Below are 72,089 nucleotides of genomic sequence, written 5' to 3'. Positions count from 1 at the left end.
GTTTAAATTAAGACATCAGAGGATATACTGCAAATACTCAGATGGAATTTCACTGCCCTCAGTAGAGCCAGAAATACATTTTGCTACAATTTTCAATTATGTAACATAAAAACTGAAATACATATAAGAAATAATCAAACTAAAGAGCAAGCATACTTTTAAAAACCATGTTTATGGGTAATGCCTGTCATCTCCTCCTCCCACAAAAGGAGACAAAATGAACAAAGCAACACGCCTAAATAAATATCTTAACACTTTTTAAATTTCACAGTCCAGGTTAATTCACCTGAGGGTGTCCCCTGACTTTGGGGACAACCTAGGGCTTTGGGGAACAAAAAATAGTAAAGACATGCTATGATTGTACCTAGTCAAGCAACGAGGTTCCCCAGGAACTAAGGCATCCTAAACAGAAAAATTGTTAAGGCACTTAAAGGTTTGTTTATATCTGTGGTACTTATTACTGCTGTTTTCCGAATACTCCTGTCTCTCCATCTTCCTGGCCCCATTGGAGATGGGTGAGCCATGTGGCTCCTTCTGTCCAATGGGCGTTAGCCATGTGAAAGTGCCTTTTAAGGACAACACACTTAACTGCCTGTGCAAGAATGCAAGAACCTGTAGATATTTCCCTTTGGAATTGTGACTGTCATGATCACCGCTCTTTGATCCTGGATCCACGAGGGTCTGCATGGAGCAGATCCACCCTTCCTGACCAGCAGTGGGCCTGTGTGTGAGTGAAAGAAAAGCTTTTATTGTTTAAAGCACTGATTATATATATATCTGGAGGTGGACATGTATGCTCATTTCATTAACTGGAAATTTTGGAGGACAATCCTTGCCTCTTCCCATCACTTATTCTCCATCCTTCACAACAGACTGTTAGCAAGGAAATAAAGAGGTCTGGCTCTGGAACACATTCCTGAGAAATTTGTCAGAGAAGCTAAGAGGTACAAAAAATTATACGGGCTGATACAAAAGCCAGGGTTAACCAAGAAGGAAATTCCAGAAAGAGAATCACTAGGTCAGGGCAAACAGGAAAGCAGGGAACATGCTAAAACAGCACTTAAGGAGAGAAAACATCCAGAACATATTTTATTCAACAGTATGTTAGCTTCAAAAATTATAAAACAAGAGACGAACTGTTGAATAAAATATGTTACATCTTCCAACCTTGTCAAATACGCATTCATTTGGACAAAATGTACAAAGCAATGTTTTCTATTTGACTAACATTTGGAAAAATATCAAAGTGGAATACATCTATTTTGCATCTTTCTTGGTTTTGTTGATGGGCTGGCTATGTTTGGATGAAAAGACAGGCAAAGAAAATTCATAAATAATTATGTATTTATTCTATAAAATTTATTTTTATTGATTTCAATTCTGCAAAATTACTCATTTTGTTGTTATAATCAAAGTTTCCACAAAATTTTTGTTATACTGAGAATAATGATCCAGGATAGGGTTCGATCAGCTCTTATCAGTGACACTTGTTTTAGCAAAGCCTTCAAGCTAAGAATTTTTAAAAATATTTTAAATGGTTGAAAATAATTAAAAGAATTATATTTCATGATACATGAAAATTGAATGATATTCAAATTTCAGTGTCTATAGTTAACGTTTTATTGGAACCAGCCAAGCTCACTCATTTGTGTATTATCTATGGCTGTTTTCCTACTAAAACAGAGTTGACTAGTTGTGACTGAAAACAGTATGGCCCACAACTCTAAACAAGTTACTATCTGAAATTTTACAGGAAAATTAGCTAACCCCTGATGTAAAGGACCAAAAAAAAGTAACCGTATGCAAATGTTTATTTAATTTTTGGAAAACTATAAATGAACAAAACTATAAAAAATTGCATATTTATTTTACATCTTCTAAATATTTCCTTAAATTATCTATTAAAATTAAATGGTATAATACAAGTTATATTAATCTGTATCAAAATCAAATCAAGACTCTTAATCTGGCTGAACATCATGTGTTTAAAATATAATTAAACTATATTAAATATTTCCATATATGGAATCTAAAAAAATGGTACAAATGAACTTATTTACAAAACAGAAATAGAGTCACAGATGTAGAAAACAAATTTATGGTTACCAGAAGGGAAAGGGGGGGAGGGATAAACTGGTAGATTGGGACATATACATACTATATATAAAATAGGGGACTTCCCTGGTTGTCCAGTGGTTAAGACTCCACGCTTCCACTGCAGGGGGCGCAGGTTGGATCCCTGGACAGGGGACTAAGATCCCCCATGCTGTGCAGCGTGGCCAAAAAAAAAAAAAATTAAAAATAGATAACTAATAAGAACCTACTATATAGCACAGGGAACTCTACTCAGTACTCTCTAATGGCCTATATGAGAAAAGCAACTAAAAAAGAGTGGATATGATTATATGAATAACGGATTCACTGTGCTGTACACCTGAGACTAACACAACATTGTAAATCAACTATACTCCAATAAAATTTTTTTCTTAAAAACTATATTAAATATTTCCATTAAAATAAAACTACTTTTACTGAATACAAGTCAAGTATTTAATATACATTTAGTTGCCAAGGTAAATAATCAGAAACATGTTTCCATCACATCATGTCTGGATCTACAGATGAGCAATATGTAATGTTTCCTATTTCCAACCAACCTCAGCAGCCACATTCAATTGTTCAATTAATGTGAATTCTGTTCTAACCATTTGTACCTCCAAAACAAATGAGAGAACAAAGAAAAGCAAGTAAATGCACTTGAAAACAGTCTCTGATTACATAAAAATCTATTGCATCCCTGCTACTGAAGAGAAATGATCTGAAGTCAGTTTTTCTTCCTCTTACTTAAATATATCCACCATACGAACTCTTCCCTTACTCTGAGTCAGTGACTCTTTCAAGAGATGGCAGTTGCACACACCACTCACCTTTTAGGTGGTCCTTTGTAAGGACAAAGGGCAACATGGAGCCTGTACAGTATCAGTAATGAAAGCAGGAGTTTACTGATAGATTAAGTGAGAGAGAGATCCCTATATTCTACAGTAAATTTGTTTGCAGCTTGTGTGGCATATCTCTGTTTACTTGGGTCCAAGCTATTCAAACTTGGTTAGGGCCAGAGGGAATCCAAGTCTGGGGCTCTGTCCTCCATCTCAAGGTAGGAGAACAGATACATTTTTTGTCACTGATACTAGAAAATCTATACATTCCTAATCTTATTTAATACTAAATTTTGGGAGGCTTTAATTTGGTGAGTACACCTGGCATTCCCTAAGAACTTTTGTTAACAACAACAACAACAAAAAAGGTCCCTCAAATGCAGTCTGCCTTGTAACAAAGTATACTTTGCAATGCTTGCACTATTAAAAAAAAGTAGATGTCATGGGCTGAATTGTGTCCTCCCTTCCAAATTCACATGCTGAAGTCCTAACACCTAGTACCCTAGAATATGACCATGGCCATAATTGGAGATGAGGTCTTGACAGAGATAATTAAATTAAAATGCGATCATTAAGGGTAGGCCCTAATCCAGTATGACTGGTGTCCTTATAAAAGGAAATTTGGACACACAAACATACAAATGGAAGATGATATGAAGACAGAGGGGGAAGATGATCAACTACAAGCCAAGGAAAGAGGCCAGGAACCTTCCCTCACAGTCTTCAGAAGGAACCAAGTCTGATGACACTTTGATCTTGCACTTCTAGCTTTCAGAACTATGAGAAGATAAATTCCTGTCGTTTAATACACTTGTTTGTGGTTCTTAGTTGCTGCAGTTCTAGCAAACTACTACAGTAGGATAGCAGAGGAGTGAGCCCACAGGAACACAGACATACACCCTTTGTTCAGCAGAGCACACTAGCCCTGGCATGTGCCACCAGGGAGGATGGAAAATTACAGGACTTGTCCCTTCCATTAGGGACTTCACTTTGTAATTTGTCCTCTCTCCAGTAAAGCGTATTCTTAGTCCCACCAGGAGCTATGTGTCTTTCAAGTTGATGTCTTGAAATCTTTCCTGAATCCTGGTGTTCAGGCAATGGTAATACAGGGGGGACCCAGCTGACATCAAATCATGGTCTTTTAGATTTATAAGTATTCAGTTACCTATTTCTGTATAACAAACCTCTATAAGACCGGTAGCATAAAACAACACTTTTCAGGCTCACAAATTTTGTGGGTCAAGAATTGGGAACAAGTATACTTGCAATGGCTTATCTCTACTCAATGATATGAGGCCCAAGCTGGGGAGACTTATTTATTTATTTGTTTGTTTGTTTTTTTGGCTGCACTGGGTCTTAGTTGCAGCATGCCTGCAGGATCTAGTTCCCCGACCAGGGATTGAACCCGGGCCCCCTGCATTGGGAGTGCAGAGCCTTACCCACTGGACCACCAGGGAAGTCCCTCTGCTCAATGATATGAGGCCCAAGCTAGGGAGACTTAAAAGACTGGAGGAGTGGCCAGCAAACAAGGGGGAGAAGGAGTTGCTCAGGCTGAGAAAGAGAAAACTGCATGGTAGAATTTGGGCTTGAAGCCAGAAAGCATGAGTTTGATTCCAAATGTGCAACTCGTTTCTTGTATAACCCGCAGTTCATATAATCTCGCTGAACTTTATTTCTTCACTTTTAAAAGGAATATGCTAATGTATACCCTTCAGTAATATTCAGAAGAATTAAAGACTATGCACCAGACTGTCTAATAGAGATCTGATACAGAGTAAATTGTTTTTTTCTAATAGCTTATTGAGGTATAATTGATATACCTTGAACCACATGCATTTGACATGTATAATTTGATAAGTTTTATCAATGTATAACACCCTATAAGCCATCATATCAATCATGTTAATAAACATATACATTACCCCCAAAGGATTCCCTGTGTCCCTTTGTATCCCCTTCCTCTTACTTCTCCCCAAATGTTTCACTGGCCTGTCTCAAGACATTCACTTATCTGTTCACTGACACCATAGTGTTTTACATATTTGGAATCATTCAGTGGACACTCTTTCTGGACTTTTTCTTTTGCTCAAAATAATTATTTTTAGACACATCTATATGTTTTCGTAATCACCTTTGTTTTACCTTTTCACCTGTTGATAGACATTTGGATTGTTTCTCATTTGAGTGGGGCTGTAACAAATAAAGCAGTTATGAACATTTTTGTACATCTTTGTATGGACATATGATTTTATTACTCTTTGTTAAATATCTAGGAGTGGAATACCTGGATCAAAGATTAGTATATGGTTAAATTTTCAGAAACTGACAAACTGTTTTCCAAAATAATTTTAACTTTTTGCATTTCCACTAACAGTGCACGAGAGTTCCAGTTCCTCTACATCCTCACCACTTGGCATGATCTGTCTTTTTCTTTTTTTTTTTTTTTGTGGTACGCGGGCCTCTCACTGTTGTGGCCTCTCCAGTTGCGGAGCACAGGCTCCGGACGCGCAGGCTCAGTGGCCATGGCTCACGGGCCCAGCCGCTCCGCGGCATTTGGGATCTTCCCGGACTGGGGCACGAACCCGTGTCTCCTGCATCAGCAGGCGGACTCTCAACCACTGCGCCACCAGGGAAGCCCTGTCTTTAATTTTAGATATTTTAATAGGCATTCAGTTGTGTCAGAATATGGTTTTAGTTTGCATTTCCCTAACATTAACCATGTTTAGCATTTTTTATTAGCTTATCTGCCATCTGTATGTCTTCTTTGGTGAAGTGGTTTTTTTCCCAAATATCTTACCCTTTTTTTAAAAAAGTCAGCTTGTTTGATTCTTATTAGGCTTTGAAGCTTCTTTATATACTCTGTATATAAGTCCTTTATCAAGTATATGCTTTGCAAGTATTTGCTCCCAGTCTGTGGCTTGTCTTCTTATTATCTTAACAGTGTTTACGATGAGGATTTTTAAAGTTTGCGGAAGTTTAACTTACTGCTTTTCTTTTATGGATTCTTATTTGGTGTGGTGTCTAAGAAATCTTTGCTCCAAGGTCAGAGGATTTTTTCCTGTGGTTTTTTCTACAAGTTTTATAGTTTCAGCTTTTACATTTAGCTCTATGATCCACTCTAAGTTTTGTATATGATTGGAAATGTGACAATTACAATGCACACAACAACCTTCTCAAACAAAGAATTATCTGAATCAAGATGTCAATAGTGTCCAGACTGGGAAACACTGGTTTAGAAGATTAGCAGTAGTTCAGCGTGGCAGACATACCAGGTACATGCGAGATAACATAGAGACACAAAGCTCCGATACAAGGTGAGATTTCGATTTAGATCATCAAGGGTCTTTCATGGCATACAGTGAAGGGGTGGAGGAAAAGGCCAAGACCTAAATTGTGAGAAAACCACTACTGGAGATAGAGGCTATATTAATTCATAGTATTAGGTCAAAACATCAAATAATATGAAATCTCTAAGCTAAAATTATTCTCCCTTCAATTCTCCTTTGATTCTCAATTATCTTAGAGTAAATATTCTGGTTTATTAGTAACATGTCTATTAACACCTCACTAGGATTTGCTTTATATTTTTTTAATAAGGAGTAATCTCCACTTTATGTGTCATCAACAAACAGCATTTCCAAGCTAGAATTAATAATATTGTCAAGTTTTCATTGCTTTTAACGGCTGCATTTTGTTAGCATACGTGAAAATGTTTTCCACCTGTAGTATTTACAGAAAGGTTTTTTTTTACATGAATCTAAGTTAAAAGGGGTGTTGCTCTAAAGAAAAATAATAAGTAAAACAGTAGTAGAGATGGTAGGGTATGCAGTCTGGCAAACACTGTAAATTGGTATGAGAATGAGTTTTAGAAAGTAACATCTATATAATGGGAAATTTCTTTTAATTAAGCAAAGAAATAATAGAATTAACTGCCATTTTAGAAAAATTGCCTTGAATGTAGAGTGAAGTGTCCATGGCTGTAGAAGCAGTGAATACAGGTAAGGAGATAATGCCATAAGTCTTGAAGGAAACCTGAAAATGTATATACTCAAGATAGTTTAGGAGGTGAAAAAGATTGTGTCTCATAACTCAGAGGGTATAAAAAAGGAAGTTTCTATGGGAGAAAAAGGAATCTGCTGGTTGAAAATAATTAACTATTGCTGGAATGATTTGAGTAGAGGCAGCATGACCTCCTGTTGGGGTAGTATGGGGACTTCTGAGTTAAGGCAGGCTGTATATATCTTTTCAGATATACAGTTTTCGGTAACTAAAGCATCTAAATTTTTATTCACCCAATAAATACCTTTTGAGCACCTCCTACATGTGAAACACTGTTACATCTACATCAATGAAGAAGAGGGGTAGGAAATCTGCTCTTCCATAGCCAAGGAGACAAGCAACTGAGCAGATAATTAGAAGGATTGTGATAAAACTCATTAGTCAAAGTAGATCGGAGGTCACAACAGAGGGGTCAGGGAAGGGCAGACAGGAAAGAGGGCAAGTACAGGAGCTGAGCAGGGATGGGCAAAGTGCTGAGGCAAAGAGAATAGCCCTTTTGGTGAAATGAGGGAAAGTCAGAACGGTTGGGGGTGGAGGGAAGATGTCAAGAAGGGAAAGAATGAGATGTGAGCAGTGAGGCTGAGGCCAACTGGCAAAATTTCTTGAAAGCCTTGTTAAAAGTTTTCCACATTATCTTAAAAGCAATGAGAAGTCATCAAAAAGTTTTCGACCAAAAGGTGTTAACTTTTTCACATTTTACATGTTCACCCAAATCTGTATAAGGACTGGTTTAAATGCTGTTGACTTATTATATTCTTTGGATATTTTAGAATATCCCTCACAAAATTTTCTAGCTTTCAGAGTTCTAAATTACTGAACATTCAGGAATTATCATTTCTCAATGTATCTAACTACAAATAACATTGACATTTACAGAACTCAAAAAGAATATTTTGTATAAAGTTTTGTGTGAATTCAAGAAAAGTAGCTACAATGTATAATACAAATAAGCATCCATCTTTATTTTTAAAAAGGTTTTAGAATGAGGCTCCAGTTTTTCATAACTACACATTTCACATGGGCTCAGTTAAATTTGAATTAAGTTTTGCTGCTTTCTTTCTTTGTAGGTTAAAAATAATATCCTATTGGATTTTGCCTTTTTCTTAGGATACGGGAGAAATCCAATCTATTAAATTAACTGTACTGCCATATTTTTAAAATACGGTTCATATGCAGTGCTTTTTAAGTTTATCATGACACGCCATTCTTCATATTTAACTTGCATCAAGTGTATTGTAACTCACTCTAATTCTTTAAAACCTGCATTCAACACCCAAGACTGCAGAGCTGATCTGTGAACTTCTAATCAAACAAACTAATCACACCTCTAAGTTATTCAATTTACCTCTGTCTTCCCGTTTAATTTTCAATAGATGTTGTGGTATTTGCATCTTATCTACCAAGACAGAAACCATCTTCCTAAATAATTGCTCTGAAGTGGAATATGACAGATAAGATAGTGACCCCTGCATGGTAAATTTCCAATAACCATGTACAAACTGACTACGGAAGGAATTACTATTTCTATACAGTCTCATGGTTTTCAAAAGCTACTCGTGTTATCTCCACAAAAGCAGACAGGCAGACAGGAAGGAAGGAAGGAAGGGAGAAAGGAAGGAAGGAAGGTATTTAACTAAGAACCCACAGTGCATGAATAGGCAGCAAGTGAGGCTATTGGTGAAGTTGGATCTAGCATTAATTCATTTAAGAAATGCATTCTCAATGCCAACCATGGACTGTGCCTTGAGTTCTTCACAAAGCACTCACAAGAACCTGGTAGTCCTAATTGGAAAGGTAAAATACAGACCTAACAAAAACAGTGCTTCTCCAGAGTGGTCTGTGAACCACCTAATCAGGAGGGTTGCTTACTTAAAGTATAGATCATGTCCTCAGTGCCTACTCCAGATCTACTGAATTCTAATCTGAACTCCCCTTAAATTCCACTGCTAATATGCACCTTACTTATGTCCCCCAGCTGTCATAGGTGATGCACATCAAACTCTGAGAAGTCCTCAGGAAGAACATACGGAGTAATCTGAGAGAAGTACAGGAAAAATGCCTCCGAGGTCAAAGAAGACAAATGACTCCAGCAAAGAAGCACCACCGAATTCCCTAAATCTGCAGGAGTTACATCGAGTCCCCTAACAGCACCACAACAATTAGTTTCAATAACAGCATTTCAAATTAAGGAAAGTTCTAAGGCAAGATATTATCACTAGATCTCCCTGAACTTAAGATACTAAAAGGTTATTTATTTCATACACTCAGAATTCAGTTTTCCTAAAGAAACAAAAGATTGTTAATTCTCATTAATAAAAATCTTCCCACAGTCTGTGAATTTTGGGGGTTCCAGACATCTTCTTTCAAGGAGGCTGAAGACATTTTTTCTGACTATATATCTATCAAATCTCCAAACTGATCTTGTTGTTAAAGGTAATAGCCATACCATGGGTTTTACTAATCCTTTTTCAAAAAAGGCATTCTTATTCCCAGAATACCATCATTTTCCCCATAGGGCCCTTGGGTTTTGGAAAAAGATCAAATTTTTAAATTTTATAAATTCATTTTAGAATCTATTTGTGGCATAGAGAAATATTTTAAGGAATCCTTATGTATGTTCAAATGTCCCTGCAACCTAGACTAGGAAAAAACCAAAAAACTGTACAGAGAAAGGTGTCGTGAATCAACTAATCCAGAAACAGTATTTGAGACTACAAATACATTCTTAGATATATGTTTATTTTAATATTCATAGCCAGTCACAGAGAACTGAACAGGATTGGATTGGTCCTTTAGATGGAAGTGTTAATTTTTCAAGGAGATGAGTACTAATCAACAAATCTCTTTATCCAGGTTTTTACAACCTATATATAGTTCTTTTTATAGGTTAAATTATCTACCACCCTACCTCTAACAATGACAACAAAGCATACTAAAACTGCAAACAAAATTAACACATGAATTAAAAGGTTGATCCGATTGACATTTCAAATAATATTATAAATTGAAGAATGTTTATCCCTTCAGTGGGACAATTCTAAAAGAGATGGCTGACCTGTATACATTAACAGACAAATCCTAACTGTCTCTACGAATAAGATAGCAATGTCAAGTTTATCTTCCATTTATTTGAAAATAATTGATTTGTTTTCTTAAAGAGTACCCCTCTAAGTAAGAAGATTTTTCCAGGCCTTCAAACTTTTGATTACAGAAGTTATTTTTTATCCACGTATCCTGGGAGAATACCAATTGCTCATTACCGTTCATACTTCAAATACTTCAAAACATACTTCAAATACTTCAAAACAGTATTGTGCCAGTGGCAGCAGGCATAGAGTTCCTTGACAATTCAAAAAAGTTTCATGTGAAAAAATCTAGTAAACTGAGATCATTCAAGCAGAAAACCACCATGCTACTGAAGAGGAGTTCAATAGCATGTAGAGACAAAAGGCCAGGATCTCAGAACTTCCCTTCTTTGTGATTAGGATGAGGGCCTGTGGATGACATACCTCCCCTAAGTTCATCCACTATTCCTCTTGAAACACTGTGAACCAGACAAGTAAAGAAAAGAAGAAATCTTGTTTTGTGTGTTGGTCCTTTATGACTCTCACATCTTCAAATCATGAAATATGCTGACGGAATGCAATGATTCCGTAGAAGGCAAATGGATAACTTTCTACTGACTGTTTTGCTGTATTTTTTCTACTTCAAAATTTATCTATGAACAAATGATTCAAAAAATTCATAGTTTTCTCTGACTCCTTAATTTAAAAAGCTCTCCCTAAGACCTAGTCCATGCAAACCTCACTAATCACAAATTTAGTACTAAAAGAAGTATTGATGTAAAATGTGAATAGTTCTCAACAGTGTGTACTCATATCCACTCTTCTTTATTATATATTATCATTCTTTGGGATCATTTTTCTAGATTAATAAAGGGAGCAAAAAATAATATAATTGTCTTCACTTAAACAAAAGCTATTATATTAATATGTTCTATATCTCATTGTATGCTTTCCTCAGAAGCCTTCAATAAAATAATGTACATATCCCATAATGGAGAAATGTTTAAATAAATTATGATACATTCAAAAAGTTCAATATTATACAGCCTTTAGATTTACCAATAATTTTAATGGCATAAGTAAATTCTTACAAAATAGTATAAATATGAACTACATTGTACTACTGCATACTTTTATTCTATATATAGAGAAAATGAAAAAGAGGTAAGAGAGAAAAGACTACTAATGGGTACGAGGTTTCGTTTAGGGTGATGAAAATATTCTATACTCAGATTGTGACTATGGTTGTGCAACTCTGTAATATACTTTAAACACATCAGTATGCTTTAAATATATGGATATTATAGTATGTAAATCGTATCACAATAAATATGTTTAAAATGTCAGATAAGATTTTAAATAATTTTATTAAAGTATAATTTACATAAAATACCTATTTTAGGTACACAGTTTGATAAATTGTAACAAATGTTTATATTACCAAAATCAGGGTATAGATTTCTCTTAGCTCAAATTATTGTTTTGTACTCCTTTATTTCTAGTTAACCCCTTCTCAACCCTCAGCTTCAGGAAAATATTGACCAGATTTGTCACTATAGATTAGATCATTTTCTAGAGTTTCATGTAAATAGAACTATACAATACTCTTTTTTATGGCTCAGCATATCATCTTTTTAAGATTGATTTATCAGGTTTTTCCTTCTTGCATTGATGATTCATATCCCATTCATCTCTTGATGAATTTTGTGGATGTTTGCAGATTTCTAATATTTGGCTACTGTGAACAAAGCTACTATAAGCATTCGTACACACATATGTGTGGCTACTTTTATTACTCTTGGGTAAACACAAAAAGTGAAACTGGTGGGCTACATGGTAGTCTGCTTTTGTTTTTTAGCTTCTGATGAAACTGTCAAACTATTTTCCAGTACTGGTTGTACCATTACAAATCTCATCAGCCATTTACCAGTATTTCTTTGATCCACACCTTCTCCAACTCTTGGAAGCTGATTTGTAATAGCAGTCATCTAGGTAGCTGTGTAGTGATTTGATTTTTCCCAATTAATGATGACATAGGCAAGTATACTCCCTCGTAATGATGTATGCAATGATCATTTCGGGACATTCTATATGTTCATTTGTAAAGTATCGCTTCACATGTTTTTATTGGGTTGTATCTTACATTTAGTAGGTTAGGACTTGCTACCTAGCTATGGGTTATCTGGTCAGCAGACAGAGTCCAAATACCAGCAACTTTAGGGTCTGCCTTAGTTTCAGAGAGCCGACTGGCTGGAGGCCACCCCATTCCTGTAGAATTCCATGATGCAATGACTGAACAAGGCAAGGGTAAAGGGCGTGGCCATGTTAGTCTGATGTGGAACACTTCAATGGCGATATAAATCTGAGAACCTACCCAGGTTAGCTGAAGTTTGGCTAGATCTCTATTGCAATTTGACTTGTCCTTTGCAAATCTTGTTTTCCTTTCTTCCTTTTCAAAGGAACTGATCCCTGATAAGCATTCCAGCCCCCATTTTAGCATCTGCTTCTAGAGAACCCAACCTACAACATGACCTAAATGCTCCTCCTGTTTCATTTCATTTTTCTTGTGATTCTTTAAAATTTTTCATTTATAGCTGCATGAGTGATAAATAAAACTAAGTGTTGTGCTTTTTCATAATTGGTTCCAACAGTAGAAAATCATAAACCACCAAGAACACTGGGTAACCTTGGTATGTCAGACCTTAAGTGAAAATATGTTCTTTACCCATAAATAATTTAAAAAAAAATTTAACCAGCTGTGAATTCTGCTTTATTAAAAGTTCTAGTTTTCAAAACTTAAATGGCTTAAACACTGGCATAGCTTGTTTGTAACAGTTTGAAAACCCTGATTTTTTTTTTTTTTTCCTTTGGAGTTCTACTCAGAGAATTCCTTCATTGGCATGAGTTCCCTACTCAGGCAAGTAAATAAATTTAGGCATTAACTATAACAAAACAAAACAAAGAAAAGCTGTATGGTTCTTTGCTTTATTTTTTGACAAAGGTCAAGCTTGAACCCTGCCCAAAGCCAATGCTCAGACCCCGGTTTCTCTGTTTGGCGGCCCCATCTTCATTTTCAAAGCTTCTCTTGCCTAACTTCCAACTCAGGATTTTGCTTCACCCTTTTCTCTTTAATCCCTTGGCTCATTTCCTGGGATCAATCCTAGTTGAGACCCCCGCTGTGTGCCTCGCCCAGGGGCCTACCATAATTTGACAGTTATGTCATGCACATGAAATGGCAGTGAGCATTTATACTAATGAAAATTATAGTCTCATTATGCCACTTGCAGTCACACTGATATGCAGAAAGACAGATTTGAAAGAACTTAGTTGATTACCATAGTATCTGCATTTACATTAAATAATGTTCTTCTACCTTGAACATTATTTAATCTTACTAAACTCACTTTAATTGGTTCTCTAGCTCCAAGCACATCCTCTGCTTCATAATTACCGTCCAGTCTCTTGATCTCAGCTAAATCCAGGCCATAAACCACAGAGAGCAGGGCAGTGAAGAAGAGAGAAGATTCCAGAGCCCAAGAGACAAAAGAAGGAATATAAGACAATTATCAGAATTCCAGTCACTGTAAACAAACAGCAAAAACAACAACAACAAAAAAGAGAAATCAAACTCCCCAAGTGCTTCCAAGCTTTCTGATCACAACTACACACACAAATACATCCACACAAGCCCACGTGCATACACACAGACAAGCACACATAGATACGATCATTTTATACAGTATTTCTTTAACATCAGGAAACAAGTTTCCTGGATTAGCTGGAGCGAAAACAGGATATTCAGAGGTGTCAAGTTGAATAATAACTAGGAGAAAAATGTATCTTGCATCTAAAACACACCTTTTGTTCCTTTTGGAGGGATATCAAAAAAGAGAGAGAGAGACAGATACCCCTTATGCAATGACCTTTTTATAAGGGCATAAAGAGTTCTCAGCACCACCTTTATTCCCTGAGTGCTATTCTTTTGCACTAAATTACCACCTGAAATTCACCTTTCCTTTATCCTCCCTCTGCTGAACCTCAGAGGTGAGCGTGGGTACTGCTGACATGGCAGGTGTAATGCAGTCAGTAAAAATGCTTCACAACAAGCACACTTACCCATTGACCTTCATCCCTCCTTTGGAGGGGAAGCATCTGGCAGCTTTGTATTAAAATATGCGCAAAGCATTGTGCGCAGCCCTAGGACTTCTCTCCTTCATGTCAGAAACCCCCCTTAGCAAAAATTAATGAAGGAGGAAATGGGGCATGAGGCCCAACTATACTGTTATCTTCCAAATTGAGGATTTAAGGTTTTGAGTCATGTTAAGCATAAGCATTTTAAAGAGACATTTCCTGTCATATATCATCATTTTTGTGGAACAGATTTTCACAGAAAATACAATCTGATTAGCCTGTAAGAATAGAGTTTCTTTATGTATATGCCACAATATGGGTCAGACAGAGTTTTTAAAAAATGTTCCTTCTTTTAGTACTGTTTGCATATGAACCAATGTTCCATTTCCTTGACTTTTGAGTTGTTATTAATATGTCCTTGCTATGTAAATCTCTAAAATTGGCATTTTACTTTTAAAAAGTTCCCCTAATATTGGGGCCATGTGAACTCAAATTATGAAAACACCAGGCTCCCAAAATGCCCTTCTCCGAGAGCTTGAGGACCCCAAGCGGAGGCCAGTTAACCTGAGACAAAATGCATCTGTGAAACCAATAGGTTTTGAGCTACTACCGAAGCCTAGAAGCTGTAAGGAGACAATGTAAGGCAATCAAACTAATATATTTTGTTACAATGAGAACTTAAAACTTGCTGATTACTCTTACCTCTACCAGAAGCATTATTTAATCTTGAGTGGATTTTTAATTGAATTATTCAATGTTGGAAGGCAATTCTCCATGGGTCTCTCACACTCTGCAAGTCTTACAAGCCAAGCACTGACTGTTCTTTGTTCCAGACTATCTTTACAAGATAGCTGGTATAGCAACAGCCTTCAAAAACAGAGATAGCCCATCCTTTTGTGGCGAAGGGTACATATTCTTACTCTCTAGTATAATAGAGATAATCTCTTCCTCCAGCAAAGGAAAGTCATGCTTATGCTATTTAGAGAAGATTTGAAATCCCAAACCTCAGGGTTCCTCTCCTGTAATGCAGTTTAGTACAGGTATCCTCTGGTCCTTATCTTAATACCGTGAGGGAACTGAGGCTGAGGAACTGATACAAACAGGCTGATACTCTTGCTATTATTATGGCTGTGAGTAATAACCCATCTTTCTTCCCTGACCTGGGGTTTGTGTCTTCTAGTGCCATCAACGAAAGTAGAGTATACAAACTGTGTGCTTGAAAGTAGAATAAAATCACAAACCTTTCCATTTTCTTGATAGATTTAATGATGAAGATGGAATTATGAGAGTGACATGACTTTCTGAAAAAGGAAGTATTAGGACCTTGTGGACCAATTAATGAGATTTAAGGGAAGTCCTTGGGAATCGGTAGCAAACCTTTGGACAATATTGTGTAGTCCAGTGGGAAGTAAATGGTTCTCTACCTTATTGCCAGTTAAAGAAAGGGGGAGTTGGGGAGGTGGTTACAGGCAGAGTACCAGAGAGCTGCCCAAACTGTGCCCCAGTGACGGCCAACAGTCCTTTGGGTAGGGGACTTCTTCGTCAATGTGTCCTGTTAGCTAATGAACCCAGACAAAATTCAGGGACCTGCTATCCAATTTAAATTTCCTGAGATTTCTTCGGGAGTGGATGCAAAGTACTTGATCCCTCTGGCAGTTAAGGAAAAACTGCCTTCTTACCATCAGTTGCAACAATTAGGGTTAAAATGTGTCCTAGATGAACAGCAGGTTCCTTCTTGCTTTTGGACAATAGTTACAAAAACGTGCTTCCACACTGAACATAAAATAGGGGAAACATGGGATAACTATGAATAGAAACCAAGTGAAACACCTGAATTTTGCCTCGGTCGCTGGTGAGATGAGGAGGCAGGGCACATAATACTGTTCAGGAAGACTGGAAGCAGCCGGGTTGTCCTACAGCTCTTGTATCCATCATGTCTATTATGGCAATCTTACCTCCGTTCAGAGAAGACAGTAAAAAGCCTCAACATTTTCCGCAGCAGGTCTTGCTGTAAGGGAGCTTTGCTCCTATGGGGGAGATTTCCATGGGACACACTGACTCCTGTAGGAAACCACAGATGAGGCACTGACTAATATTCAGGGGCCCTTACTGCCTGAGTTTTCAATACTGATGAAGGTGGCCTCTATAGAATGAGAAACTGACGCAAATAAATCTAGATACATTCTTTAAGTCAGCCTCAGCATCTGTAAAACAGCTCTAGCTTGGGGACAGAACTCAAACAATGTTACCTTCACAATGGGGCAGGAGATGCTTTACATGCAGGTGAACTCCTCAAAGAAAGTCACCTCATGTGAACCAAGCCTGTCGGCCAGAGACTCCATAATCTCAACCAAAAATAGAAAGTGGATGTGAAATGTTGAGCCAAGGGCTTTAAAGGCTGAACTAGATGGTGTCAGCCAGGAAGATCTTGCTCTACAATGCAGAGCACTGAGCAGGCTCAAATACTAGAAGTTTGGTTGAGTCATGCGCTGTCAGCTTGCTGCTCAAAACAAAAAGTAAATGCAAATCCTTGGGCACGGTAACACTTTCTTTCCATGTGTCCCCAGTCCCTCCCCCTCCCATGCCCTCTACCCTGACCTCAGCTGTTCTAAGAATAAAGATGACTAGAGGAGAGGCCGGTATCTCCATTACCCCTAGAGAGAGATCAAAGCCATATGCACCCTTCTAAGTATGCTGGGGGATTTAGGGGAGGAGAGAGAATCAAACTGTTATGGCTTTGATGGCTACGTGTGCCCAAACCACAGTGTTGTCCAGACCACAGATGGAAAAGGCATCCAGACTCAACTACTAGGATTTGAGCACAGTGGTGAAGAAGAGCTAACATGACCTCACGGTGGGTTGTGGTGGGTTGTTGTTTCTCATCTAAAAGTAGAGTAGGAATGAATGTTATGTGTGTGTACTTCCCCAGCACATACATGACAGGAGATTCTCCAGATTAGGAAAAGTATAGGAAAAATGCAACATGAAAATCACTTCCCTAAATCCCCCTTTCATTTGCAACCAGTGGTTGTTAAGGATTTAGCATGAGAGCCTTTTCCCTTGATGTTCAAAGCTTTCACCATGCACATGATATCTCGTTGGTTGGCAGGTCAGAATTTGGTCTCAAAAGCCTTGACTGTGTTATCACACTACCACCTGCAAGGGCAGCTAATAAACCCTGACCTATTGCAGGTACCTGCCTGACAACTTAAATGTCTTGGGACTACGTGAATAAATTAAAAACACTTAATCCCTTAAGGACAAACTGCTGTCTCATCAGCCCCCTACCACCACGTGGGCAGCCCAGCATCTTCTTAGAGTCTCAGTACTAGAGACAATATGTGCTTAACATTGACATTGTCCTTGGTCTTTCATATTGAACAATGGATAAGTCAGCATCCTTTGTGTGGACCCAAACCAAGAGTCTGCATCAGAAGTGATCCAGGAAACTAGGGCACAGTCTCTGTCTTTGTGCCTCCACAACACTAATGGCCTCTTTGAGCTATGAGTCTCTATGACTGATGACTGCCAATTGGCCCTCTGTCAGAAGAATGCAGCCTCAATGCAGAGGCAACCCCTGGATTTTGGCCTCACGGCATCCATGAATCGATTGCCAGGATTATTCCTTTTGAAAAGTGGTTATTAGCTTTCCACTGAGTTCTTGTTGAAGCTGAACGCCTGACTTTGGTGTGGGTTAACTTGGACTAAACAACTAACAAGGTGTGAAGGACCCAATAAGCCTCACTTGATAATTGGAAATGTTACATTCAACAATGCAGCTAGCCTGGCCTTGGTCCCCATCTCTCTACTTTACTTGAAAAGTGGAAACAACGTTGAGACCAATTTCATTCCCCAGGGCAATGCCTTATGGGAAAGCTGTTGGGTCCATCGATTCACAGAGTTTCCCCTAAATGTCTGGGCCTAGTTCACTGATGGTTTGGCTGAGCTGAAAACTGATGGCATCCACTGGGCTTCTCTGCATCTGTTCAACCTCAACGCTCGCAGTGAAGAATAGAAAATGGTGTGATCACTCTTCTCAGTGGACAGAACTCATGGCCATTTTTATATATCTGGCCAACACTCACCTTGGTAAAATGTGTTACAATTTCACTGAAGCCTGGGTGATTGCCAGTGACGTCATGTTTCATCTGCTACTTGGAAAACTACAGACTGGCAGATAATACTCTCCTCTTTGGGGCCATGAACTGCAGAAACTAATCACAGCTACTGATCAAACCATCTGGATTCTTCATGCAAATGCCCAAGTTAAGTGCCCTTTTTCTGATGAGACCAACTGAAATTAAGTTGCTGTTTGAGCTGCATCACACACAAAGAATGACCATTTCTGCCTGAGCATAGCAACAAATCCTCCATCATAGACTGTTTCTGATGCAGAGATACTGCTCCATGCCAGACTCATGATTTCTGGAAAGCACTGACCCCTTTGTCTCACAGTAAGGGAGGCCACATCGAGTGATATACGGCTCCTGTCTGACCCTAGCAGATTTACTACACCACACTTTAGAACCCCTCTCAGTATTATCAGCAGTGTCTCGCCCCAGTTGACACCTTTGCAGGTTACGGTGTTGCTGGTCCATCTGATAAGCCAACCCAGATCACCCCATAAAATGTTTTTTTGAGAGGAGGACCACACGTGGAAGTTATACTGTTTAGCTTTCAGAACAAAACAAAACAAAACTCAGTGTGTTGGGCTTCCCTGGTGGCGCAGTGGTTGAGAGTCCGCCTGCCGATGCAGGGGACACGGGTTCGTGCCCTGGTCTGGGAAGATCCCACATGCCGCAGAGCGGCTGGGCCCGTGAGCCATGGCCGCTGAGCCTGCCCTCTGCAACGGGAGAGGCCCGCGTACCGCAAAAAAAAAAAAAAAAAACAACTCAGTGTGTTGCTGAATATTTCGTTTGTAAAAGTTAGTGAATTCCATGAAAATATTGTACCCTCTAAAATTTACATTATAGCCTGAAGAAAAGCCTTTACTAGCTGAAGAAGTTTAAGACTGTCCTAAAGTCTTATTTATTTTATGAGCAATGATTCTATTCCGCTCCCAAATGTCAATATTTAAAATCATGTCTTAACAGAATTTCTTCCAGTAGTACTAGTTTGACATGTGATAAACTCTATCAATGTGCAAAACATTTAAAAAATCATGCGAGTTCATGAGATATTATTATATTAAGCAATGATGGCTTAATTTTAAGTGTATTTGCCCTGCAAAGTAGAATGTGAACATTTTTAAAGTTATAACAATTTAAATGTTAGCACCAGGCAGTGTTTTCCCATCTTAAAGCAACAGTTTAGATGAGGATGTCTTAACACTATTAACAAAACATCTCTTGGAGGTTCAGCAATTAAGACAAATACTTTCCTCTCTCGTTGTCTGAATGTGAAGTGAACATTGGGTTACTAGGAGAAGCTCATGCCATGACAGACACCAAGCTGAAGGAGGAAGAAGAAGCCGAGCAGCTGAGCATTGGGCAAGAGCACAACGGCAGCTATGAGCTGCTCAGAAGGTACCTTGTGTCGTTGACGGTGAGGGTGGCAGCCAAACGCTTACAAGCAGTACCAAGGGACTGCTACTTCAGACAGTAAGGAAGCAATTTTCTCTCTTTGAAGGGGAAAATGAGCTGATGTAGCACTTTTCCCTGTTTCTCAGTAAACTCCGAATAACCCCAAGATGATGGATATACTAGTGATGACATAAACCCTTCTGAATTTAATGTCCTGTTTGAGGTGATCCTCTCTCAGGCTTAAAATGTATTTCACACATTCTCAGTCTGACTCACCATTCGATTAAATTTTATCAATGATGCCATTCAGTTATCTCAAATCATTAAAGTCTTTTTTCTAATAATTTAATATATAATGGTTTTAAAAGATAATCACTACTAAAATGCCTCATTTAAATCTTTCTCCAAGAGCTGCTCTATCAGCACAATGAAAACCAGGGCTTCATTCTGCAATCTCATGATAGATAGAGAAATGAGCTAGATTTCCAGCATATCCATACCAAATTACCGAAAGTCCTTGCAAGTTCTAATGCAGATCTAAGTTGGCAGTTTAAAATCTCTGACCTCTTGGTGACTTTCCTGAAGTGAGCTCCTTCACTGAGAGACCAGTGACGAGAGAAATGGTCCATGCTGGATTGATATTAAGGCTCACCTCTTTTCAATTCTTTTTCAGTAGTCTCAGAGGAGCAAAAGGATCAGACATGCTCCCGTAATTTTGTTTTCTGGCAATTAACTCCCAGAATAACACCAAATAATTACAACCATAACATTGCAGAGAAAGTTAGAGTAGCAGTAAATGTTGCTAAGCTGTGAACTTTGACAAACAAGCCCCCGTAAATGGTTCAAGGCTGACTGCTAAGCACCTGGCAACACACTCTGCATTGCTACTCAGAAGATTTGGGGAAGGAGACAGCTCATCAAGGAAAATCTAACTACTTGAAGCACAACGTTGTTTTGGGAGAGGGGACAGGAGACATCACACACAGAAAGAACTCATTAAGACTGAAACCAGCAGCACCTCCAGTTTACTATCTATGCATTTATTTATCTATTTATTCATTCTATTTTCTTTTAGGAAGAAGAGAGAGAAAAAAAATCTGAATAATCTGTGTTGTTCTCCCCAGGGGTACACAGCAAAGTGGCCCTGAGTTCTGGCATGTGTTAGGAAGTAGAAAGTGAAACATTTTGCTTAGCAAACTGATGGCCTCGTACCTCTAGATCCCCAGTGGCCCTCAGACTCCCTCAAGCATTATCAGTCAGAGGAACCAAGCCACCCACACTACTGCATGTAGTCTGTATTCTTTATTGGTGAGAATCTAAATTCGTTAAGTGTTTTGATTTCAGCCTTTCTCCATTCCCTTTCAGTTATTCCTCTTCCTTTCTTCTGTGCACGTTCCTCCTTTAACCCACAATTGGTCCAGGCCAGTAATGCTGACCTTGCTTCAAGTCACTCTGAGAAGTGAACTCTGCAGGCTGTGAGTACTCTATCAACAAGGCCTTTCTTAGTTTTGCCCATTCACACATCACATTTCATTCCATAAGGTCATTAATTAACAAAATTTGAGTTAAACTTTTAAAGAATTTATAGACACCTCCTCCAATTAATCTTTGCATTTCCATAAGCAGCTAACCTACCGCAATCCCAAATAGTGAATAATATGGAACTCTCCAGGGTGATGAGAGACTCTGGGAAAGTACTATGTTTCCTAGGGATCTTTATGTCTTTGAAGAAATAACACAATGATTCCTGTTTTCTTTAAGTTACCTCCTGATAAAAGTAGGATCTTTCTAAACCTTAAAACTTTAGAAACAGCTTAGGATCTAGTAGTCTCATGGTAGTTTGAGGATAGCCATTCAGCAAAATATTCCCAAGAGCCCCAGGCTTCAAATGATAAAAGAAAAAGGAAAGGGATGGTCATATAGAAGAAAAAGTCTTGTCCTAATTGGGAGACAACAGTGCCTGGATCTCACTTGGAAAATATAACACATTAGGTGTGTTCTTCCTCTTGATTCTGATCATTGAAGAAACATGACAGTACAAATCTGATTATTAGGGCCCCTGTCCTGTCACTCAAAAAAGACACATTAAAAAAAAAAAACAGAAGCAGTAATTCAATAAGCCATCATAATTAGAAGACAGTTTAATAATTCAAAAATCAGCTAATTAGAGAGAGAGAGAGAGAGAAAAGAAAAAAAAAAAAAAAAAAGAAAGAAACCTAGGCTTTATCCTAGCTAAGCAAAAAACATACTCATTGGAAATGTATCTACAAGCACATGAGGGTGATATATATTCCCAGGATCTTTCAAATGATGATCCATTAATTGGAAAAAAAGGGTAAGTGCTATGATGATGTGAGGAAAATAATTATCTGGATGTGATATCTGTATGCTATAGAATGTAACCTAGTTTTAAAGATGATATTATGCTAATTATAGTCAATTTCTTTTTTGTTTGTTTTGATACAGTATTTAGCTATTGATAGCAAAAACATCAGTAAGTATAATAAATACCCTGATCTTTGACACAGCTGACATGCCTGTGAGAAATCAAATTTTCAGAACATGAGGCTAAACCCCAGACAAAGGCATCCATTGTCATCTATTAAGTAAAAATATATAGGTTTAAGATTAAAACCTTGGACAATACCAGTCTATGTAGTATCATTAAATGTTACAGTATCTCTTCAAATATGATGTAACCTCAGTCTGCCTTTACCTAAATCCCACAACATGCTTCTTAATCAAAATCTCCACAAGAGTTGTTTTAAAAAAGATTTGAGCAATAATGAAGACACTGGTTGTGAAATAAGCTCCAGAAGAACTAACTTTGGTTTATATCAGATGTGATGCAAATTAACCTGGGAATGACTCCTTAGATACACTGCTGAATTCATGTCCCCAAAAGTGTGGGATTAAAACAAACACACATAAAATAAAACACTAAATCATAGTAAGGCAGTCACTTGGCCTCACATTCTTCTTATCCCGTAGTTTTGTTGTATTCTAAATACCACTAAGTATGTGAGCAATTGTAACCTCATGTTACAGGCCTGGTATGGAGTCGCAGACAAAGAAATACTAGAAATGCCAATCCAATACTGAAAATAATTAAAAAGCAATTAAATAATGCAATATTTTTAATAAAGTTTACCAGAAAAATTCGTAAGGTTAATCTATTTATAAAGTAACTCAAACTTCTTGAAATTTATATTCTCTATTCTCCTTTTCTAAATACATGTGAGTATGTATATGTGTGTACATATATACATAAACTCCAAATGTATGTCTGATATATTTATGATCTATTTATCTAGCTTTCTATATAAATATATATACACACATTCACACATAAAGACACACATATATACCCACACACATTCATACACATGTCATGTACTCAGCAGTTACCTCAGCCCAAAAATGCTCATCTAACCTGCTCATTACCTTTTCTTTCTCTTAGTTCCTGAACTGTCTCTTTATTAGGTAGATTTAAATTTAAACTATCATGCTTCTTTAACTGTTTTCCTAATTTACTCATTAACAGCAACTCTTTCTAATTTGGAGGATGAGAGTTGTAAAGATGAAGGAAGAACTTAATTTCCTTTCTTTTATCCATTAAACACTTCCCTTAATCAAATATTTGTGACTCTCTCCAACGTATGTATAGATTCCATTCCACTATCATTAACAGTCCAGTCAAATCCCATCTCTGTATTTCTTTTCTACCACACTGAGTTGGTTTTCTCTTGGATTCCTGCATTGAGTGGGGCCAGCTCAAGATCACTCCTCCCAATGAGTGGGCAACTTTGGGGTAAGATTCAGTCTCCCTAGACCCTCTTACCTCTGGAATAGGAATCAAGATAAATAGCACTCAGAGTAGGATCTAGCCTCCTTATTTTTTCTACTGTCCATGCAGAGGGGTCAAAAGGGAATCTATCCTCTTGCAAGAGTCAAGCATGGTCCCTACTCTCTTGAATTTGCCCCTCCAGGAAATATCTAGACATATCTGGATACACTGTTGGTAGTCACAAACTGGGTCAGGAAGAGAGGGTAGCTAGTGGCATCTAATGAAGAGAGTCCAGACATCCTGCTGAATATCTTATACACTGCACATGGTAGCCTTCATATATGTACACACACACACACACACACACAATTATCCAGTCTAAAATTACAATAAGGTTGAGGTTGAAAGACCCTACACTAAAATGTGCCATTACCAGTAGGTATAAATTCTCTGTAATGTCAATTTAAATCATCCTAAACTCTGACCATCTCCTGCTGACTTTCTAGCTCATTTCCTCACATACTCCAGCTCTAATATTTCTTCATCTTCACCTGGGCCAAACATTTAGAGTCAGCTTGCCTTGCCTTTGTACCTTACATACCTGATGTGTATTTTCCCACTTCATGAAGAATAAATTCTATGGACAAACATTAAAGTCGGTCCTTTGCACAAATTCCTATCTCCTTTGTTCTTTGTTGGCTTTACTGAACTTCTAGAAAAGACCATCCTTGAAAAATCCATAACCCTAGTATTTTTTTTTTTTTTTTTTTTTGGCGGTACACGGGCCTCTCTCACTGTTGTGGCCTCTCCTGTTGCGGAGCACAGGCTCCGGACGCACAGGCTCAGCGGCCATGGCTCATGGGCCCAGCCGCTCCACGGCATGTGGGATCTTCCCAGACTGGGGCATGAACCCGGGTCCCCTGAATCGGCAGGCAGTCTCTCAACCACTGCGCCACCAGGGAAGCCCAACCCTAGTATTTTTTACCTTTACCGTTAGTACGCACAAATGTTTGTGTAGCTAAACATGGCTAAAGAAAAACAAATCCATTCTGACTGATGTCATTTAAATCTAGAAGGTTGAATCTTAATGACGAAGAATTATACCATGTCTCCTAGCCTATTCATTCTCCCACTCTCCTAGATAAACATTTCACACTTTCTTTTTGCTCTTCAAATACCCATTCCACCCCATAATCTCATAGTTATATGATGGCATACTTGCTACTTTTCTATAAAATTAAATAATCAGAAGTGGACTTTCATAAACTCCCATCACTCTGTTCACTAGCAGCTGTACTCATATGCTCTATCATCACTCTTGTTACCAGAGATGAAACGCCCACTTTCCATCCAAGATCAAATCCCTATTCGTGCACTTGATGCTTCCCTCTTGCTAACTCAATAATCACCCAGTAATTCACTCTACTCTCTCCCACACCCTGACATTTTTATCTCAGAGACGTTTATTTTCCTCGATTTTTGTTGTACTAGTCTTAACAAAATCGCACATTTCATGTCTGAACAGCTTTAATCTCCTGGTATAATAGCTAGTGCACCTGGATGATAATGGCAACAATGTACTCTTGGCTCAGGATTAATCTGCTAAATTTCAGGTGCAAATAAATACTTGGTCCAGACTTGGAGGTGAGAACCCACAAAATAAAAGTTACCTGAATAAAGCCGAAGCATTTTGAGGACTAATCCAGATACAGAGTAACAATCAATTAAGCATTACTCGGACAATTTACATAATTAAAGACAGAGGCTTATATCTTTCCCAAAATCCTTTAAAGAATGACAGTGGGGAATGGAACTCCATAATAGTCCAGCAGATAGAACTTTTTTCATTTTCTCTCCTTCTCTTTTTTTTCCCTCTCTCCATTTCCATTTCTGTGAGTGTAGGTGTGTAATCTTACACACCCAAAAGTATCCCCAAATCTTCCCTTCATGTTCTTTAAAATTCATCCAGAAAGAGCACTCTCTTTCCTCACACTTCCTCTCCTTTGCTACTTTTATGTAAAACAAGTTAGTCTACTTAGCCATCTTCAATATTTTTCTTATTTACCTATCACTAGTATTTGGTATTCTAAGATAGTATGAAAAATTAATCCAACAAAAAATATGCATTTCCCCAATTCAGTCCCAAGATATAAGACAACTGTTGTCAGCTATGAATGTTCTTTAATAAATTTTATATGAATGCTTTCCACCTGAATATGTAACCAAATCTTTTATAAATATGTACCATGTCTACAAGGATGAACAAGAATTAAAAATATTTTCTATAAATTGGAAAGACACTTAATCTAATTCTTTATCTAAATACACATTATATGAAAAAATATGAGTATTATACTGTATTTAGTATTAAAAATCATGTTAAGAACCAAATTGTATATAAATACAGTAAAATCTTGTGATAACACTCATTATAGTAAATACTATGACTTCAGATTTAAAATAATTGACAGTTGGCTCCCAAATCCAGAGAACTACAGGCAAGTTAGCTGTGCAGCCATGCCTGAATCATTTAATTAAAGTCACAATAATACCATCCTGTATTTTAAGCAATTGAATTATTTCAGACTTTAATTATGTGTTACATGTTACAGTGTTTTACTGTAATATATGGTGTTGGGGTGTGTGTGTGTGTGTGTGTGTGTGTGTGTGAGGAAGATGTTTTCATTGCATATAAACACTTTTATAAATGAATTATTTTCCAAAGTCTTTTTCAGACATTTAAAATAGGCCATAATTAAGAAGACAACTGATAAAGGACCATTTTGGGCAGCAGATATTTAAAGAACAATTCAGGTTCAGGAAGCCATTAAATCTAGCGATTTTCCCATATTTATTATTTTTCAGTTTCACATCAGTTTTATGTACTTCAGTCACTTTATCCGCTTTTAATGTTTCAGACAGAGTGCATCTTCTGTAACTTATTTCCCTAGTATCCTGTCCCCTTTTACTTAAATGCATTTAATCCTTAAAAGACCTAGAATTTACATCATAAAAGGGCAAGATGGTATAGAAGAAGGATATAATGTGGGAGTTTTTACTCTCTACTGCAATGCTTCATGCTAGTTTTAGTCATTGAATTCTCTGAAATTTGATACTAACATATGTAAAAATCATACAATAAACATGTCCTAATTCACTGGGTTAATGTAATTGAAAGAAATTAGTGACTATGCAAATATGAGATACTAGGTTTTTTTGAACTATAAAAATTTTTTCTACCAAAACAATCATCCAACAAAGCATTTTTAAGCATCTGCTTAAGTACAAAACATGTTTCTATGCTATGTCTGTAAATAAATATAGCACATGCAGAATCTGCCTCACAAAGCTTGTAAATTTGTGGTCAAGGTCACTCAGGCCCATATTTAACACTGAATCCACAAGAAATATAAATTGAATAAGTTATATTTGGAGCTGTAGTCTGTTCTGATAAAACACATGTTTCTATGACACAAATTAACTCTTAGGTGATTGTTAAATGGGGATAATTTTGTCAGTTTAAATTGAGAGTTGGGTTGATCCGTATGCAATTTGAAGCTAGAATACTTTGCATAGAATTTTAACCTTCTACAGGAAAAGACAAGACTCTGAGTGCAGCTGCTGTACAGGCTGGAGGACTGCCACCTGCACAGGGGTTCCGTCCACAAAGAAGTACACCTTGTTGTTTCTGCAGAAATATTGTCTTCCAAAAGTGTTTGGTAGAATTCTCCACTGAAGCCAACTGATCTGGAGTTTGCTTCACTGAAAGGTTCTTAACTACAAATCCAACTATTTTAGTGCAACTCTACAGTTAAAAGATACAATGTGGGGCTTCCCTTGTGGCGCAGTGGTTCAGAGTCTGCCTGCCGACGCAGGGGACACGGGTTCATGCCCCGGTCCGGGAAGATCCCACATGCCGCAGAGCGGCTGGGCCCGTGAGCCATGGCTGCTGAGCCTGCGTGTCCGGAGCCTGTGCTCCGCAACGGGAGAGGCCAAAACAGTGAGAGGTCCGCGTACCGCAAAAAAAAAAAAAAAAAAAAAGTTACAATGTGCATGTGGGTTCAAAATAGTGTTGCTTATGCTCCAGTGCCCTACAGTTTTTAAAGAAATAAGGGTTTTTTGGTTCATTTTTCATCCGGACACCTGTCCCACCACTGCATTCTTTCTTCAGGTAATGCAAACAGGTACAGTAGTCAGAACTGGCAAGCAACTGATGCCATTCTAAAACCATATTTTTTCTTTTAAAACTAAGCTTTAATTACCAGGTTAATCTTGTCCATTTGATTGTCTCTTTCTTTGGGAAAGCTCTAGTTTACACCTCATTCCCCAGAAAACAGATCCTGAGGCCAAACTCAGATGGTAGTGCTTTACTGAGGGTAGAGTTCAACTGAAAAAAAAAAAACAAAAAAGCCCACAACAACAAAAAAACAAGAATAAGGGGGAAAGGAAAGTGGGGTATGAACAGAAAAGATGCATAAATACAAACTTGTACATAGTGAAACCCGGCCACACTATCTCAGTTTTTCAAGATATCTCTACAGAGATTATGGAACTGCTGTGTCTTAAAACAATCCGTAAGTAGGGAGGAAAAGTGAAAAACCTTATCTTCCAGTTCCTTTATATCATTTTTCTTTCATTGATCCAAATTTTCCCCAGAGAGAGAACCCCTGTTCCAGACTGTATTTCTCCAACTCTCATATTTACCAGAGATATTCAAAGGTTCTGTACGTCCTATCACATTGAATCTGGACTCAGGAACTGCTGTGATTCCCACCAAAACCCAAACATTGCCACCGGAAAGACTGAGTCACATATCATGACAAGAGATAAGGTCACAATGTGGGGTAAGACTTCATGACCCTGGAATGGCCCAAGGCATTCATCCAGGAAGCAGGGGAAGTAACTAAGACTAAAGTGGCATCTACGGTTAAGGATATTCAGGAGGGCAAATAAATCCAGCCTGAGTGGCTTCTCATAAAAACAGGCTTCTGCTGAGCCCCAAACACTATCAGTACCTCTTATAAGTTCCAGATATGTCAGCCCACGATACAGACACAGCTTATACTCAAGCTAGGAATTCCTGGCCAGAATCCTTTCTAAGGATTGAGATCAGGAACCCTATCGTTTATTTGAATTTAAGCACACAGGATATTGCTCTAGTTTTCGTCTGTTGTGCAGAGCCTTGGAGAATCAGCTTTTAGGAAGGCTGCTCTGGGTCCTACCTCCAGATATCCACATGTTGATGCTGGATTCGGTATTGGTATTGGAATTGGAATGGAACCAAACAATGGTATTGGTAATGGAACCAAACAACCTTCGCAGCCCAGGAGAAAAGTTGTATGGGCTTAAAAATAGAGAAACTGTTAATTACATGGTTAGATGGTAGGGTGCTATAGTGGTTTCATAATCTCACATGAATTGAGAGTAATGTGGCACCTTAGGTTTGAAACTGTAAAAACATTTGTAATGAATATGGTTCTTCAATGTTGCACTCTTCCTCCCTTCCCAAGCTGATGTTTCCACCATTACTGGAGTAATTTCCAGGACTCTGAAGCAAAGATCAAGGTAACACTAAGCAGTGCTTTTGATTTTCTATTCCTTATTCCATTGAAATTCTTCAGAAGAATACTCCCTAGGATTGTTTCTATCACTGCTAGAGTGCCTATTATGGAAGAGGCCCTACTATGATAAGACCAAGATCTTGACAGGAGCAATGTCATTTTCAACCCTATTACAGCTGCATGCAGCTCCAATAGAGGAGCCTTCTGATGCAGTATCTGTAGACTCTATCCATGCCACAACATCTATCAATCCCACCGTTGGGTGGAACAATGGAGTTGTCTTTCTCTAAACCTAAAATAATACCTTTTGTGTAAAGAGGCTCCTAAGTTAGATTTCTCTAAGTAGCAACTAATCTCTTTGGAAGACTCTAAAACTTCCTTTGAGAATTTAAGAATTTTGGAAAAGCATTCATTCCCCTCATTTATTCTGGCTTCAGGTGAGGATTTCTTTTTCTTTTTCAGAAGTTTATATACTCATTGAAAGGATTAAAAATGATAGAGTAGACAAACTTTCATATTCATTTTCGTAATTCTCCATCTTTGCAGAAATCTGAGTGTTTAAATAAGTCATTTTATCTGTAGCACCTGTACAGCTGAAGACATTCTCACTAACTCCACCAGAAGTCATTATGGTAAGTTTAATTTTGCATCCATTTTCTTTTTTTTTTTTTTTTTTTCTCCCAAATAAAAAAACGAGTCTTTATTATTACATTTCCAACTCATAGAACTCCAGGCTGAATATGACTGGACATATATACACACACAATCACAAATTTCTGGAGTCATCTCCCACACCCCTTCTCACAATTTGGCCGAGTTATGTCTCAGGAAATCTTCCAGTTCAACCCCATACACCAGCTTGGGATAAACAGAAACCCTGAAGTCTTGTGGTTTTACCCGCCACTCCAAAGTGCTGTTACAGGTGGAATATCTGCTGGAGGAGGTATTTTTGCTGGGTTAGAATACAGCTGCAGACTCTGCGTGTGGTTAGAATGTGCGTCTGCATGCCTTCTGACCTGCAGGCTTTGTGCCTTCCCCTTTCATTGTCTTGTTCTATCTCTTGCCACACGGGTTGCCTTGCAGGCTGTAATAAAAATGTATCTTCTATTCAGAATCATCCTGGAGGGCAGGTGGTGCAGATGGGTAGGACGGCTACATATTAAGTTACTGAGTCTACAATTGAGAAATCTGCACTCTGGGGTTCTAACTCAAAATAAATATTATTTCAAGGTAAATAAACTACTTGGCTGGCTAGTGAAATGCTTAATTCTTTCTAAAACCATAACTGCCAAGTAGACTTGTGCTTTATGCTACATCCCAAGACAAAAATCAGGTAACCTACATCTTCAAAATGATCCACAGAGCATCCCTTCCTATTTCTCCCCTCACTGCTGAGAAATGCCTCTGGAGCCTGAAGTTTAATATACGCAGCTGGGGTTACTCGGTGCTCAGGTAAAAATCGCCAAAAGGCCCAACCTTGATTAACACCAACTATTTATTTAAGCCTGATGGTACCTGGATGGAGGCTCTCAATGGGAAAAGGAAGGATGTAGCACGTGGAAGCTTGGACGAGCTGAGGGCAGCTCTGCTAACAGACTCACAGGGCACAATGGGACGTGACCATTGAAGCCAGCAACCTTCTGAAAACATCACTATCACCTTCAAAACCCATGCTTTTTTTTTTTCTAATCAGGAAATCGGGGGTGAGGGGAACATTCCAAGAACAAGGGCAGCCAACCTTCATGAGGTACCAGGACATGCTCTGGCAAAAATATTTTCACCTTCCTAAAGTTATATGCTGTCTTCAAGTCCAACTATATTGTGTACGTGTGTGTGTGTGTGTGTGTGTGTGTGTGTGTGTGTGTGTGTGTGTATGCTCCTTTTCTGAAAGCAGAAAAGGGAACAATTTTTTTTAACTCCGAAGTTGGTAATATTTGTAGAATATTATTTTGGTTGGTTGTTGTTTATGACTCAGAACACAGATGAAATCAAAACTTCTGCAACTGTCCCTAAATTCACATCTTTAAAAGGTCCTTTTCTCCATTCACATGAATTCATCTGAATCATTGCCGTCCTGATTTGAAGACATATTCTCAACTTTCATTAGTGATGAATAGCTCCTAAGTTCGTCCATCTCCCTCTTCTTTTTCATCTCTTCCTTTTCTTTCCTTTTCATTTCCTGAATCTGGGCTTTCTTCTCATTCCTCTCTTCGCGGTCTCTGCATTCTTTCTCTGCCTCTAGGTCTGGGAACCGCTCCATTTTGGTCTTTTCCAATCGGTTCAGGATCTCATTCACTTTCTTCTCTACTGTCACAATTTTCACGTCCTTCTGCCTGTGAAAGCCTATCTGTCCCACATCCATGTCGGCCGTTTTCTTCAGGTTAGACCACGGGGTATAAACCACATTGACATTGTTCATCTTGCAGCCTTGAATGCTATTGGCCTTCACAAGATGGGCACAGTCCATCAGTACTTCCTTTGGAATGTCTTCTATTTTCTCCCCCTTATGTAATCGAAGGTATACATGAGCCGAAGAGAGTTTGTCCACATGAAACCAAATATCTTCAGGCCAGCCATACTTTATCAGATCTTCATTTTCATATTTATCCTTTCCCATGTAAATAGTGTAAGCAGATGAGTTAACGCTGCTGCTAGTGAAGTAGAACACCATGATCCCGGCGACGGCACGCCGACTCCAGCGCCGAGCAGCGGCACTCAGCCCTGGAAGATCAAGATACCGGAAGCGCCTGCATCCATTTTCAAAGCAGAGTACACAGCTGGGAACTCTCTTAAGGGCATCTGTAACACAAACTGCATCCTTCTCCCTGTAGACTCATCATGTCAAGCCTAAGACTCATGGCCTATGGCTGCCACAAAAAGTTATGAATATTAATACAAACTGAAACTCAAGGGCCCCCAGTGAATTATGCTATGAAACAATTTATTGTGCATACCCAAAGATTCATTCTGAAGAAATAAAAAGACCAAGTCATTTCTGGGTTCTTTCCTCTACTGACACTGACTCAATATTTCAAGTGGGATAAAAAATGTACATAGTGATTGTTTCACTCTTGATAAATGATAAAAAGCTGATAAACTGCCCCCCCACCTGATTCCAGAGTTTTGGAGAATCTTAAAAACTGTGTAGAACATCTCCCACTCCATAACAAACCATCCTGAGTCTTCAGATCTCAAAGACAAACTCTCATACTTCTGCACTCCCTCTCAGATTTCCAAAACAAAGGCAGGGTATGTATGAAATACTGTTTGTCGGAAGCTGGAAGCTGCATCCTTTTTTGTTTTGTTTTTGTTTTTGTATCACTCTAATTTTTTGCCATACCCCCAAGTGTATGCCTCGGTGAGATATCATTAATTGAGAGAAATGAACCTGGGGGCGCAGGCGTTCTGACTGCTATCACCATACCTAAAACCTATGGGCAGTATCCAATTTCATTATAAACATTAGCAAAAATGTCTACAAGCAAACAAACAGCAGCCAGATAAAAAACATTAATTGAATTGCATTCAACCTGACTTAAACTTTTAACCAGCAGACATAGGGTGGTAAGCAGTTTTAATGTAAAGTATCTATTATTGTGAACTTAAATTGATACAGACAAACAAAAGGAAGTAACAAATATGTAGACATAATTCAATTAACAGCCATTGAATCATACTGTTTAGATGAACCACTTGTCAGAAATTGTTAATTATCCATAGCTCCAGAATACCAAATCAGGAAACATCTTCTAATTAACGACTGAACATAATTTTGTTAGCTCCACATTGCTTTGTATTTATAAATGACTAACTTATATGTGTATATTTTTATGTTTTCTCCCATTAAGTTAAATCAGTATGTTTTACCTTCTTCATTTTAAAGATGAGTCAATTTAGGAGCAAAGAAAACCAACTTGTGCAAAAATTCTCAACTAATTAGAAGACCTACAGTTCTCAACTCAGGATTACCTACCACTGAATATCACACTCTTGAGAAATAATTTTCCTTTTCTACCTCATTTATCAGATATCTCTCCTCTGCACTAAGACACTTGCCCAGACCCATTCTCTATCCTAAGATATTTTATCCTTAGTGTTCCTACCTCCTATGACATTTCCAGGGTCATAAGAGAGTTGGCATCCTTATATCTCATTCGGGCACTTACAACTTCATTCTTCCATCCTCAAACAAGAATACAACTTCCTCTGATTCCTTATCTGTTGTTCAAAAGTTAATACCTATCTCTATGGAGTTAGTCTAGAATTCTGAAAAAAAAAAAAAAAGAATTTTGTAAAAGGGGAATAAATTAACAGTACTTACTTCCTAGTGCTATTGTAAAAAGTACTATAATTATCAAATGTAAATTGTGTGGTCCATTTAAACACGTAGGTATTCAATTAATGCTTGCTGTTGTTGTAGAAGTTTTTGTTAGCAGGGCCTATCATGAGGCCAACCATTCCTCTGAAATCTGTTTGTTTATTAAATTAGACATGTAAAACATACATTAGGTTCTCCCAAAATTATGGTCTTGAGCAGAGAGAAGATATATCAGCTGGGAGACAGGAGTTATTTTAAAATCTCTATATGAAATAAATATCATAAAATTTCAAAATCTATTAAGTAGTACTTAAACTTTTAAAAAGTAGCTGTGCTTTAGTAACCATAAGGGAGTACAATGGCCCCTGTACTTCTCCAGTTATGCTGCCAGGGGCACTAAATACCAACACAGTTATATTAGTCAACCCCAGCCAGTTCTAATCATTCTCCTCTATTCATTTTTAGGCCCAAGACGTTCAAACTCCAGTGTTTAAGTCAGAAAAGAAAATTAAAACAATTGTGGAACAAAAAGACCTTCCTTAATCTTGCAATTCTTGAATTCTGAGCACTGGTTTGTCTTTTTCTCTAAGACTCATCTGCTTCTTCCTACCTTTATTGAACCAATGGCTAAAGTTGCAATAATCACAGAGATTAGGGGGACTAATAGTTTTAGAAAAAATAAGAGAAAAAAGCTAATAATATGTATGCTTGAAAATGGTATGAGGCACTCCCTTTTGTGCGAGCACCGGAATCACAACAAACTGCTGAACCATCATTGACAGGAAGACACTGGAAGTCACCAAAAAAGATACCCCACACCCAAAGACAAAGGAGAAGCCACAATGAGATGGTAGAAGGGGCCCAATCACAATAAAATCAAATCCCATAATGGCTGGGTGGGTGACTCACAAACTGGAGAACACTTATACCACAGAAGTCCACCCACTGGAGTGAAGGTTCTGAGCCCCACGTCAGGCTTCCCAACCTGGGGGTCCGGCAATGGGAGGAGGAATTCCCAGAGAATCAGACTTTGAAGGCTAGTGAGATTTGACTGCAGGACTCCGACAGGACTGGAGGAAACAGAGACTCCACTGTTGGAGGGCACACACAAAGTAGTCTGTACATCAGGACCCAGGGGAAGGAGCAGTGACCCCACAGGAGACTGAACCAGACCTACCTGCTAGCGTTGGAGGGTCTCCTGCAGAGGCAGGGAGTGGCTGTCGTTCAATGTGAGGACAAGGACACTGGCAGCAGAAGTTCTGGGAAGTACTCCTTGGCCTGAGCCCTCCCAGAGTCCTCCATTAGCCCCCACCAAAGAGCCAGGAATTTTCAGGGGTTGGGTCGCCTCAGGCCAAACAACCAACAGGGAGGGAACCCAGCCCCACCCATCAGCAGACAAGTGGATTAAAGTTTTACTGAGCTCTGCCCACCAAAGCAACACCCAGCTCTACCCACCACCAGTCCCTTCCATGAGGAAACTTGCACAAGCCTCTTAGACAGCTTCATCCACCAGAGGGCAGACAGCAGAAAGAAGAACTACAACCTGCAGCCTGTGGAACAAAAAACACATTCACAGAAAGATAGACAAGATGAAAAGGCAGAGGGCAATGTACCAGATGAAGGAACAAGATAAAACCCCAGAAAAACAACTAAATGAAGTGGAGATAGGAAACTTTCCAGAAAAAGAATTCAGAATAATGATAGTGAAGATGATCGAGGACCTCAGAAAAAGGATGGAGGCAAAGATCGAGCAGATGCATGAAATATTTAACAAAGACCTAGAAGAATTAAAGAACAAACACCTAGAAGAATTAAAGAACAAACAAACAGAGATGAACAATACAATAACTGAAATGAAAAATACACTAGAAGGAATCAATAGCATAATAACCGAGGCAGAAGAATGGAAAAGTGACCTGAAAGACAGAAAGGTGGAATTCACTGCCGTGGAAGAGAATAAAGAAAAAAGAATGAAAAGAAATGAAGACAGCCTAAGAGACCTCTGGGACAACATTAAATGCAAAAACATACACATTATAGGGGTCCCAGAAGGAGAAGAGAGAGGGCAACGACCCGAGAAAATATCTGAAGAAATTAGAGTCGAAAACTTCCCTAACATGGGAAAGGAAATAGCCACCCAAGTCCAGGAAGTGCAGAGAGTCCCAGGCAGGATAAACCCAAGGAGAAACACACTGAGACACACAGTAATCAAATTGACAAAAATTAAAGATAAAGAAAAATTACTGAAAGCAACAAGGGAAAAATGACAAATAACATACAAGGGAACAACCCTGAATAGCCAACGCAGTCGTGAGGGAAAAAAACAGAGCTGGAGGAATCAGACTCCCTGACTTCAGACTATACTACAAAGCTACAGTAATCAAGGCAATATGGTACTGGCAGAAAAACAGAAATATAGATCAATGGAAGAGGATAGAAAGCCCAGAGATAAACACACGCACATATGGTCAACTAATGTATAACAAAGGAGGCAAGGATATACAATGGAGAAAAGACAGTCTTTTCAATAAGTGGTGCTGGGAAAACTGGACAGCTACATGTAAAAGAATGAAATTAGAACACTCCCTAACACCATGCACAAAAATAAACTCAAAATGGATTAGAGACCTAAATGTAAGACCAGACACTATAAAACTCTTAGAGGAAATCATAGGGAGAACACTCTTTGACATAAATCACAGCAAGATCTTTTTTGATCCACCTCCTAGAGTAATGGAAATAAAAACAAAAATAAACAAATGGGACCTAATGAAACTTAAAAGCTTTTGCACAGCAAAGGAAACCATAAACAAGACAAAAAGACAACCCTCAGAATAGGAGAAAATATTTGCAAATGAATCACGGACAAAGGATTAATCTCCAAAATATATAAACAGCTCATGCAGCTCAATATTAAAAAAACAAACAACCCAATCCAGAAATGGGCAGAAGACCTAAATAGACATTTCTCCAAGGAAGACTTACAGATGGCCAAGAAACACATGAAAAGCTGCTCAACATCACTAATTATTAGAGAAATACAAATCAAAACCACAGTGAGGTATCACCTCACACCAGTTATAATGGGCATCATCAGAAAATCTAGAAACAACAAAATGCTGGAGAGGGTGTGGAGAAAAGGGAACCCTCTTGCACTGTTGGTGGGAATGTAAATTGATACAGCTACCATGGAGAACAGTATGGAGATTCCTTAAAAAACCAAAAATAGAATTACCATATGACCCAGCAATCCCACTATTGGGCATGTACCCAGAGAAAACCATAATTCAAAAATACACATGCACCCCAATGTTCATTGTAGCACTATTTACAATAGCCAGGTCATGGAAGCAACCTAAATGCCCATTGACAGATGAATGGATAAAGAAGATGTGGTACATATATATACAATGGAATATTACTCAGTCATAAAAAGGAACGAAATTGGGTCATTTGTAGAGACATGGATGGATCTAGAGACTGTCATACAGAGCCAAGTAAGTCAGAAAGAGAAAAACTAATATCGTATATTAACACATATATGTGAAACCTAGAAAAATGGTACAGATGAACTGGTTTGCAGGGCAGAAATAGAGATACAGCTGTAGAGAACAAATGTACGGACACCAAGGGGGTTAAGTGGCAGCGGGGGTGGTGGTGGTGTGATGAATTGGGAAATTGGGATTGACATGTATACATTAATATGTATAAAATGGATAACTAATTAGAACCTGCTGTATAAAAAATAAATACAATTCTAAAATTCAAAAAAAAAAAAGTAGGTAGTATGAGGGAAAAAGTTTACTCAACACGATTGAAATCAGATTATGAAAGCCACTCTGGAAGGACATTGGCTTATAAAGTTTAAATGTGAATGTGCTATGAGCAGTGTGTTTACTTCTAGTACTTCTAGTAATCTAGTCTGTAAAAAATAAACACAGAAATTTTGGTCTTCTAAGTGACAGAAATCTAACTGCAGCTTAGGTGCAAAGGGGGATTCCCTGATTAACCAAACTGAGAAATGAAATGTGAAGAAAGGCAGGATGGTTGCCTTGGAAGTATGAGAAACTAAGGACTAGAAGATTTTCAGTTCTCTCTTTCTCTCCCTTCTTCCACCACCCCCTCAATTCTCTCCTCATTATCTCTTTTTTTTTTTTAAGGATAGATTTTTTAAATATTTATTTATTTATTTTTGGTCGCATTGGGTCTTCATTGCTGCACGTGGGCTTTCTTTAGTTGCGCCCAGCGGGGGCTACCCTTCATTGTGGTGCGTGGGCTTCTCAATGCGGTGGCTTCTCTTGCTGCAGAGCACGGGCTCTAGGCGCGTGGGCTTCAGTGGCAGCAGCACGCGGGCTCAGTAGTTGTGTCTCATGGGCTCTAGGGCGCAGGCTCAGTAGTTGTGGCACACAGGCTTAGTTGCTCCGCGGCATGTGGGATCTTCCCAGACCAGTGCTTGAACCCATGTACCCTGCCTTGGCAGGTAGATTCTTAACCATCTGCACCACCAGGGAAGCCCGTCTACTCATTACCTCTTAAACACAAAGGAAAACACAGCCACTGGTAGAACCCAATCTTTTCATTTTACAGCATCCACTACCAGAAAAACAATCGATAATTTAGAAAAAGCCTCTGTAACTGATCCAAACAATTGTGGCAAGGAAATCTGGGTCTTGTAAGAAAGTTACTAATTTCAAGGTTTCCACTTATATGGGGATAGGGATAGAGAAGAGATCCCTGTAGAAGGAGAAAAGAGGAGTTTGAGCAGAATATATATATATATATGTATTACATATGTAATATATGTAATATATGTATTAATCTATGATGTAATATATCATACACAAAAATCAATACAGGAGGATTGTAGAGCTAATCATGAAAGACAAGAAAAAGCCTTCTATTAATAATATACTTCCATAAATTTTTGACAGGAAAAGATTCCTTAAGTGGGACATGAAAATAACTAACTACAAATACAAAGCTTGATAGATTGGACTACATTAAAACAGGATCTTCTGTTCAGAAAACTCATGTTAAGAAAGTAGAAAGGCAAGGTGAAATATTTACAATACATGTAAGTGATAAAGCACTTATAACTGCAATTTATAAAATATTTCTACAAATTAAAAGTAAACTACACAGAAATATCATAAAACAACATGCAAGAAGCTTCATGTATCATTTTTTAGAAGGCAAGTCCAAATGGTCAATAAACACAACACTTGCTTTACTCCATTAGTTATCACTGAAATTGCAATAGAGGCCATTGTGCTCCTGCCTATATCTCTTCTAATTTAACACTAATTTCATCCATATCTTTCAGCCTTGCTCAGACAGCATCTTGCCTTAAGAGTGTGTCATGTATTTCTATCTGCTCCAGGGCTTCTCCAATATCAAGAATGCTAATAAAAGCCTGCTGAGCAAGTACAGAAGTACAAAGAGGCTGGGGTAACCCTCTACCAAAGGAGGACTAGAGTCAATAAATAATTGTCCTCCTAGTTGATCCTTGAGCAGACAATACTGAGTGGTATTCTGTACACTCTTCAGAAGGTCCTGGACAAGCCCTAGCTTCCCACAAAGGTGATTTTGTAACACACACTTACACCGGGTTTTCATTTTTCAATCACTCCCAAAGATCCTTCATTCTTTCTTACTTGAATTGCATCCTGCACATAAGTTATTTTTTTAGGTTCTGCTTTCAAAAAGAAACTCAACCTAAGGCAGGCATACAAATTAAGACGACAGTAATATTCCTTTACACATACACCAGAACAAGTTAAACTAAAACCTACAGTTGGTGAGGATATGAAACAACACTCTTGTACAATGCTGATGGGAGTGCGACCGGTATTCGTATTTTGGAACATTCGCTAAGATAGACCACATACTGGGCCAAAACCACATCTTAACAAGTTTTAAAAAAATAAGAATCATAAAATGCAACTCTAAGATTTAAAAAAAAGTCTGAGAGAAATGTTAATAAGACCCAGTGAAGGTAAATAAGTGGTAAAGCATTTCTGTCCAGCAGAAACATAAATGCACACAAGCTATCAAGAGAAAAAGTCAATATGTGCTAAAAACCTGAAATATTCTTTGACCCATTAATTCTAATTCTAGAAATACTATGTGTATAAATGTGTGCACAGGGATTCTCAAGTTTGTAATAGCAAACCAGTGGACCAAATTAAATACCCAAATATAGTAAAATTACAGTTTTCAAGAAATTAAAAAAAAGATTTAATGATGTTTGCAAAGACAGAGTAATATAAAGTAAAAGATTATGATGTATTTAAATATTCCTAAAGATGTCAAATTTTAAAATATAAATGGATATATGAAAAATAAGCACTTAAGCAGCACTGTTTGCCAAAATGTTAACAAAGGATATCTATCTCTGGATTGTAGAAGTATAGAGATAGTCTTTTCTTTCTTTTTTCTTTTTTTAATTCTGACTTTTCTACAATGATATGCATTATCAAAATTGACAGTGAAAAGAGTAATACTGAGAATCTCTTGTTCCTGAGGTCCATACATGCCCTTCCTTCACTGTGGTGTCCCTATAGATTTAAGAAACGCAAGGCTGGTACAAATTGATGCTTAATATTTTAACAGCACTTATCTTTTTTTTTTTTTTTTGTGGTACGCGGGCCTCTCACTGTTGTGGCCTCTCCCGTTGCGGAGCACAGGCTCCAGATGCGCAGGCTCAGCGGCCATGGCTCACGGGCCCAGCCGCTCCGCAGCATGTGGGATCTTCCCGGACCGGGGCACGAACCCGTGTCCCCTGCATCGGCAGGCGGACTCTCAACCACTGCGCCACCAGGGAAGCCCCAGCACTTATCTTAATGCGCATGTTGGCACTTCTCTGAAGCTGGAAGTTTTCTGCAATTTGCTATGTGCTTATCCTAGAGACTGTTTTCCCCTTGCTTTCACACACGTGTCCTCAGATGACTTAATTAGCTTTTTGACTTTGATATTCAGCAACCAGGATACTGCATGATTGAATTTATCAGTTCTCATTGTCCCAGTATTGAGATAAAGGTGTTTGTTTAAGAATGGGACATCTTAACTTTGCAAATGAAAAACTGTCACTTTGACAGCAGTGTTTGACCAAAAGTTATTGACACAGTTATTTGTGAGTGTTAACTATTCTGTAAACACATCCAGGATTTAAAACAATACATTAATATGGGACTGAAATTCTCTGATTCTATTTTTAAAACTGGGCCTTTAAGATAAAAAGCAAAATTATGTAATGGGTCCAATTGTACTCACAATAAATTCTGTAGCCCATCTTGAGGATGCAGCAAGAAACCAGGACAGTATTAATTAATAGTCAAACAGAAATGATCTAATATTTGTAACTGAACTTTGGCAAATTTGGAAAAGTATCCGTTATTTTAACACTTTAACATATATGAAAAAAAGCAAGAACAAGTACAAAGTGTTTATAGAAGGCAAGAACTCTGAGTTACAAAAACAAACAGACGAAATGAACACTGACAACCTTGCACTGTTAAAAATCAACTAATAGCAGTAATGTTTTAATTCCTGGTGTTTCTAATATTGTTGCATTAAGCAAAGTAAAGCAGCTGAATGGAGAAAATGCTTTGGTTTTCAATGACACTTCCTCAGAGACATCATTTGTGATGGAACAACCGTGGTTTGTTTCGAAGTATAGCCTACACACTTAGTGGAAAAGAGCTAAGAGAACTGGATCTTAGTCATGATGTGGGACTGCCCTGGTGCACATACTGTCTGCTTGGATGATGGCTTGTGGTGCATCCTGACTCTTTCCTGAGATAAGTGACTGAATTTGGGAAATAAGCATTTTTCAAGCCACTTATCAAAGAGAAATCACCCAGTTTGCACCTATCCTCAGCCACCTCTATCGTGGACAGTGCCAGTACCATGAGATTATGCTGCCTGCTATAGGTTCAAAAGTAGAGGGCACTAGAGGAAGAACAGTTAGTTTCTCAATGTCCCACATTTATTCACACCACTCTAATAAGTAAGTTTATTTTTAGGAGACTGGCTCTAAGTGCTTACTTCTGAAGGCCTGTATTACTGAGTTAGAGATAAACTGAAAAAGCTATATCCATTATCCATTATTCCCCTACTCTAGATTACTCAGTGGGCAGCCCAAATAGCCTCTAGTAATTATCACTTAATGATCAAAGTAACTCTAAATGATGGGAATAAGCATTAAATGCCTGCAAAGATGATATTAGGTAAAGCAACTGAAATGCATGAGAGTTTAGTAACAAAGCCAGGATTTGAACACAGGCTTGTTAGACTTTAGGCCCCTATTTTCATTATTATTCTTCTGAAGCCCCTTTTTCTATTCTCATACACAATTTCTCATATACCTAGGATGATGAATAAAGAGTTAGTCATACTTGTTACAAATAACTAAACCTTGTATCATGAAATAAACACTTGTTGCAATATACTAATAATTTTTATTTTTAATATTGGTATATGGTTCTACATTCAGGTGATTTCTAAGACAGAGGTAAAATTAAATAATTACTTATTTGTATTTCATATTTTACAGATTTTTTTGAAGACAATATTGAGCGTATCAAACTCTCTGATAATCTGGAGTCAACTGCTCCTCAGGTTGGTTTACTCCTATAGGAGCTGACTTGAACCCCATGATTTCTAGGGTACCTATATATGCTTTTCATAGGGTTATCTTCTGGCCAGTAAGCTATTCATTGCTATTCTCAGTGAGTATCCTGTATGTCTCCCCCTCTTCTTTGCTCCTCCTAATTGCCTACAGTCTGAGATCTTGTATAATCTTGACGGTTAGACTTGTGTATAAACTGAGATAAAACAATATATGTGTAAAGATCTGAGAGGCTCTTCTATTAGTAAAATGGAAGAGAGTTGTATTTTTCATGAGAGTTAGCAGTATTGACTTGAAGACTTCTATTTTGACTTCTTCCAGATATTTGTTAGTGATGTAGAGAAGTTATGGAGAATTGAAAGAAATGAAAGTAAATCGCAAAGGAAAGATGTGGAAAGAAACTGTTGGAAACATTCAAGTATTTATGCAATTTTAGAAATCCCCAGAAGCTACCTCCCATTAATGAGGAAAGTACACTACACAAAATTTAAGACTTGACTATACCACCATGATTCTAAGGAAGTAATAACAAAGTATTTCTTTGAACATCAGTCTAATACAGTAGAGTCTGGTTCTGAAGGAGGAAAGGGGAGGCTCTCTACTCTAGAAAAATATCTCTCCGTCAGTTTCTGCCACTTGACATTCCTTTCCTGTATTTTCTTAAAATGGAGAAAACATTAAGCTCATTTTTCAGAATGTGGAATATTATTTGAGGGCATATATACCCAAGTGTAGAAACCATCTGAATTTACTGGCCTCCTACAAAGACATGACCTACGTACTGTCTACCTTTATGTGATGAGAAGGCCCAAGAAGGCTTTACTACAGAAACCGTGTTCTCTTCCCTCTCCGCTCCCGAAGAAAATGGAGAAATAAGCTGACCCAAGTCTACCAAGCTAAGGAAGATATTTTTGGCTATGTTTTTCTGCATTTGAACATTTAAGTATACTGGCAATTCCTTCAGGTTCCAAGAGGGTGCAGGCAACCAGAGGACTGTACTTTTTCAAAACTGAGATTTAAACCTTAAGGGAAATAGTGGCCCATGCAGGCCTCCAACCTAAAAGCATGTGCCTCAAGCTGCTCACTAGAATTTGGTACCTACCTAGTTGACAATAAAATACATGTTGATTCTCACTCCCTCTTGCTCCTTTTATAAAGTTCCCTTGACGATTTCATGGGAAGAGAGGCCAATTGGCAGGACAGGACTTGAGAACCCATTCAATCTTTAAGCAGTATCTTTAAGCATATAATAACATATTCAAACCCCAACCTTGCTTCAAAAACCTCTAAATGTACATATGAATTGCTTTACTGAGTATCCACCATTGTGCTAGTAAAAGTAATGATGAGTATGGATAGATTCAGAGCAATAAATGATAAAAAAAAGAAATTGTTATATTTGTCAATATCATTTAGAGAAATTATAACATTTTATTAATCTCTGCCTTAAGGAAACATGAAAGGAACCCATACACTAAACTCTGACTGAGACACACTCTACTTTTCAATGAAACTTGCTCAGTCCCTCTGCTTGTTCTATTTTCCTCAATTTATTATAAAAAAAACATTTTCATCAACCTATTTCACAGCAAAGTTGGAACACCTTGTGGCATAATAGGTTTTGTTAAACAACAGCATTCATTAAAACACAAGTTCCCAGGAGGCAGAAACTTTGTATTCTATTTGGGCCGTATTACACTTAATGCATTTTTCTTTCACAAGAATTATGATGATGATAATGCACAGTGTCCAACAGCAAAACAACATATGTCAGAGTAAGGTTGTTTGGAAACTCACAGTTGTGAGATTGTAACAGTTGCCGGTTGGCTAGTGTGTATACCTCCAATGGGAGATAAAAGGGAATTGTGTACGTCTTCCCCACAATGATGGGCTTACTATAGGAAAGAGTAAGTAATGTTTTAAATTCTAGCCACAACTTGACAAAAGAGAGCATAAAAATAGGTGTTTACATGTTGTTAAAACACAGGCAATCCAAAAAGGGACTTCTCTCCAAGAGGAAGATGCTACTGTATAGAACCACGGGTGACCTTTAAAAGTCAAAACCTGTTACTTTAACTACAACTGTAGGAGGAGGGGAGAAGGTACCAAAGCACAGACATCCCAGCCAGGTGTTCTTTGTGGAAGCAGCTGCTGCACAGTGATTCACAGTTTGCAAAGGCAGATTTCTCAGCGACAAAGAGAGAAGCCTGAGTTCACCCATGGCCAAGAAAGTTTCCTATTCATCCAAACAATTCTGTGAATGGGGGAACAGAGACAGTGTCTTCTCTGATCCAAAAGGCTACGAGGAAAAACCAAACTTATCTGAGATGGCAAAAGAGACGTGAAGAGGGAATGAGCTACTCCTGGGGCTGCTGCAAACTGGCGTTAAGATCTAGCATGAGTTATTTCAATTCTCTCCCTCTCAGTTCCCTAATACATAAAATGAGACCATTAGATAAATCATTCCAGCTTTTAGATTTTACGATTCTAAGCAATACAACGTGAAGAAATACCTGAAGATCTTTAATATTTAAAAAATTATATCCTCCCGTGCAATGTCCACGTAATAAGAAAGGTGACATGTATTTAGTGTCCTTAGACAGATAGATAATGGCAAGAAAGGAGACAACTGCTCCAAATCCAAGGATTATACTTTTGAAGAACATGAATAAATTTTTTCACTGGGAGAACTAAAATTACTAAGAGAGAAAACATAAGTACAGAGACAAAGCAAAAATAAACCATAGTGCCAAGTCTCCACAGAAACTCTGGAGAGTAAACATATATGCCACAAGCATCATGCTGAGGGAAAAAAAAAATGTGTTATAAGCATACATTTTGCTAGAATTTAAAAGAATTTTAAAAATTCTAGCCACTACGTGTTAGATAGTAGTACTCTCTAAAAATTATCGTTGCATCAGCATTATTATTTAATGGCATTGTCCATTGTTTCATTGAGATTCCTGATTCCTAAGCATCATACAGTCCTAGAAATGGAAGAACATTAAACGACATGTAGTCCACTCCACCTGATACTTAGCATCCCTACCAACAGGCCATTTTATGCCCCCTCTTTTTTTAACTGTATGGGTCATGCATGATACTCATCTATGGTCCAAGTATGAGGTAGTGATTTACCTAAAACAGGAAGCAAGAGACGGGATGCTACCCAAAAAATCCCAGTCTCACATTTTGTAATGAAACTTTTATAAGCACGTGATATGGAAATTCCCTAAAAAACAAAAAAGGGCATTTAAACCATGTCCCTCTCCCTCAAAATGAAACTCTCAGAAGATCACTTCACATTCATGAGACGTCCCTGTCCTAGATGGAGACGCCTCTGAGGAGACCTACTACATCCTCCGCAGGTCAGCCAGACACCCGTGTGAGGCAGCTCTCCCATTGCATGCTAGAGACAATTGCTTTTAAACTATTTTAAAATAAGAAGACAAAACAGTTTAACCCCAAAATAGATTAAAGTTACTAGAACAGATGAAAGACCAATGCTAACCAATTTAACTTCTTAACAGACAAGAAAAGGAAGATAAACTGCAATGAAAGACGTGTTTAGACACAAACACTAAGCAACTCATTTGTTCTGATTCTCAAGCCATGCTCTCTACCAGCTCAAGATGTGGACTGTTTTCCATGATACCCTAAATCAATTTTAAGGGAACACAGGAAAAATTTATAAAATGTACATAATAATTTGCCCTGTTTTTCCTTTACAGAGTAATTTCTCATATCCATTTAGGGTTTATAGTAATAAGTTCTAGGTATTTTCCTTCTTTGTGTTTTACCATTTTGAATCTTCTTATATTCTTTCTTTTACTTGATGAATAATCACTGAAGAGTGACCATGTGCTCATAGTACTAGATACTAGATAAATAAACTTAAATAAGACACTGTCCCAGTTAGTTTTATAGTGGCAGAGACAAAATGTAAATAAAACTTTCACTAAATTGTTAAGTGTGCAATGATACAAGTATAATACTGTGAAATTAAGCATTGCAAAGGAATGACTAGGCATTAATGTCTATGAGAGGAGTGCAGGTCAGAAAACCATTGGGGGTTGTTACACTGGAGATGCATATGAAGATGAATTAGGTGCGGTGGTAAAGCACTCTAGGCAGGCAATACATCAGTTCTAATACGTATTACACTTACTACTTAGACTTACTAACTTTGATACTAAAGTTCTCTCTTTGTAATACTTAACAACTGAAACAAGTAAATTTTGTTTGTTTTCCTCTGACCCCTGAATTGTTTGTTTTTCCCTCTCCTTTTGAAACTCCAATTACATATACATTAACTAGCTTGATACTGCCCTGAAACTGAGACTACTGTCTTTTTGTTTGTTTTTTTTCTTTATATTATTCAGTTTGAATAACATATCAATTTGCCTTCAAATTCTTGGAATCTTTAACTTGTGTCCAAGTTGCTGTTAATTTCATCAGATGGATTTTGTAGTTCAGTAATTTCCACTGGATACTTTCCATTTTTTAAGGCGATGAATAAATTTAACTATACTGAAACAGGCTAGGGACTGCAAAACTGAATTACAAACTTCTGAAAAGTCAAGTACTGATTTTTGTTCTTTTCTCTGAAAAGAAATGATTTCTACTGTAATTTCTAATGACAACTATGGTTTCATCCGATACTTTTCTTCTTTTTAAGAACTATACTTACTTCCTAAATAATGAAAAAATCAGAAATTTATGTTTCCAAATACTAGATTTTGCATTCCTAATGTGGACACTAGAGGCACTGCTAATTTTAGAACAACAATAAAACACTCCTAAGACCAGTGAGATACAAACCTGATAAAAAGTATCCACAATCCCTTAAACTACCTCTTTTTCATTGTTTCTCCTCAACTTCAAAAAATAGAGCAAGAAGGGTAGGAGAGGAAACACAGCATTTAATATTTTCATGAAGTATAACTTAAAAGAAAAAAGATTAACCCAGGAAATTATGGTTTTCTATGGTAGTCGATGTTTACAGATCAGGAAATAAAATACTCCATCATCACATAAACAACTTATTATTAACCAACCTACGTAAATAATGAAATTACTTACAGTGTGAAGCCGAGAGTATACTCCAGTCTCTGTTGTCTTGATTTGCATAAGCAGAGGCATAAGTTCTTTCTTACATCTCGAGAATGAATGATGGCTGTTTGAACCACAGGGTTTTTCATCAGAGCTGAAGCCATTTATGGTGTAAAGATCCCTTTTCCATCATTAAGAATGAAAGCCCATTCTTAAGAACATGTGGTCCAACAACTAAAACACTCTCAGGATTTGTTACTTGTCTGTGATTAATACCGACTCCACCTTCTGCAATCCAGTACCCTCGGGGACCACCTGGAATGGCATTTGCTTTGCAGCATGTATCCAGGACACTTGTCCCAAGGTTAAGAACTAATCCGGAAAATGAAGTTTCTTTAAACAACTCTTGATCAGACGTGACCTCCAGTGCATTTGTGCTACTATAACAAAGGGCTTGTGTACATTTTTTAGCAGAACCCAGCCCCTCTTGTCCATGAACAAGCTTTGCTACTTCCGCAGCAAGTCGTTTCTGAGGACGCCAATTTCCTGGCTCTTTGACCCGAAGCTGCACTATGTGGTCAGTCTGTGCAAGGGGCAAAAAAGTGAGGAGCTTTTACCTTTCTACGCAATCATCTTGCTTCCTGACCAAGAACTGACACAATTCAAAAGGAGGTGTCTTAACTGTTCAGCCAAAGAGCACTGCCAGCAGACTTCCCAGTTTGGATCCGGGTGTACTTGTATTTAGGGGAACAGTGATTCCAGACCCGTCTTCTCCAGTCAACTTGTTGATGAAGTCGTACCAGGACATGATATTGCCCAGCTGACCAGATGCACCCAGCTGGGCTCGAACAGGCAGCAGAGGTCTTAGGCCTACAGCACCCGGTGTAAAACCTCGTCCAAGCTCCTGGTCTCGCGGTTCTCGCCCCGCATCCGGACCCGGACGCTCCTGCGCAAGCGTCAGCCTCCGCACCCCGCCCCCACACCCAGTTGCTCGGGGCCGCCCCGGGGCTGAGCTGAGCCGCTCTGGGAAGCTGGTGCAGGTCCGCCCGTCAGCGAAGAGCTGCTGGTGAGGAGCAGACGGGCTTGGAGCCTTCGATGCGGGGCGCTCGTTGCTTCCCACGCGCTCGGCAGCCGGCGCCTGGCGCGCGCCTAGCTTCCGGCTGCTTGGGTGGCCCGCCTTCCACGGTGGAAGAGCGCAGGGAGCTCTAGCTTTGCCCTCCTCTAGGGGAGGAACTTCTAAAACAGACCCCGAGCCTCCTACACCGCCAGCCACCCCTGAGCACCAGAGTGGGCCTCACGCAGCCGCAGGGGAAAGACTCCTGAAGGGCCTGGGGCACCGAACTACCTGCCTGAGATAAAGGACTGCAACGTAGGCCCCGCCATCTTGGTGCAGGCCCGAAGAGAATGCTGGGATTTGGAGGAGGGTCCAGCTACATCCTTCAGTCCGCATTCCACTTGGTAAGTTTTAATAAACTATATTAGAACTATAGAAAATTGTACAGTTGTGTTGGTATGTATGTGTATACTATATAAAATCACCACAATCAAGATAGCAAACATTTCTATCACCCTCAAAAGCTTCTTTCTACTCATATATATATATATATTTTTTCTGACTTCTTTCAATTAGAATAACAATTTTGACATGCATGCATATTTGTCAATAGTTTGTGGCACCCATTTTTTAATTTGGTATAAATATACCACAGTTAGTTCATTTATTCATCTGATGATAGACATCCTGTTTCCAGTTTTGGACTACTGGAAATAAAGGTGTTAGGAAAGGTGTTAGGAAAGGTGTTCCTAACACCTTTATTTATGTGTAATTTTGTACACATAAATTCCACTTATTTTGGGTTAGTACCATAGAGTGATAGTATGTGTATGTCTAACTTTATAAGTGCAGTAGCTACCAAGTATTTTCCAATGTGGCTGTACCGCTTATATTTCCACCAGCGGTATATGAGAGTTCAAGGTAGTCCACATCCTTGACAACAAAAAGCATGGTAGGAGTTTTTAAAATTAATTTTAGCAACTCTGATCTGTTTGTGGTGCTATCTCATAGAGATTTTAATCCGTAATTTGTCTCATAAGTAATAATACTGTGCATTTTTTCATGTGTTTATTACATATCTTATTTTGTGAAGTATCTGAGGTATTGCCAATGGTTTAATACCATGGTTTGTGGTCTTATTATTGAATTATAAGAGATCTTTATATATGCTGTATGCACATTCTTGATCTGATACATGTCTTATAAATACTTTCTCCTAATCTCTGGCTTGCTTTTTCGTTTTCATGGTAATGTCTTTAAGAAAGCAATGGATCTCATGTTCATGAAGTCAAATCTATATAATTTTCTATCTATATAGATCCATAGATATATATTATGGTTTATATTATTTGTGTTCTGGGAAAACTTTGCCTACATCAAATTTTTAATGATTTTATTCTAAGAATTTTACAGTTTCTCATTAAACATTTAGATCTATTATCCGTTTTGAGTTAACATTTGAGAATGGTGTGAAATAATGGTCACTTTTAAAGAATATATGATATCCAGTTGTTCCAGCATAATTTGTTGAAAATAATATAATTTCCTATTGAATTGCCTTAAAACCTTTATCAGCAATCAACTGGCCAGACTTCTGGAATCAATTTGAAGAGGGTCAGAATTACAGAATGTTGTCCTCACCCTTAATCGAAGAAACTGAAATTAATAACTTCTTCTAAACCATCAGAGGGGTTGGTGGAGAAAGAATGGGTTGATAATAGGTTGATTACAAAGGAGAATTTTTAGGGTTATGGAACCATCCTGTATGAAACTGGATTACTGGGTATATGACTATATGCATTTGTCAAAACCCATAGAGAGTGGATTTTACTGTATGCAAATTTAAAGTATCAACCAATTTGTCAAGGGATCCTAGCATGGAATACAGATGGTGGTGACATGTAAATATAAACATATTACAACTGTATGATATGACTTCAGTGAAGGGGGTGAGGGGGAAAAAAGCAACTAACCTAAGTAACTTTGGAAACTGTTTTCAATGAATATTGTAAGGCTACTGGCAAGGGAGCCATATATAAACAGTGTACATTAATTATTAAATTGATTTCCCACAAGTATGGGTTAGCAATTCTGAAACTACTTTACATGTGTTCTAGGGAAAACCAAATAAGTAAATAGATTACAGATGATAGTAGCCAGGTTTCTTACTGTCAGATAAAAAAGTTAAAAGTAATTGAGAGAGGAGGTCTACAATGAGCCCTGTGGTGCTGGATTAGCATGGGGTACACTTTAGACGTGTACATGTGTATGGCTTTGTGTACACACATGTATTTCTTAGTTCTGTCCACTGAGAGAGGCTACAAACAATGGCACCTCAGTAGGGATGAGCACACCCAGCACTCAGCTCTTGGTTTCCAGACACAATTATCCATTATGTGTAGCCAAGGTCCTTTAGGAAAATGACTGATTCTAGCCTAAGGCTGGAAAAATACAAGAAGATTAGGGAGCTCTTGTAGTGCCAGAAAGGAAGTTGCAAAGGAAGGGAAGGGGAGGGGAGGGGTGGAAACAGGAACCAATTAAAACAACTCCCAATAGCCACAGCTGGAAAAATTTGAGCAATCAATAAATGAGAATATCTTATTACAACCCCAAATATAAAATAAGTATACATGCATTCATATTGATATAAATAAATGGTTAACTGAATAAATAAATGGGAAGAAGGAACAAATACTTCTTTCTGAAGAATTCCAAGCAATACGTGTTTACAGTTCCTCTCCAGGAGGTAGAACTTAGTTCCGGTCTTCTTGGGTATGGACTGGAATTAACAACTGCTTTGCAAAATGTTGAGTGTCATGAGGGAAAAATAAAAACTTTACACCAGAGGAGCCTGGAAGACACCAGCTAAACCAAGTGATCAAGGTTAACATCACCAGTCATAAGTCATGTTGATATTATGTACCTCCGGGTATCATGCAGTGAGAAGTTGTATCAGTCAGGATTCTCCAGAGAAATAGTAACAATAGTAGGTAGGTAGGTTGATAGACAGATAGATAATAGATAGTTAGATAGATTTATTTTAAGGAATTGGCTCATGTAATTGTTGGGAATGGCAACCTGAAATTTGTAGGGCAAGTTGGAAGGCAGGATTTGATTCTGCAGCCCTAAGGTCAAATTCCTTTTTTTCTAGGAAATCTCAGGTTTTTTGGGGGTTTTTTGCGCGGGCCTCTCACTGTTGTGGCCTCTCCCGTTGCGGAGCACAGGCTCCGGACGCACAGGCTCAGCGGCCATGGCTCATGGGCCCAGCCGCTCCGCGGCATGTGGGAACCCATGTCCCCTGCATCGGCAGGCAGACTCAACCACTGCACCACCAGGGAAGCCGGAAATCTCATGTTTTGCTCTTAAAGCTCTTAACTGATTAGATGATGCCCACCCACACTTTTCTAATTAACATCATTTTATTTTAGATGTTAATCATACCTAAATTATGAGGGGTTTTACTCACCTGTTTTTCCCCTATTGCCACTCTACTCTTCAGGCACGATATTGGCAAAGCAGTTTCTCTATGAGGATAATATGCTCCTAGCTCTAAGACAGGGAAGGAAAACATTCTCAAACTTTTTAAAAATATTATCCTATTAGAGTTAGTAGCATTCCCTTTTGGGTGGAAAAAACCACATATGCATAAAGAAAGACAAATAATTATATGCCCACATGCACACAGAAATTACCTCTGGTTATTAAATATTAAAGATGAATTCTATTTTTATCTGTATCAGTTTTGTACCTTGCTATTTAAAAACCCCAAATATTTATTTTTAATAATTTTCCATAGGAAAAACAATTCTTAGGTTCCTCCCTTCGAAATATAGTTCTGTTATTTTCAGAGAATTTTTCATCCAGGAGAACTCAAAGATCTTTTCCAGAGCTGTGTTGAAAGCTTTGTAATTGTTTTAGAATTGATTGCTATATGAAATAGGTTTATGTGTTCTGACAGTGTGTTAATACAATAAAAGTAATTTTTAGTAGCAAAGGAGTTACAGTTTTTCATTGGTTGTAATAAGGTTTTTTTTTTCCGCTTTTCATTGCTGTCTCTTTGTAGATAAAATGGGGTTTCATAAGCTCTTGTTTTTCAACATTCGTTTCTAAAAAAAATTTTTTTTTCATCAGCATGCCTTGTTCAAGGCTAAATACAGCTCAGAGGTAAATACATCCAAAAAAGCCTTAAAAAGATTTATTGTGTTGTGCTTAATGGGAAATATTGTTACCGTAGAAATACATTGTAAGTTGTAAGGTTGAATGTTTGTTTACCAGGATACTTTAAAGTAAATGTAACAGCCTTGTTTTCCAAAACAGATAAGCTGCTTTTCCTCTGGTATCTTTGTAATATTTTCAAAATAATTTTCTTAGGAATTAAGTACCTATTTTATCATAAGTAGAATATTTCAAATTTATATTTATCATTCAAATGTAAACTATGTAGTTGGGATTATTCATCCTCTAGTACTAGAAATGTTTTTATTGGTTTTATATGAACTACACAGTTCCCACTTTCCATGACTGGGTATCACTGTTTTCTTCCTCACTTTTTTTTTTTTTTTTTTTTTTTTTTTGCGGTACGCGGGCCTCTCACTGCCGTGGCCTCCCCCGCCGCAGAGCACAGGCTCCGGACGCGCAGACCCAGCGGCCATGGCTCACGGACCCAGCCGCTCCGCGGCATGCGGGATTCTCCCAGACCGGGGCATGAACCCGCGTCTCCCTCATCGGCAGGCAGACCCCCAACCACTGCGCCACCAGGGAAGCCCCCTTCCTCACTTTTAAGTACTATTTGTGAATTTTTATAGATATACAAATGTGCACACCAGAAGAAACTAGTGGAAACCGACCTCTGATAGAGGCCACTAGCAGTGGGTTATCAAAGCCACTTTGTACAGTTGGCCCTCTGTATCTGCCGATTCCACATCCTCTTATACAATCAACCCAAGTGGATCAATGGTTTGTTGAATCTCTGGATGTGAAACCCACGAATATGGAGGGCTGACTGTAATCCATACATTTTATTTGAGGGAGTTACACATCAGAGGATTTTGATATCTGTGGAGGGGTGGGCAGGGCGAGGTCCTGAAAGCTGCACTTATAAACCCAGACATAGGAGCAGACTTTGGAGTGGAACCAATCTGTGTAATGAAGACTTTCCATACACAGTTGCTTTCCCAATGGAAAATGGGAAAGAAATGGGAAGTCTTGTGTGGCAGCCAAGACCTCCTAAATATTTAGCAATTGGTAAAATAAAAACTAGCACAGGGCAGGCCTGGACAGGATAAATGTCTTAAGTTCAATTCCCTACTCCATACCTGCTGACCTGAGCAAGACATATTCCTCTGTAGGCCACTGCTTTCTGGTCTAGCCCTGGACACTGGCTAGCTCAAGGATTTTCACCACAGGCAGGGGAGAGAAACCTACTAGGATTGCCTTATTCATTCAACTGTCACTGAAGGGCCAGTCAGTAGGTATATAGTTTTGAGCAAAATCATATATGGCCCTTGTCTAACAGATCCTATAGTCTAGTGAGGGATATAAATAATAAATAATTAATAATAGCTTGTTTGTTTATTAATAATTCAATAACCATTAATGTGATTAATATTAATAATCATTATTATTGTTTTACATAGCTAATCTGTATTGAGTTATTTTCCAGAAAAATTTCAAAAGACTTTAATTTATCCAATTCTCACATAAACCTGTGTGGTTAAATACCTGTGTGGTTAAATAGGTTAGCTCAGGCATTGGCAAACAGAATCTAGCCTACACCCTGTTTTTTTTTTAAATAACTTTTTATTGAGATACATTTATGACCATTCATTTTCCTTTTGTCTGTGGCTGCTTTGATGCTACCATGGCAGACTTGAGTAGTTGCAGCAGTGACTGTATGACTCACAAAACCTAACATATTTGCTATCTGGCCCTTTACAGGAAACGTTTGCTAATCCCTGGTTGTAAAGCCAGTAGAGAGTTCTATCTGTGGATATTGATAATGGGAGGGAAAATGTTGGCTTGAAGATGTAGTTTTGTGACTTAGCAGCAGCACGTGCATGGTTATTGAAACCATAAAAATGAATGAGATTCACTTATTCATGCCTAGGGAGATCATGTGTAGATGAGGGTCTTGGATAAATCCTAATATAGAGCAACATTTGAGAGTTAGGTGGAGGAAGATGAGACTGTGAAGGAAATCAGGAGAATGTATTGACTTCAAAGACAAGGGCACAGACTGTTTCAAAAGGCATGGCTGACAGTGTTGAATGTTCAGTGTGCAGGGTGTTTATTAGGAGTGCTTATAGGATCCTCCAACTTTGGAAAAGAAAGGAAAGGAACATTATTGGGTGGAAAGAGAAGGAGAGCTATAATGTAGCCTTAATGACATCCTTGGCTGATTGCATAGGGAGCTTTGGAGCTAGAACAACAATCCTACAATGATCAGTTCCTGGATTTGTTGCCCTGGTAAAGGTGGAACCTTGGTGAGGATGCTCTCTGCAGCTGAGGCTGCCTCTGGAGGGATTTTCAGCTGCAAACTGGCAACAGCACACACAGCACATTAAAATCAAGCCCTTCCTAGAAGGAGAATATGGAAATCATTGTGCATGTACTTTGTAGATATGTTGAGATAAAGTTTAGGGACTCTCTTTAGTGTTTTTTAATTTTTTCCTGATAAAGAGTAGGTAACAGAATCATTCTAACTGAATAACCTTTAAACTTGAAGGGCAATAGTTGGAAATATTCACATAGCGATGACAATCCTTATTTCTGTATCATCTCCAGCATCTGATTCCTGAATTTGAAGTGTGGTTTTTGTACTTACTGTATAATCTTGGTCAACTTACTTACTTCTCTGAGACCTAGTTCTTTCATCTATACAATAGGGGCATAATAGTGCTCACCTTAAAGTGTTATAATAAAGGGAGAATGAGTTAACATGTGCAAAGAACTTAGAACACCTCCTGGTATGTACTAAATGCTTAATATGTATTATTATTATTAATTTTACTAACCTATTGCTATTGTCCATAATGCTGTACAGTTTTTAATTAATAACATTATTAATAATAATAATGCATTCTTTGTCAGAAACTGTGGTACATGACACACAACTCAGTTATATTTCATATAAAACACAGATTATTCATACTAGGTAAGCACAGTTATATTCATTTTCAAGAGGAGAAAACTGAGGCTCAGGGTGGCTAAGGTGGCAGCTTAGAAAGTGGAGCTAAAGCTTGAATGCAGTATGCCAGACGTTCAGTAGATCAAAGATATCTAAATATCAATGCACTAGCGTTGGAAAACTACAAAATGTCTCCTTTCCATTCATAATACACAAGAATAAGCAATATTTGTTTCATGAGAATAAGCAATATATTTATTCTTGGGAAGAGGAAAGCAATAAATTTGATTCAGGTTGTTACCAAATTTCTAAATGTGTGATAGGATAGCTCAAATGTTGATGAACCAAATTATTATGGCTTTGCATGACATTAAAGTTGTACTACATTCCTTTTCACAAAAATAATTTTAAAAATTGATGTATTGTATGTAATATACATTCATTCAACAACCTTTTGTAAGAACCACTATGCCCAGGCACTATTCTAAGTGTTTGGGAAACTAAGGTAAGTAAGACAAAGGGCTGGCCCTTACCTATGCAGTAGTTTAGGAGAAGGAACAGAAAAGAGTTGTCTAAAAAAGAAGAACAAGTATTGTGATCAGTACATTAAAATCACATATAAAATGCAGAGGAGCCATGATGCAGAAACTAACTTACGTTAGATGATGGGTCAGGTCAAGTTTACTGGGTAAATTTAAAAAAAAGAGAGAAAGCGGTACTCACGGCTAGCTGCATTTTGGTGAATGATGTTTTTAGAACTAGCTTCGTTCTTGTGTGGACTTGCAGTACTCAGACTTCATCTGTGGGAAATTTGTAGTGTTTTCTGAGAGCCTTCTTCCAGAGGTGTTTGTGTGTCCTGCCAGTCACATTGGTCAAACCCCAGAAATCAGGTTATGAGCATGTACATTTCAGGACCATACCTAATAGTGAAAAATTGGAAACCTTCTGATATACTCACATAGAAGGTTATAATGAAGCCATTAAACATAGTAAGTTTAAAATAATGATAGACTCTATGTACTGACATGGAAATACAGAAGGGCATATTTTAAGTAGGAAAAAAAAGCAATTCTCAGAAAATCAAAGAAAATAAAATGATTTTATTTAATGATTTCATTTATATATTCATATGTGTGTGTATGTCTATAAAATTCAGTGTAAATTTAAGTGAATGCAGATATTGTTTGTGTGATAGTCAAACCACAGAAAGAGGTTGGAATAATGTACACCAAATTTTTGTGACTGTTTTCTTCCAGTGTGGAGAGTGGCTTTAAGAGACAAGGAAAGAGAAAGGATTCTAAAATATTTTACATCATTTTAACTTTTTGAAAATTATAAGTAATTAAAATATTCATATACTAATTATAAATACTTTAAAATATTTATTATCTTTCATATATGTCTGGTACATAGCAGATATTCAGCAAATATTTATTAAATGAATTTTAAAATGCAATGTTTATAACATGTATACCCTCTATATATGTTACTAATAGTTGATGATTGTCTGACCTGACTCCTCTTAGAGTTACTAGGTCAAATTGAATCTGGTAAAATTTTATTCAGCACTATTAAGAGAGGAAAACTTGGGATAAAATTTGATGTGCCCAAACAGTATAACTTAGGATTTTGAGCTCAGTTTGACATGGCAAACAAGTCCAGTGTCAAATTCTGTTCCTGACATTTACTCTTTATGCAATCCTGTACAAATAATTTAATTTCTCTTTATTTGAAATTATTTCTTATGTAAAAATGACAATAACTAACATACACTTTATAAGGTTTTCGTGGGAAGGATGCTTATCTACATAAGCTCTTTATAGAACCACTGATGCTTTACAGATGCTTAATAGCCACTAATGAATGAATGTTTAGAAGGGCCCCCCATATCCACACACCCTCTTTTCTAAAAATCAACCTATAACATTTCCTTCTCAGCTGTTATGCTTTTTCTTAGTTCTTAAAACAATTGGTAGTAAATTTAACAATATTAGCAAAATAATTTCGCAAAATGTAGACTAGCATCTAATAGACCCTGTTTGATTCCTATAATGTAATTTGGTGGAGTGCTTATTCTATTTCATCACAACATAAAATATCCAAGGGAAAACAAATTATTGTTCTTATTTGCAGTCTCTATTTTCTGGTGTCATTTATAATATGCTGATGAACGGTTTTTGAAAGCACTAACTTAAAAGAAGATAATTTTCAAAGAAGTTTTGTTTCTTCAATTATAAACATTCAGTAAAACCTCTTAATAAATTCAATAGGAATTTGTATAATTATGAATAATTGGAGTTACAATTAAACTCACAAATCTGATAACTCAAAAGCTAAAATCTAAGAAACAAGGCCAGTTTTGTATGTGCAGTAAAATAATATGCATAATTTTAAAGGTTGATGTACTCTTAAAATATGTCTAAGTGTACTAAATGATATAGTACATTATAACAGTGAAAAATATTTCTGAGCTAATTCAGGGACTGGCTAATTATTAATTACCAGTTCAAAGAAATATAGACTTGAAGCTATGATATTTTCTCTATTCCTAGTAATCAGAAATAAATACAGAATTTTATAGCAGGTCATCCAAAATGATTAATTCATTTTGTTTCCAATCAAAGGAAATAAATTCCAATCAAAGGAAATATTTTTCTACTGGGAAAAATATTAAATCATACAGGTCAAATAAAGGAGAGAATCACAGAAACCCAGAATGGTTTTGTAAATTCAAGTATAAATAAAACAATTTTACTGGCCAAGGGTAGGTGGGCAGGTGGTATCTGGGGACTCATATTTCTAGTCTACTGGTTTTGAAGCTGTGAAGTGGTGTCTATGTATTATTTTTCATCGCATATCCATAATTTACTGGAAACATTTTAGAAAAATTTCTGGTCACTATCTTGTTACTTTTGTAGATGAATATTTACGTTTCTGTCTCCTTCAAGCATCTAACACTGCAAATCCAAGTCTCTCAGGTGAATCAAAAGTAAGCCAGCAAAAGACACTTCTAGAACAATATCCAAGTGTTAATTGGTGGTATCTTAGCTTAGGGTTCTTTTTAAATAATATTTGGTCCTGAGATTTTAGTTTTTATAGGAACCAAGAGAATGATTTGCCTAGATACAAATGATTTTTATTAAAATAGAAATATTAATTTCACATTTGTTAGGCATAAGGTAAATAGCTTTATATATAGCACCATATATACTATTTAAAATGGGAAAGTTAGGAATATTCAGGGTTTATATTCCCACTTACATATCATATTTCTGGCTTATACTTAAAAATATACAAAGGGAGTTATGGATGTAGTCCAGTAGTAAATGGATATTTTTTAATTATCTGCAGGTATTTAGAAGGTTAGTTATTACCATTGTTTCTGCAGGCTTCTAGAAATATAAAATATATTAATATACCTATCGTAATCTGACCTTTCCCCCATCAGTTCTTACAGTGGACAACTTTTGTTTCTGTGACCTATTTTTGACTATATAACTTTTAGAATCAGCTGCTCGTTTTCTACTCCCTTCCTCCATACACACAAAATTAATTAATTAATTAATTACAATTTTAAAAGCCTACTGGTATTTTGAATGGAATTGCCATGAGTCAGCTCATCTTTTTGGAGGAAACTAACATCTTAACAACATGGTATATCTTTCCATTTACTTAGGTCCTCTTTTATTTATCTCAACAACATCGTGTAGTTTTACTGTACAGGTCTTGCACCTGTAGTTTTAATTTATATCTTGCCTTTTCATGTTATTTTAAGCTAGTGTATATGGTATTTTTTAATCAGTTTCCAAATTTTCACTGCCAGTATATAGAAATACAGTTGATTTTTGTACATTTACCTTGTGTTTGCAGATGATATTTTCCAAGAATGGCTAAAGCAGTATATATTCCAAACTACTTTTTCTTCTTACAGTGTAACATTGACATTCTGCATATGATTGACTGAATATCTTAGATCTCTAAGTTAAAGTTTTTCGTCAGATTTTGAAAAAATTGACCCTTATTTACTCAATTTTGTTTCTGCATCCCCTGCTTTCTGGAACTACAATTCTATCTGCCTCGATAGTATCACACGTCTCAAAGCTTCTGTTTAGATATTTCAACCTTTTTTTCTCTCAGTTGGATAGTTCATTGTGAATAATTTCTTTTTCAGTGCCTTCCTGTTCATTGATCTTTTGTACCATTCTAAAGTTTAGTCTTTGCTAATTCCATCACTTTGTCATTTCTGAAGCATAATTTTTCCTTAAATTATTCTAAGATTTAATTGTTTCTGTGTGTATATAATATTTTATAGGATGTTGGACACCATAATAATTACATAATCAAGAGTATGGGTTTTGTATTCTTCCTTTAAAAAGGTGGAATAGAATTGTCTTTTATCAGGCAGTTGAGTTTACTTATTGATAGGCTTATTTATTTTAGACTTTGCCAGAGCTTGTCTACAGTAGTCTTTATTCCAGGGCTGGTTGATCCCTGCCACTGAAGTGTGACCCTTCTTGTCTCTCTACTTAATGCCAGTGTTTAACAAGGTCTCTCCATTATAGATTTATTGGCACATGGATGTCATTAAGCCCTTTTGAGATCTGGAAATGATTTATATTAAGTTTCCTAATGATTGTTCCATGCCAGTTTTCCTAGAACTAGCATGCGTCTAGAATAGAGCCAAGTTGCATAGGTTCTTCTAGAACCATTGTTTGCACAGCTTAGTATTCAGCAAAGACTCCAGATGATCCCCAAAAAATATTTGTTAAGCTCCATTTCCTATGTCACTGTGCCCCACAGTTTTCAGTCTCCCCAGTGTCTGATCTCTGTCTCTTCAAATCAGCATCATTTCTGTGATCTACTTGAGTACCCCTCCCTGTGCTAGAGTCCAGAAAGCAGATTCAGACCAAAAGCCAGGGCCATCAGAGGACTCACTTTGTTTGGTACCTCCTCTCAGAGCCACAGTCCTGTTCTGCCTGTCGTTCAGTATCTGAAAACAGTTATTTAATATATTTCCTTCAATTTTCAACTTACTGTGGGATAGAAATTCCAGTATCAGTTACTCCCTTGTTAAGTTTTGAAGGTGATAAGAATCAAAAGAATGGAATGATAATTCCAGAAAAAATCTATTCCCAAAATGAAAAAAAACAGTATATGAAAATTCAAAATTGAGATAGTAGAGATAAAGTATGTGGGAATAATTTTATTAAGGCTGGACTTGACTTAATTTTCCAAATTTCTATGTATATACTTGTATTTCCTTCTTAGGAAAACTTTCCTTAATGAGACTATAATATGGGAAGTTCTCCAACACCGCTGAAGAGTAACAAAATAAGTATAATCAGCAAATACTGGGAACCATAAAGAGAATACTCAAAGAGGAAAAAAAGAGACAGCAGTTAATAACATTAGCTCACAATTATTTTCAGAATTTTAAAACAGAAACCGGAACTATAGTATTTATAATAAATAAGGCCTATGCAATGTTTAGGAGTATAGGAAAAAAGATAAATTGAAAAATGTCTCTGATTTAGTAGATGCAAATAAAATGTATTTATGCTGTCATTTAATTGAAAGTCAAATTTCTGAGGATAATCTTTATAGAGCTATATGATTTGGTTCCTCTCTTCATATCTTTATATTGTAAGAAGAGCTTCATTAACTTTTTCTTATACAAGGTTAGAGGCATGCAATAATTTATTGAAGAATCCACATATTTCTACAACATCGTTTCAGGGTATTCCCTGTAAATATTGTATTATTTAATGTGTGCAGTAGTGCCCTTCACTTAAAAAATTTCTAAGCACATGAAACATAAAAGATATTAGCATTTTAAATACTTCAATGGACAAAAATGAAAATTGTATAGTATTTGAAATCAGCAGTTGGAGTTGGTTTTGTGGCGAACATTTTCTGCAGCACTTAGGTATGTGACTACCAATGGCTACAATCTTTGTTACAACAGCAAAATGAAAAGAAAAAGCAAAGTTCTAAAAATGGGGCTCCCACAGCTGAAGATTTTCAGCTCTTCCAACCCCTTCCACATCACAGTAGTTTGGAAATATTTCTGAAAATAAGAGCTGCCAAAGGCTGAACAACATAGGGGAATAATTTCATGAAAGATGTTTGTGATTATCACCTCAAAAAGGCATAATTTATAAAGCACTCACTTTAAAAGCACACAAAATATACTTTCCTTACCTTCCAACAGATTAATGTCTGCCACAGAATTTATTAGATATATGAACAAACAAAAGTCTGTTAAAAAATGAGAAACAGAGTCTGAGAAAGGAAACTTCCAGTGAGGAAGACCGGCAGAGGGAAACACACAGACTGAGTTAGTGAGTAGAGTTTTTAAATATTGAAAGAAAAAAAGAAGGCAGAGAAAATAAAGGCCTGCTGACAAATAGGCAGGGACATAAAAATCAATGAGCCTTTGACAATGGGTTATATGTGGCTGTTTTTTAAAGAGAAAAGTGAAGAAAAGAAATCTGGGAAATTGGGAAATCATGACAGTCTGGTTAAAGTAGTTATTGATGAAATGTAGGTGAGAGGATGCTGGGTATGGGGATTGAATAAGTGGCTCACTAATATTTGGGAAGAGTGTCTAATGAGGTACTATTAGGATGAATCATCATCCTGTTCCAATTCATCATTCTTAATGACGCAGAAGAAGTGAATAATACATGATTGAACATTGTACAGGAATTGAGTTTGCAGTTACTGCTGGAAATATTGCAAATAGAAAAGAACCATAGAGCCAATGCATTTAATAAATGCAAATATACTGATAGATATATAAGCCAAAATAAAATTATCTTTGCCAAACCAGTTAGGCAGCCAAGAATATTAATGGAAAAAGAAGAAAAGCAAATATAACCCCTAATTGATATTGACATATAATCTGTTAACTAGTAATGTACACGTTTTCTTTATTCTTAGACTCTTACATAGAGTAGATCCCTTACAGACAATACATATGGATAAACTGATGTCAGAATGATGATGCCTCTGCAGACTGGCTCTCTAGACCAGAGAAACAGGTCCAGTCCTCAGGTCTACAGATTTGTATCATATTCTTAGCTGCTATTAAAGTATCAAATTAACTAATCAAGGAAACCCTAGTTCTGTATTCTAAAGCTAAGGTTTAGCTAGCTTTAGTAGTATGAGGAGGAAGAGAAATTACCTAAAGAAAACTTTTCACATGATCCTCCAGAAATGGGGAAAATTAGAGAAAATGATAGCAAGGAAGTTAACAGATGACAGTTTCAAGAAAGGAAGTGATAACCTGTGCCAGATGATACAGAAAGGTCAAATGAAAGGGGAGAGAAATGTTGCTATTGAATTTGGCAATTAGGATGTCATCTATGAGAATTGACAGATAGTTATTTGTGCAGTCTGGATAACTGTGATGGATGAGTGGTTGTTAAGAAAATAGAAAGAGCAGATATAAACTATTTTCCCAAGAAAGTGAGTCGCGATGAGAAAAAGGGAAATAGGGTGGTAACAGAAGAAAAATATAAAGGATAAAAAAAATAATGTTTTAAAATGAGAGATCTTTGCTGAAAGTAAAGAGGGATAAAGGACCTTGTTATTGAACTCCTGCTAATTTTTCATGGCTCAATTCAAAAGCCATCTCCCTTGTAAGCTTTCTGATTGCTCACCTGACTCCACACCTGGCTAATTTAGGTTATTTATTTATCTTTTTTTGCTGTGCCTTCTCTGCCAGTACATACTACCTCATCCACACCTCAATGGTACCGCTCTCTGTAGTATTCTAATATTTTTTTCTCTACTCCGCTAGATTGATTTTCTTTAAAGTAGCAATTATGACTGCATCCTCAGTTTCTGTCAGAGTGCATGCTACATCATTTGATTAATAAAGTTGTGTTAATGAATGAATAAACAAATGCAGAGTTGATATAGTTTTCTAAACCATACAGTACTCTTAGCTTATACTTAATCTCAGAACAAGAGTACAGATTCTGGCATAACCAATAACAAGAAATAAGTTAAAGAGGCAATAGGGCATAAGATCAAAAAAATAAGACAGAAAATGTGAGTTTGAGACAAGACTAAGAAGGGGACCACAGTGATGAGTAATCTAAAACAAACCACCAAAAAAGTTAGTGTATGGGACACTGAAAATCAAGGATCTGGAAGATAGACACTAATTCACAAGGAGAACTTTTGAAATTCTGAACTTTTCAATTCCTTCTTACATCAAAACTCTCTAAGTACACAAGGGAATGGTTCATAGGCCAACAATTGATATAATTTCACTTTCAGTTTAAAGAACTAAAAGAAATGTGCTGCTTTAAATATTGCTGTAAGTTGAAAGAGGAGTAGGGATGTATTGAGAACCTCTTTCCAGTGGTTTAAAAGGAGAGAGTTGGAGGAAAAGTCCTATGGAGAACATAAATGGGAGAAGCTTTTATTTGAAAAGACAAAGTTAGTAACATTAGGAACAAAAAAGAAATCTCCAAAGTGGTTAAGATCAAGATTTTAATAATGGACTTAGTGTAAGATCTTGTGATCCTTTTCATCCTATTTCATGTTAAATAGTTGGCAATGAGAATATTAAGATCTTTGCTGCCATCAGAATGCTTGACAGACTGTAGAGTCTTTAACGTGACATGTTTATGGCCCTAAAGTCATGTGCAGTCTGGCTTCAAGCTTTTCAGCTTTCATCATATTCATGGTGCAGTAGAGATGATTTGAAAATTAATGGTGCCAAAGGACAGATCAGCCATACCACCAGTTGAGCTGATGATCACACTCATCCACAGTTGAGGGATGTACACGATCCACTCATGAAAGAGTTTTCCTAACACACTTATTTGAACTATCAGCAAAAAAGGTGAGGTCATAACTCTTGTTGGTCGCTATGGATAACACTAAAAATAATACGACAAAAAAATTGTAGGTATGTGATGTATATGAACAAAGACCTTAGAACTTTGACCTTTAGCTCCAATTACCATTTGCAACAAACTACGTGTCTTAGGTCAGCCTGCTATAACCAATTACAATAGCCTGGGTGGCTTATAAACAACAGAACTTTTATTTCTCACACTCCTGGAGGCTGGAAATCTGAGATCAGCGTGCCAGCATGTTTTGTTTCTGGTCAGGCCTTCATCTGGGTTGCAGACTGCCCACTTCTCCTTATATCCTCTCATGGAGGAAGGGGAAAGAGAGCTCTCTGGAGTCTTTTTTATAAGGGGATTAATCCCATTCATGAAGGTTCCAGCCTCATGACCTAATCAACTCCCAAAGGCCCCACCTCCTAGTACCATCACGTTGTGGGTTAGGATTACAATATATGCATTTTGAAGAGACACATTCAGTCCATAACACTAGGTATCCTCTATGTTAAGAAATACTCAAATGAAAATGTATGTATCTAGTAAGTAATGAAGACTTCAAAAGAAAATTTCATTTATTAAAATTATTATGTCTTTTCAATTCTAACAATGAATAACATTCTCTTCCTTTCCCTATACTTTAATAAAAACAAAGTTATTCCTTGCATTTTCATTAGCAATTAACTCTTAACTATGACATACTATGTATTATGTTGGCTTGCATTTTTTAATATAGTCCTGAAATTACTAGAATCTACATGATAAAATAATAAGATTCCATGTGGTATGGAATTTTTGAGAAGGTGATAGGAGTTTATGTAAGCCTTACTTTTAATGGGACTCTTCTTTCATTAAGTCCACATCCTATAGCACTTGATGAGGGAAAACTTTGCCTGAAGATAGGAGCCTAGACCACAGGACCGCTCAGGATACTTTCCAGTTACCATCTGTGTTTTTATGATCAAAAAAAATTACTGAGAACTTCAGAGTAACTGGAAAACAATACAGGACAACAGGAAGGGAAAAATTTACACGCAATCAGGCCCTCAGCATAACTTAAGACGGAATGCTCAGTCTTTAAATAACTGTACATAAAAAAAGAAAAATTCCTTAATCCTAGCATTTGCTCTCTCTTGCGCACTGCCATCCCCACCTCATTGCCAGGCTTTGCTGTGAAGAAAGACAAATGGAGAAAAACTGCATGGAAGAGAGAAGAAGGAAGATATTGACAGGGCAAGGAGTGATCTAAAACCACTGCCAGAAATGCTAAATCTGCCCCAAGTCTGAACATACAAAACCAAGTGACCAAGTGAAATAAAATATAGTCAAAGGGAAGGTGTTTAAAAGTACACATGGTTTGGGAATTCCCTGGTGGTCCAATGGGTAGAACTCTGTGCTTCCATTGCAGGGGGCATGAGTTCGATCCCTGGTCAGGGAACTGTAAGATCCCCTAAGCTGTGCAGCACAGCCAAAAAAAATTTAAAAATAAAAGGACACATAGTTTGAAAGGGTATCTTCAAAACACTTAGTTCTAGAGGAGACAAAAGCAGGAAGGAGGAAGCCCCTTTTTTAAAAATTGGGTAAAGAAGAGTCAGGGTCCTGAAAGACAAAACGGAACCACAAAATCAGAGGACTCACTATCCCTCTCCCTGCCACCAAAACAAACAAACAAAAGTATGGTAGGTTTTCTTCAGTTTGCTATACTGATCGTGGGAAAACTGGCAAAATTCAAGTCAGTCCTGTAGATTACTTAAAAATATTGCATTCTTATTAATTTCCTGGTTTCAGTAATTGCACTGTAGTCACGTAAGGTGTCAGCATTAGGGGAAGCTGAATGAATGATCTATAAAAATTACACCTCTCCAGTAAGCCTAAATTATTTCAAAACAAAATGTTAAAATGAATGTTACGCACAAAGAGATTACTTATGTAATGACTTACATTCTAAAACTGTGAAAAGAGCATAGCCCATGTGCGATCTGTAGGAAAAAGGTGAGAATGGCATATCTAATGCCGAATAGGTGCTATTCTATGTGCTTGCACCAGAAAGCTACCACGTTAGAACTCAGGGAGGTATGGCTTTGGCAGGCAAGCTAACTAACCTGAATTTCTGCCAGAGAAACACCTTTTCTCACCTCTTATTTATACCTTGCTTTGTATTCAATAAGACTATCCCAAATCTGGTTCCCTTATTTACTACTGCAGTTTCTATTTAGATTCTCAAAAATATCGGGCGCCTCCTTTCCTACTAACCCTCCTATATCTCAGGTGTTCAACTCTCCTCTTTTGGCCACTATTCCATTTTCTCTGGATTCTGCCATTCCAAAGTGACTTTAAGATTATCTGAAAGAGGCTGTAAGTATAATTACTAGCTGATCTGCTTCTATAATTAACAAACTTATAGCCACTCTACAAGCCAGCTGAGAGATGCAAAGATTCTTCGTTTGTTTTGTCAACATGAATAGAATTTGGCTTGGCATCTATGGATTAATTAAAACTTAAAGAGTCAATAAAAATAAAATAGTACTAAATAATAAAAAATAGTAAAGTTGTCACTTTGTGACAGGCTAAGAGCATACTTGCTACGTTTGAGGTAGGTAGTATTCCCAACCACATTCTAGAGACAGGGACACTGGGGCACAGAGATGTCCAAAGTCACACAGCTGCTAAGTCACAGATTTGAACGTGGGCAGTCTTCAGAGTCCATGAGCCATTCTGTTTCTATAGTCCAATACTTTATACTGTTTCTAAAGTAGAACCGCAATATATGCTCCCTTACTGTAAAAATGACTGCCATTTTCCTGTTGAATTGCTAAGATATTCTAACACAGTATAAAGAAAAACATGTTGAATGTTTGCAGGATTGGGGGAGCACCTAAAGAAGATCATCCATTTCACAATATTATGGATTTTGGTTTCTTGTTGAAAGATGTAAATTAGGTCAAAGGTAAGAAAGCAGTGGATGTGGTGGGAGATGAGAGTACATGTTCCGAGGACAGATCTCTGACCACTGAAGGATAGAAAGGAGTACAAATAATAAAATTAAGCCCCACAAGCAAATCCCAGGAAGAGACAGCCCCACCCCCATCCCATGCCACCCTGAAGAATATCTGAAGGAGGAGCTTTAGCAGCGCTGGTCCCACGGAATATCCATACCCCAGAAAGTCTGTGGCTAGTAGGCGTCAAGGTGAGGGTGTCCCACTGAAGGAACTGAGTTTACAGCAGAGGACTGCAGCCTCCCCAACAAATGGCCCTCCGTCCATCTTACAGCTGTTTGTTGACACCAGAGAGGAGAAGTGTTCACATTGTAAAGCCTGGCTTGCCACTGTAAGGCACAGATTTCCATCCTGAAGTAGAGAAGGCATGGTCGGAACGCCTCTAATGGGGGAGACTGTAGGGCTCCTCTCAGCACGATGCGCGTGCTCACAAGCCTTGACCGCGCCCTGCGTCCTCGTCGCCTGTGTCAGTGTGCTACAAGGTTTGAATTTGTTTTCCCTTGATCCACTTTTTGCATAAATTCTTCACGGAGGGGTTACTTTGAGAAACTGTGACAGAGGAAGTTGTTATCGCTAATGGCTCTGAAAGTTGTTAACTTTAATGGATTAGAACTGGAGGCATTTTAAACTCAGTGATTTCAGGTAGCAGGGGAATTGAGCAAAAAAGACTTTTTAGGCTCTGGCTGGAATTTCACAGTTCAAATCACATTAATGCCATTTGATCAAGTCCACGGAAAGAACAATCCAAGCACAAATCCTGTCATGGCCTGAGCTCCCAGGATTCGCTGGCAGGGTTGACTCATCTATTTTTAAATAGGTTCAGATTTGGGTAGCTCTGATGGAAAATCAGAATGATTTTGTCCCATTGCATGAACATTGTATATGTTATTCTCAAAAATTAATAACAGGATGGATTTTTCTGGATACACACTTTTTCACCCACGTCTTGGGGTGCCTGAGGTGACTTCTCACACAGCCAGGTGTTGTTTTATAGGTAGTTGTCATCTTCCCTCTTGATTTTGTCCAGGAGTGTTCAGGTCACCTAGCTTTGCCAGCTCTGCTTTTTATTCTCCAGTAAAGGATTCTCATAGGATTGTGCCAACTTTGCAGAGGAAAATGGATTTTCCTGGGTGGAGAGTATATCAAAGTACAAGAAGTTATTTCCTGAAAAGAATTGCCACTCATCCTTGAAGTAGGAAAATGGATGACTTTTGGGGAAAGGAGAAGGAAATTCTTCTAGTCCTGGGATTAATGGGATGCTGAGATTTTGGAAGAGGGCTGTTTTTAGGGCCAGGATTTGGCCAAGACAACAGGTCCATCAGATCCAACCTAACATGTTTTAATTACCTAGCAATCTGCATGGTCGCCGTTGCCAGCTCCCTTCCTCTGAGAAGGTCAGGACACGGGCAGGAAGGGTTGGTTCCCTGAGCCTTTGAGTGGATAGCTTTGAGTCTGAGTAGACACATATGAGGCTGAGAACTCCAAAGTCACAAATTCCCATGACCCTTTGCTGCCATCAGACCCAGTCCACGTGCTGCTGTCTGTTGCCACCCGGTCTGTGGTACTTTGTTATGACGACCCTGGAAAACTAATACAACTCTGTTCTGTATAATAACAAATTCTAGCAATGTGAAACTAAAATGTTTTTACACAAGTCCTTACCTCTGAATCTGTTCCACAAGCACAAAACTTGTATTGTTTCCTTCCGTTATTGCTTCAAGTGTGCTAAGAAGTCTCCTTGGGGCTGGAAAGAGCAAAGAGCAACATCCAAAGCAGTGCACCAACTTACTCTCAGCGACTGTTTCAGCCCAGTGGCACTGACACAGATGGCTTTCCTCCCTCCAGGGATTTCTGAGAGCGCAAAGTTCTACCAGGGCCACAAAACACAGGCCTCTTAGAGGCTCCTTCTGTGGCTTATGTTGTTTTCCTTTTTTAAGTTGTTGCCTTGAGAATTGAGGGAGTATTTACTTTGAAATTTTACCTTCCTTTGACTGCCTTTTAAACGTTGCTGGACAGATCAGAAAGTTTGTTGCAAAAATGTTACATTAAGCCCAGTTGTATCAAGAAAAATGTATCATAAAATCACAAGCTTAAACAATAGGTCCTTGTAAAGATTCTTGGTAATTGTATGGTACAGTAATAACGTACTAAAATTTAATCACTTATTCAGGAAATATAAAAATTAAGTGGTATTAGCTTACTTCATCACTAATGCCATAAAGTAAATGTACTTATAATGGAAAGAGCCCAGGATAGAGAGTTAGGAAACCATGATTTTTGTCATGGTATAATAAATAAATAAATAAATAAGTGAGTGTGTGTGTGTGTGTGTATGTGTGTGTGTGTGTGTGTGTGTGTGTGTGTGTGTGTATATATATAAAGCTGCTATAATTTGCTTTGAAACTTAGGCGAGTAGCTTGACCTTTTTCATTCTCAGGTGCCTCTTCTGAATAAAGGATGAATTGTAAATAATCCTGACGTTCCCTTACTGCTTTAAATAGGTTATATTGCCATACTTATATCTGTAATTAGTAACATTATTGAATACTAAGTAGTTCATTCATAGAAAGACTCTCCCCTTTTCCCCTTTATTACTTAGAGAGGGCAGGATTTACTCTGGGATCCATTCCTTACCAATAACACACCCTCTGATCAGAGAGAAAACTGTGTAGTGGGAAAAAATTTATGAGGAGTGGCCTATACTCTGAGTGTACTTACCAGGACAATGGCGATCAATGCATGTCTCTTCTAAGTCTTTATCATCCGTTCACTGCCTCCTGCACATACTTTACTCTTTCTTTCATTCAATAGATATTTATTAAACACTTACTGTCTTCTAACTCACATAATCAGTGCCTGGGGTGGAGACTAAAGGACTTGAAGTTATGATTCCTGCCCATAAAGAGTAACAGAGTAGTCAAGGGTAAAGGAATAGAGGAGGGATCAACTGGGTAACTATGTCAGAGTAACAGATAAACATGTTCATGGTGTTTTAGTGTAAAACAGAATATATCAGTGGCCAGTTTGGACAAGTCTGTTGCCTTAAATACATTATGCCTATGTTGGGGGACACAATGGTGGCCAGGACCTGACCTCTTTTAATAACTTAACAGCTTGTGTAGGAGGTTTGTGTGGTATATATTAATTTAAGAAAGAAGATACCAGTTCTAGTATTGGAATAAAAGGTTACACATATCTGTGGAAGAAAAGGAAAGACTTAATTCTTTCTGGTTAATTAGAACTTCATATAAAGAGTAGCATTTTCCTGGAGCTCGACCTCAGTAGGGTTTGACAAGTGGAGATAAAGGGGAAAAGTCATCCCTGTGAAGATAAGTGTGTGCTTGGCAGGGGCAATCATGGTAACCCAGAGTGAGGTTACTGGAGCAATTAATAGACTGACTTACTGAGGGGCAGGAGTAATATTAGATTCAGCTGGAAACACAGGCTCAAAGAAGGCAGGGAAGAAATGATTAGATAGTGTATTTCTATATACGCAAATGGGAGTTTCAATGATGATGTTTAATATCTGGGAATGCTGCTTATTTTTTCATTCTTGATATGCTGTCATCTCTTGGTTTACATCACACCACATTATGCACTGTGTTGTCTTTTTTAGGAACTGGCCTGATATTTTATGCTCTCTATTAGAGGATTCCCCTTTCTATAAGGGTTCCAAGTTCTTGTTCTCACAGCGTTATTTTTTGTTTCACTATTATTCTGACTTTATATATTACCCTAGCTATCTCACTTATTCCCATGATTTAAGCTACCACAGACCTATTGAGAACTCCCAACTTTATTTTTCCATAGCAGGCCTCTCTACTAACCTTTATATTCAGAGCAATATCCTTGGATATGTTCTTTTAATTTTCACATAAGCATCAAAATTAATCAGATAAAATGATAATTTCTCATTTTTCCCTCTCAACTGACTTCTCTGTCTCTTTTTTTGTCTTTTGTTTCTTACACTTAAAATATAATAAAAAAATCTTCTTTCCTAATTTACCTCTTAAATGTTTTCTATTTGTCTGCTCCTCTCCATCTCTTCTGATAAGCTTCACACGGGGCACCGTCATCTCTCATTTGGGTAACTGTGTACTTTTCTAATTGGTTTCCCTGTTTCTGGTTTTGCCCTCTCAAATCTATTCTCCACAGAGTTGCTGGAGGAAATTAAAACCTAAATATGCATAAATATTTATCCCTATGATTATGGCAATCTGTATATATTTCTGTCTGTACAGCTAGGAAGAGAATTCTTCAAGGTAAGAAATTGGGTTTTTTTTCATGTGTATATTATTAGCAGTACATTGGGCACATGGGAAAAAACTAGAAATATGTTGAATAAGACGGAAAGCAATATTATTTTTCCTAAAAGAATATTTAAATTATCCTTCTTTGGACAGGAGAAAGATTATAATTTCAATAAACTCAATTTATTGTACTCATTCAATAAATATTTATTTAGTACCTGCTATATAGCAGATCCTGATTATACAACAGTAAAGAATATAATCTGTGTCTTTGAAGTTTAAATTCTTGATGGAAGGTACAGATAAAAACAGGTGACATGGAGAAAAAATAAAAAGCAATGGATTATAAAAACAATGTAGTGGAGGGTGGTTGCAATTTTAAATATTGTAGATAGCGTAGGTTTCTTTGAAATTTGATAAAAAGTTTTTAAATACAAGAAGGGAGCAGACCAAATTAGGCAATGCAGATATTTAAGGGCATGTTATACAGAGGGAATAGAAAGTATACCATGACCCTGAGAATGGGGTTTTCCAGTGGGTTTGAGGAAAGTTAAGGACACTACTGTGGTTGGAGCAGATTTAGTGAGTGACAGGAAGTATGTGTCCAAAGAGGCAATGACATATAATCAATGTTGTAGAGTTTTAGGACCGTAGAGAGATTACAGTCTGAAATTGGCAGTGAGGAACAAGGAGAACACTTACCCAAATGCAGGCCCAGTGGGATGAAGGCTGAAGGAGA

General features: G+C 37.6%; 2 protein-coding genes across 2 annotated transcripts; both read right to left on the bottom strand.

The window, feature by feature from the left end:
• Positions 1-29,952: 29,952 nt before the first annotated feature.
• Positions 29,953-31,796, bottom strand: LOC132436337 (coiled-coil domain-containing protein 25). Its single transcript, XM_060029191.1, has one exon. It carries the CDS (start codon positions 31,730-31,732, stop codon positions 31,106-31,108), a length of 627 nt encoding a protein of 208 aa, XP_059885174.1. The 5' UTR covers positions 31,733-31,796; the 3' UTR covers positions 29,953-31,105.
• Positions 31,797-47,208: 15,412 nt separating this feature from the next.
• LOC132435772 (tyrosine--tRNA ligase, mitochondrial-like) lies at positions 47,209-71,176 on the bottom strand. Its single transcript, XM_060027787.1, is given in 6 exon segments — positions 47,209-47,740; positions 47,742-47,778; positions 47,781-48,335; positions 67,325-67,623; positions 68,763-68,844; positions 71,107-71,176. Coding segments are annotated over 6 exon segments (1,575 nt in total).
• Positions 71,177-72,089: the final 913 nt, after the last annotated feature.

This window comes from Delphinus delphis, chromosome 13, assembly GCF_949987515.2.
Source record: "Delphinus delphis chromosome 13, mDelDel1.2, whole genome shotgun sequence".
In the NCBI taxonomy this organism is placed as follows: domain Eukaryota; kingdom Metazoa; phylum Chordata; class Mammalia; order Artiodactyla; family Delphinidae; genus Delphinus; species Delphinus delphis.
The sequence above is the reverse complement of the archived record's forward strand: the minus strand, read 5'-3'. Positions and strand labels throughout refer to the sequence as shown.

Coding starts and splice junctions, on each gene's coding strand:
- LOC132436337 (XM_060029191.1), bottom strand. CDS start 31,732: ATGGTGTTCTACTTCACTAGCAGCAGCGTTAACTCATCTGCTTACACT.